The following is a 71,764-nucleotide window of genomic DNA, read 5'->3' on the forward strand; positions in this document are numbered from 1 at the left end:
CTCCTTGAGACTCTCCCAGCTTTCATGTCACCAGGTTCTCCCATGTCCTTCTGTGATGGAAAGGTCAGCCTCACCTGTGTTCTTCTTTCTCTGCTGCCTCTTTTTTTTTTTTTTTTTTTAAAGATTTTATTTATTTATTTGATAGATCACAAGCAGGCAGAGAGGCAGGCAGAGAGAGAGGAGGAAGCAGGCTCCCTGCTGAGCAGAGAGCCCGATGCGGGGCTCGATCCCAGGACTCCGAGATCATGACCTGAGCCGAAGGCAGCGGCTTAACCCACTGAGCCACCCAGGTGCCCCTCTCTGCTGCCTCTTGATTGGTGGTATTTGTTGAGATTCTTTCTTCCTTGCATTTCTTGAAGTCCATGCTCTCCCCAGATGTTGCCATCCACATCCGCTGCTTTTATTATTATCCATGCACCGATGACTCCAAAGCCCATCTCCAGTCCAGTCCTCTCTTCTGAGCTTCTGAGGTTGTCTGAATGTTTCAAAGTTACCTCAGACTCAGAATAGTCACAGCTTATTAGCTTCTTTCCTAAGCCGTCTCCTCTTCTTGTGGTCCCTCATTCACCCTCTCAAAGGAGACAGAGACTCGCAGGACCCTCCCTCCACTCACCAGCCTGGTCTTAATGTGTTTCAAGCACCAGCAAATTTAGCTCCTTTGTCATTTCATATCCAACTCCTTGTCTTTGTTACCCACCTCTTGTCTCGCAGGTTGTTATGAAAATTAAGTGACACACCACATAATGGATGTGCCTGGCACCAGATAAAAATCTTAATTGAATCCAAAACCAAGAAAGCAGCATTTCCAGGTGCTTCTATTGTTTGGTATATACAGACCACAGGGAACTAGCACTTCCTCTTTTAAGCCATTAAAATCCATGTGATTCACACGCTGCTTGGAAACACCAAGTCACTAAATAGTCTGTTGGCTTGAAAGATTTAGGCCACTGGGAGGTTCCAGAAATCAGGATTGTTCTGCCTTTGGAATCCTAAGGTGACTCCTGATGGGATTTAAGTTTCCAGGAAAAATAGTCAAAGTACCAGAAACGTATGAGTTTTGTTTGTTTCTAAAGAGCTACCACTGATTCAAAATGTCTTCTCCCTATGGCGTCTACCTTTCCTGTGACTTGTGTGCTGGACAGATGTACATTATCTTGCATGGTTTCCAGGTCTCTCTTGTGACCCTTTCCTTTCTGTGAGGAGGAGTGCGATTGTAAAGCCAAATTTATTTCAATGAGCATTCAACATGTGAAAAATGTAATAAGGTTTATTCGCTTTGGTATTCTCCAGTATGTTGCAAATTATCTAGACCTTTCACCTGTTTATCACACAGTGAACTTCGTGGCATTACTGTAACAGAAACACAAACACAACACTACTTGCTCAAAGAATGCAGTAAATTTAGTAGCTCATGTAACAGGCAGAATTTTCTTCTTTCAGTCTATTCAACCTTGCCCTCTGCCCTATGTCAGCAGCAATGATTGTGGTCTGGGGAACCCCACGTCCTGACTGCCTTAGCTCTGATTGGCTAAGCGTTAACTTTCAACTGGGAAAGACCACTGTGCCCAGGGGATGGCAGTGGAGCAGGGGATAATGGTGACTTTTCCTGAAGGATGGGTTGCCTAATAAAATGGTGGGCAGCCGAAAAGGAAAGACATCATTCTATTACTGGAGATATAGGCAGCCAACAAATATCCATTACATGAAGCAGAATGAAAGCAAAGGAAGTAGAAAGGGAATAAAGGATGAAGTAAAGGAGTTGCAAGAAGAATCTTTGGGGAAAAAAGGAAAAGAAGCAGAGATGGTGGCAACAGAGATCCTAGAAGGAAAAAAATGGAAGACAAAAGAAAAGAAAAACAAAGAAAGGTTTAATTGGGAAAGACAGAGTTTGAGGGGGGACAAGAAATTATCCTAGGGCATTTATTTCTTATCTGTTTTTAGTGAAGGATTTCCAACTTTTGATGTGTTTTGTTTAGCTCCTCCTTTCATAGTGAAACACTTGAAAAAGAAAGTTTTGCTAATGATTGCTGTGGCTTTGCCTTATTCTCAGTTGTAGGGTGACTATTGCTGGTTGAATGAGAACTGGATGTCTCCTCAGATTATAGACTGTGTATTATACTGCCACATCCCCTTTCCTTCTGTCTGCTTATTTGCCCTAGCCACTGCTGGTCAACCACTGTGAACGTCCAGCTTAAGTTCTGGAAGGTTCACCAGAATGAAGAACTACAGCAACTGGGCAGATTTTTTTCTTTCTTTTAATAGTCAACTGAGCAGCATAAGCAACACAGGACACAATCCCAGGACCCTGAGATCATGATCTGAGCCCAAGGCAGATGCCCAACCGACAGCCACCCAGTGCCCCACTTGGCTCTCTTTTTAAAGAAGCAAGTGTTTGACCTACCAAGTTTCTAGGGTTGGGTCAGTACCTGTCATGGACTTCGGTATTACCAAGGAAGGAGGAATTAGCCTCCATAGCTGACGGAGGCTGTGAAACATAACAACCACTCAGAGTCTAGCGTCCCACCTGACACGCCCTTAACAATGACTAATACTATCTCTTTGAACGTTTATTGTTTTCGTTAACATTTAGCACAACTTGATTAAAATGGTCTCTTGGGTTCTAAGAGTTTTAACGTCATTCTCTCACTTCACGCATCTGGTTTTCCATATTTCTACATTGGTCCTTCATAAACAGAGAGAAAAGGGAACTTTCCACTAATTCATAATGGTCTATTCCAACTGCTAAAGAGATCCAGGCTTCTAATAACTAACGGATGAACTGAAGAGATTTGAGGAGACAATAAACGAGTGTGCGGGCTGCTGAGGGAAGGAGTTCGGATTCCTGGCAGCGCTGAGCAGTGAACAGGCCACCACAGCAGGTCTCGCCAGTGAACAGGGCAGGCAGCCACCTGGTGATGTCGTTTGAAGAGCAATAAACTCTCTCTCTGCCCCAAATTTTATTCCCTTTTGGCTTTGCTGAGATGACAAAAATCTTGCATTGATCAAGATTTGGGGTTCAGAGTGAAGACTTATGAAATAAAAATATCATATAACTCTGTAGTTATGTTGCACAACTTCCACAAGGCTTTTATCAGAAAGGCTCCGCTTCATACGAAGCGGGTGAAAATACACTTGGAATCCAGAGGATGGTGTGCAGCCTTTCTTTAGTATGAAACCTTTACACAGAAATGTTTCTATTTTCAGGGGTCACCTCTCAGCGTTTCATTGATCTCTGATGGTCTTTCTTACCTTTTCCTTTCTGTCTCTTTCCTCCCTGTTAACCCAGATACTCCCCATTAATTCTTTGTGTCCAAGGTCAAGGAGACCCAATAGATCTTTGGCTGGGAATTACAGACCTGTGCTGTACATTAGAGTAGCTGCTAGCCACACAGGACTATTGAACACTTGAAGTGTGACTAGTGTGACCAAGGAAATGAATTTTTAATTTAATTTTAGTGCATTTAAATTTTAAAATTGAAACTATTAAACAATTCTAAGCACAGTTTTATTGTTTTGGTAGCACTACATTGTAATGGGGGCTTTGAAAATTTAGCATCAGATTGAGATGTGCTAAAAGTATAAAATACTACATAGTTTAAAGACATTTAGAAAGAGGATGTGATGTAAATGGTCTCAATAATTTTTATATTGGCCAAATGTTGAAATAGTAATATTTTGGATAGTCTATTTTTAAAAATTTTGGATAATTAGTCTAAATAAAGTATATTATTAAAATTAATGCTCCCTGCTCCTTTTTGCGTTTTAAAGTTTTTATTTATTTATTTGAGGTGTGGGGGGAGAAGCAGAGGGAGAGAAAGAGAATCTTTAGAAGGCTCCGCACTGAGCACAGAGCCTGATGCAGGGCTCGATCCCGCGACCCCATGTTCATGACCTGAGCTGAAATCAAGAGTTGGACACTCAACTGACTGAGCCACCAGGTGCCCCTCCTTTTGACTTTTTGAATGGGCCTATTAGAAAATTCATATATGTAGTTCTACTTCTAATAAACAACACTTTTTAGATTCTCCCCTTCTTCAGGATAGAGCACTTACTGAATACAGTAGTCTCTGTTTACCTGCAGTTTTGCTTTCCACAGTCAACCACAATCCGAAAGCTGATTATCCTCCCTCTGACTTCTGGTCAGAAGATCCACAGTAACCGAACTCTCCATCACGATGCCTACATCAGTGACCTCACTTCATCTCATCACATAGGCATTTTTTCATCTCCCATCATCACAGAAAGGTGAATATAGTACAGTAAGATATTTTGATAAAGAAATGCCCACATTTCTATAACTTTTATTATGTTATATTGTTGTAATAGTTTTGTTTTATTGTTATTGTTGTAAATCTCTTACTGTGCCTAATTTAAAAATGAAACTTTATCACATATAGGAAAAACATAGTACATATAGGGTTTAGTACTATCTGTGGCTTTAGGCATCCACTGGGGGTCTCAGAACATACCCCTTGTGGATAATGGGGGACTACCACTCAGTTTTCTCTCTTGGTTAAGTAGGTCACTTGCCCATACCACAAGTTCAATCCAAAGATTTGTCTCCCTCTCTAAGGTGAGGGGGGAAAAAAGGATGGAGAACGAGACTTATCCTGAAGCCATCACCGGTTCTAACATTCCACATCATTGAGAATATCAGATTTAGTCATCTTTAGGTGGGCAGGCAATGAAGACAGAGGGCCAAGGCAGTTGGATGGCTGGGTTGGAACAGAAAGGAGAGCAAGGTGTGGCCAGGTAACAGAATACTCCAGAGCATTTTCAAGAGGGCTAGATGGGTACTGATTTAAGAGGGAGGCCCTTAGACATGAGTATTTGGGGTTCCTGGAGGGGTGAATGTAGGGAAAGAGGAAACAGAACAGAAGATGAAAACATCCCAAAAAGAAGCTTTGGGATGGATGGTGGCAAACATTCTTCTGGAGGCATCAGTTTATAATACATGGCATTGTGATATCCCTTCTGATGTCAGGTAATATTCATCTTCTTGATTTGACTCCTGGTCTTCTGTGGAACTGGCTTGAAGTTCCTTCCATGGTTGTCACAGCTGCCTCAGTGACCCTAGTCAGTCCTTAGAACTGACCTTGATGTCCCTTGAACAGACAGCCGCATGGGTAGAAAACAAACCATTTCCTCAGAGTCTTCAAAATCCCAAAATGCAGAATTTCAGTCGTTTTTGGTGCCATTTAAACTCATTTATATAATTTAAGATACTTGTCATATTCAATTATGCCATTTTTTATACATGAGAGAGGCCATTAGTTAGGATCAGCTAAATCCACTAGAAATAGACCTGGGACTGTGTCTTCAGGGTCCTGAGTCCTAGCTGAGGTCTACCACGATCATATCACTTACACCAGTTCTAACTGAAGGGTCCACACTACTTGTAACTTGGAATTTCAGTTCTCTGCAGAGCACAGTAGATTCTGGACCGCATAGAGGTCACCTGTGTGTGCTGATGATTTGGTAAAGATTATTGTTTATTTAATCCAGTACATTTCGAAATTTAAGTATGTTCTGGTCACAGACAAAGCTTGCTTTGTAAGGTTTTTTTTTTTTTTGGAGAATAAAAATGACAGCAAAAATTCTAACTGAATAAGCTTTGGGGTAAGAAAGTATTTTCAAAAAACATTATTTACCTCTCATTTTGGAGGTTTCCTTAGCCTGACCATTGGCAATGTTTCATGAGAATAGGAAGACATTGGTTGATACTATCTAAAAATTACATGAATTAAAACTAAATGCTATTTATGGGGCTCCTGGGTGGCTCAGTGGGTTGAGCCTCTGCCTTCAGCTCAGGTCATGATCTCAGGGTCCTGGGATTGAGTCCCGCATTGGGCTCTCTGCTCAGCAGGAGCCTGTTTCCCCGCCTCTCTCTGCCTGCCTCTCTGCCTACTTGTGATGTCTGTCTGTCAAATAAATAAGATCTTTAATAAAACAAAAACAAAAAACTAAATATTATTTAAAAATATTTCAGAATTAGCATGCAAATAAACAGCCTTGCCTTGGTAAATTACAAATTATCAAGGGAGAGTAGTTTCAGGAGGCTGAAGTGATAAACCAAGCCAATATATGAGAGAAATCATATCCATAGTTATTAAAAAATATGGGAAAGTGTTATAAATGGCCCTGTTTCTATAGAGAATGCAATATTCAGTATCTAGAAATCATCTATAGTAATCTCTATATTGTATCATTTCATCTATTTTTTCCAATGAGAATAGATAAATACACCAACTGTGTAGTTGGTATGCTTTTTTTCCTAATACCATAAGTAAAAGAAATCAGGGGACTCTGTGAGGATGGACTATATGATGTGTGAATTCATGCATCTCTCTTATAAGGAGTTATTTGTATATGAAATTTTATGGACATAAGATTGAAAATGTATACCTTATCAGCAAATTAAAAAAAAAAACAGCTTTAAACCCTAGTGCCCTGCACTTCAAAGTTCTGGCTGATATATAAGCCTTTTACAACCCATGTTATTATTAAACGACTGGGAATTTCTATGGCTCTGTATGTTTAGATAATATTAACTCCTTAGCTGGCCATCCTGAGGCATTTTCCACACAATGCTTCATTTTTTCCGTCTGTATTTTTTCTCCTCTAGCTTTTTCAGAAATGTTACTCCTATTTCTGTCACATGGTCGCCTTTCAGTCTGTCTTGCAAGAATGTAACATCAGCAGCCAAATGAACCTAAGAAAGGGGAAAAAACCCAGGCCTGTGTCATTTAGGTTTAAGAAAAAAACTCTCTAAATTTTTCTCTATTTTCAGCTTTATTCAACCAGTGAGGGGCTGACTTTCCTTATGGAATGACAGAAAAGAGCTGGCTGTGTGGATGAAGGGCCCTTTCCTGCGTGTCCTCCAGGGATGATCGGGCCGTGTGTCATCTCTGTGGAGTGAGTCTGCAAAGAGAAGGGTGGGCCAGGCCAGGCCCAATCCAGACGATTCTGGGGCCAGCCCAGAGATACGGGCCCACTCCAGCACAGCTGAATTATGGGTCCATCTTCTCAAGAAGAACACAAATTCCTAACTCAAAGATAGGCTTGACCCAATGTGCCTTGTCAAGCAGAACTTCAAGGATAAATGGATTCTTAAACAATTTCTTTGCAACTGACTTGCATTCAGTCATTCTGTCATCAGCTAAATAACAGAATCACGTGTCCTAACAACACCAAGCAATCACTTAGGGCTTTGAGAGCTCTGAAAAAGCCTCAACTAAATAATTACAAACATAAAATTAAAGATTGAAATTACAGAGATGACTATTTGATGGCCAGCCCTTCTTTCCATTGTAAAGCATTTCCCACTTCCCATACATGGAAGTAATCCCACAGGGCTTACTTCTCTATTTATTAAAATGTATTCACATAAGAGCAGCATATGGCTGACCTACTACCCTCAGCAGAGTGTCCATTCAGCTATTTTAAGTCATTGGGATAAATAAGATAACCGAGCAAAAGTATCTGGTTGGTAAAAGAAGATAATAAGTGATAAAACCTGAGTCTAGTAGGCATTTGAAATATAGAAGCTATATTCATCCTCATTCCCCCCACCCCATGAGATCTTTTTTGTCTTTGTCAAAATTTAACAGAAGGCCCAGTAAGATATACCAGGAGGCTGCACTGAAGCTATTTCGATGTGTGTTTGAGGCCACATGAGGTCTCATACCTGTTTGTCATATGGCGCTAGAATCAAGTGCTATCCATGAAACCTGGAGAATTCTTTATCCTATTTTTTGCCTTTGTTTTATGGTTCATCCCTTTGCTTATAAACTCTCAGAATATTTCCCTTCCCCTTTCTTGATTACTGGATTATAGGGCAAACCTAAACATTTGGTAAGAGAGAAGCATGGAAGATCCATGTGAATAAAACATTATTTCAATTGTTTTACTCTTTTGGATTCCCTGTTATTATATCCTTCCTCTAATTATCACCAATAACTGAAAATTACATGAATGCCTCATTATTGGGTAGGTCAACACGTGTCTAGTCTTTGGCTACTCTCTGGTCCCACCACTTTCAATAGCTAAACTTGTAGAAAAACGAGATTGTGGACTATTACCTCTTTTTGAACTGCCCTTGGCTCGACAGTCTTGACAGATTGCCTTCTTCTTCCTTCACTTTCCCAAACCAGCTTTTACTGAGGTCCTTCCTGACTTTTCCATCCCTACGTGTTTTGACTATTTGTCAGGTCTTGTTTCACTTCGCGTCTCCGCTGTCCTTGCTCTTGTAAGCTCATGTAAGCATGGAGGTGGAGTTCTCTTAGCCTGGATCAAGTCTTCACCAAGACATCCCTGACCTTGGGCTGGACTACATGGAGATTAAGCTCTGAAAGGCTCCTAGAGCTACAGGCTCTTGCTTACACTCCCTCTTGAGATCCTCTCCTCCTTTGTTTCCAACTCCGTCCCGTCCTAGTGTTTTCCCACCTCTGATTCTTCCTTCTTGGTATCCTTTGCAGCCTTTGTATTCTCTCTCCAACTTACTTAGTCCATGTTATTGCTTCCTAGATCTCCACCTGTGACTCCTTTCCCTTCTTCCTCTACACACTGTGATGCATCTTTTGACAGTTCCAATGCCTCTTTGCTCCACATCTCTCTGTGGCTTTCAGACATGTGTAACAAATGCTTATTGGATATCGTCACTTGCCTGTGTGTGAGACACCTCAACTCCAGAACTCCCAAGCTGAACTCCTCATGTCATCTCTCCTAACCCCCACTGTACCTCTCCTTGGTTTGCTGAGAACCTGGAATAATTCCTGACTCTTTTCCCCAATCTTGTCTCTTTCAGTTAACTGACAACCTAGTCTTCAGTCTGATTACTAATCTCCTTCTTAATGTTGTTCAAATTTGTCTTTTCCCCTCCACTCCTATTGTCAGGACTTCAATCTTGTTTTTCTTGAGGTTACCATCCCACCTTCCCAACTGCCCTCTTCTTCCCTCCAGATTCGTACCCTCCTGTATGCTTTCAATTTGACAACAAAGGAATCAAATTCTTAAACCACAAATTTCAAAATATCACTCCCTGTTTATCAACCTATAATGGGTCTCTGCTGTATTCATCACAGAAGTCTAAATTTCCAAGCTTGGGTCATATGAATGCCCCCTACCACTTTTCAAAAATCAGGCCTCTGTAAAGAAGTGAAACTTCCTTTTTCATGACAATATTTCCCTCAATCTACCCATACTGACTGGAGATTCTCTGCTATGTCACCCATACTGAGTCATTCAAGTGCCTTCGTCCTTGAATGAAACTTTCTTCTTGCGCTTTTGGACACGCTCCTCCTTTTACTGGGAATATTATTTTCCCCTCACCCAAAGGCCTTGCTTTCCCTAACTTCTCTTTATCCTTCATGAGCCAACCCAGAGTTTCTCTAGGAAGTCGTCCCTGCCCCACCACCCAGCCCAACCCAGCTCCTCACATAGCCATTATCCACACTTCTTTACACATCTGACTTCTCTACTGGACAGAAACTCTTGAAGGGCAGTGACTACGTCTAACTCATCCTGTATGCCCAGTGCCTTTGAACAGATGCTGATCACTGCCTTTGTTAAGCCAATGAATAATCCAGGTGTGGAAGCCAGCCTCCCAAAAGACTCCAACAATCTCGCCTCCTGTAACTCACACCCACAGGTAGCACCTCCCACACTGCACCAGGGAAGACGGCACCTGTTGTGACTGGATCTATCTGAGGGCGTATGTGGCAAGGAATTTCATGAGGCCTCTAGCCAACAGCCAGCCGGGCACTGAGGCCATGTAAGCATGGAGGTGGGTTCTCTTAGCCTGGATCAAGTCTTCACCAAGGCATCCCTGACCAAGGGCTGGACTACATGGAGATTAAGCTCTGAAAGGCTCCTAGAGCTACAGGCTCTTAGCAAAACCCTTCCCAGATTTCAGCTTCTTAGAAACTGTGTGAGATAATAAGTGTTTGTTGTTTTCAGCAGTTGTATATTTTTTGGGGGGGGGTGTCATTTGTTACACAGCACTGGCTAACAAAGAAACTTGGCCCAATGAAATACGTGCTTTACCATTTCCACGGCACCTCTGATAATCCCACAGAGTAAATGGCAGTAGCACAGAAAGGATCGCCCGGCGGGGAGCTCCTCCACAGACTCCACCAGCGGATTCTTTTAGGATCAGGGAAAATTCAGTCCTGTTTAAGTTGTTACATGTCACACTTGGTGTAATCCCCAAGTACATCTTAAAGGCAACCTAATAAAGAGGAAAAAAAAATTCTACAAAACTTGGTCTAGAACAAGTATCTATTAGCCGAGCACCCAAATATTCTGTTCCAGGCAGGACAGCACGATGGTTAAGCATGTGGAGTTTGTAGTTGCGAAGTCTGGGCTCATACTCAGCTTTGAAATGTACTGACCCTGGGACCTGTACACGTCTTAAACCCTTTCATTTTTATGGAATATCCTAAGGGACCCATTTTCTGTTGAAACAATATGCTTTATGAAGCAGAGTTAAGCATTATTTCTCAAAAAATCATTTTCAAAAATAAATATTGTTCAGGAGGGTAAGAAATTAAGATATTAGTCATCGTTAGGGTTGAGGGTAGGGGTGGACGTGAGGTCAAGGGCAGAGATACTAATCGAGAGGTTGCTACGATCTCCTGGGAAGGAAACGATGAGGACCCTTCTCATTTTGTCTTTGATTCAAACTCAAATGTTCCCTAAACTTTTCCATCTAAATTTCAAATAGCCCAGATCCTAAAATTTGACTCAAATCTCTGACACTAGTCAGTTTAAGAGGATGCAAAATGAATCTTCCAGATCTTAAGGCAAAGCAGCAGATCTTAAGGACAAAGATCTTAAGGAAAAGCCATCATGAAACTCCCCGCCTAGAGACGCGCTTTGGCTCCCAGTGAACTGGCTGAAACCTCATTCTGCTCATGTTGATTCCTCTGGCTGGAAAATTCCTGGACTATTATTGCTGTGATTGAGAATCCAAGCTACGTGAAAATAATAGAAAATGGAAGCAGTGCCCTTTGAATCTACTCCGAGTCTCTGTGTTTTGGCCCAGGTTCCACGGCACTAAATCCACCAGTAGGAGGCATTATCTGGACACAGCTGGGAAACAGTCATTCCTGGGGAATGACATTGTTTCCTTATCTGGCTGAATTCAGTCTGAGAAGGAGGAATGTTTGTTTCTAATGAAGAAAGAGCTCCACCCCTGGCCACTGCCACAGCTGCTCCCCAGATAAATAAGCAAAGCCTTTCCCTTCGGTGTGCCTTCAGCATGGATGCTTTTCAAGGGATTTTAAAATTCTTCTTCAACCAGAAAACTGTTATTGGCTACAGCTTCATGGCTCTGCTGACCCTGGGGAGTGAGCGTCTCTTTTCGCTGGTGGCTTTTAAGTGTCCCTGCAGCACTGAGAACGTGGTCTATGGGCTGGTTTTCCTGTTTGCTCCTGCTTGGGTGTTGCTGATTCTGGGATTCTTTCTGAACAGCAAGTTTTGGAGGCTCTTCACAGGCTGCTGTGTGAATCCCAGGAAAATCTTCGCCAAAGGTCACAGTTGCCGCTTTGTCTATGTCCTCGGCCAGATCGCTCTGAGTTCATTGGTGGCTCCGACGATGTGGCTTTCTGTGGCTCTGCTCAACGGGACGTTTTATGAATGTGCCATGAGCGGGACCAAAAGTTCCAGACTCCTGGGACTGATTTGCAAAGACAAACCCCAAGAGTGCTGGGATGAACTTTACAAAGTCTCTTGTGGCAAAACCAGCATGACACCCGCGGACAACGAAGAAGTGAAGCTGTCCCTTCAAGCCCAGTCTCAGGTAAGGAAGGACAGACTCTCCTTTCTCTCCCAGCAGGAGCTTGAAGGACTCTCTCTTCTCCCGGGGACTCCTTTCAGGCAGAGCTGAGTCCGAATCCTGCTAGAACATTTTGAAACGAAAGGAAAATTGGAACACAGTGCAGCATGAAGACAATCTCAGGAAAAGCTTTTTAGGGGTTGGTGGTTTGGTAAAATTGCTGATGTGATGGTCTTTCCTATTTCCAAAAAGAAAATATCTTCTGGGTTATGCATATGTAAATCCTTAAGTGCTTTTAGAACAATCTCTCTGGGTTGACTTGGTAAATAATGCATGACACTAACTCATAATTGAGTGTTAATGACAGAGCTGTAATTAGAAATCACTGCCTCCTTTCAATTATTTATTTTCAAACTGGTTTCTCAGAAAAACACGTGCAGATAGCATTCATCTATTAAAATAGAGCTGAACCAAATGTTTTTCAAAGAGGCACGTAATATAATTAGTGTAGAGATCCCCTCAAATGATTTCTGGCGACTGTTATCTCTGTGTATAAATATTGTCAAGATTGAGAAAAATTTCCTGTGTTACATGGGCGTTGGCAGTCTTTAAATAGCCGTTAGTGAAAAGGGACCGTATTCTCCAGGGAGGTTCCGTCCTCTGCTCTTTTTACCCGCTACAGCTGAAAATGTTCTTACATTATTTGAGCAGCTCAAGTAATGCTTTATTTGGGACACTGTTTTATTGAACAGAGGGAAACCGTAGCTTTACCTAACTGACACCAGGAAGTAGCTTGTCATCCTTCCAGGTACCTGTGCACAAACCCAGATGGGACGCCTTCGCTGGCCTCAGGAAAAGGAGTTCCTCCTCGTGAGTCGTGAATCGTGGGGTTACATTCCCCAAACCACAACAGCTAATCAAAGTAGATAAACAGACCCACAATTTGTCAGGAATGCCATTTGTTTCAGGAAAAAAAAGTGCACTGAAAGGAGTATAATTTTTTACTTTTTCAACAAGGACTCGCCTTTTCAACAAGCCATCTGGGCAGTCTGGTTTTAAAATCGTACTTTCCAAAGCTGGTCAGCAGAAGAGTCACACGGTACTTTTTACACGAACAGATAAGCTTAAAAATGCCCCCAGACAAAAGCTTTTGTTTAATGCGTAAAGCACATCTGAGATAAAAACATGCCAGGATCCCAAACGTCTTCCTTCTTTTGTTGAAGGAAGGTATTAATTCTGAATGTTATGATACAATGAGTGATTTATGATTTATGTCCTCAGGCACAAGACTCTGTTCAGTTAGTGCCAGGTCCAAACACTTAGCACCGTGTGAGCTTTTGTTCTCTAAACACAGGCATAAGGAAATCAGGCACATCCTGTCATCGCTTAGTCCGGACACACCACCTGTTTACTTCTCAGCAGAACGAGAAGGACCTGGGGCTGATTTCTAGGGTAGGATGTGTGTGGGATGTGGACAAGGGGAGCGGTGCTAACAGCAGGTGCTGACCGCAGTGGTTCAGCCAGGAAGGAGTGACAAACAGTCCAGATCAATAGTTGGGTGTGTGGGTGGGGGTGGAAAAAGGGCCCCATCCGTGGTTGGGGCAAAGAAACAAGAAATCCAGCCGGGCAGCTCTCTATTTTAAGCAAGTTGAGAGGATGTAAGTACTTCATAGTACCTACTATGATGAATGGGTAGTGGCCAGAGGTTGGTCTTCGAGTTGGCCAGCTTGGGGTTTGAATCCTGAGTTCACCACTTACCACTCTGCGACCCCAAGCTCATGGTTTGACCCCTCTGAGCCCCTGTTTCCTCACAGTTGGGACGAATAACACCTACCTTGGGAGGTTGCTGGAAGGTGTGGAGATGACGGACATACATGGGCATAAAGCTGCTGGCACACAGTCCGAGTTCTAAATGAATGAGCAAACTGCCAGGGTTTGAGAGAGGGGAGTCATGCAGAATGGAACATGCAGAGGGCTGGGGCAGGAGCGTCCACCACGTCTGGCCAGAGTCTCCATACTTGAACTGGCGACGAACAAGAGGGCTCAGGGCTCAGCCCTCAGGTGAGAGCACGGTGACGCTGAGATCAGACCAAGATCTGTGGTCGATCAAATAGTATAACTCGAGCAGAACTGGCTCGGATACTGTGGTGAGATGGCCTGCTGGCCCATAGGAGGCCCGGCTGTGTGGAAAGTGGAAGGTAGAAGAGAAGAGACGGGGAAGATCACAAGTGATTCAAGGTAACTATGGGACTTTCACATGATAGGAGCGGTGCCTCATTCATAAATCATGCCACAGAGAACCATGAGTTCAGAAACGCTTTTAGGTAAATGTCAGTATGTTTGAAAAATAGCAGCACGTGATACCAGCTAATGCTTCCTGAATGCATATGTGTGTCTTCATTGTCTTATTTTAATCCCCCAAACTCCCCTCTGAGGTGGGGAACTGCCATTCTACAATTGAGGAAATGAGGCACCCATAGGAAATGAGAACACCTGTAGGGAGGGGAAGGTTGAGATTTAAACCTACCTAGTGCCCGTTCCAGAGTTGGCGTTCGTGGGAGTCTGGGCCTTCACAATGGTGCCACAGTGTGAGCCAGCGTGTGGGAACTCCGGATTTAAAGCATCAGGGCTTGTTGGTAGTTCTGTTATGGTCTGAATGGGTTCACTTGCAGATTATTGCTTCTATTTTCAAATAGGCCCATTTGCTGAGAAATACCAAGAGTCACTTAATGAAAATGTCAAGAGAGACTGTGAAAGGGCTCTGTTAGTTGTCCAAATAGGAGATTAATTCCAATTTTGACAAATATAATTAAGAACAACAAGAAAGTTTAGAAGGTCAGTTGAGCTATTTAGAGTTCTGCTCTTAAAATTCAGGAAAAAAAAAAAAAGGCAGGTTGAACTAGTTTGTACTCAGAAAGGAATTTTTTTTTTTCCCAATTACCAAAATTCAGAACCAACTATCCTGAAGGTTTAGAATGACTCTAATTTTTTTTTCCCCTTGGATTTTTTGAGGCCTTTCAATTCTTCTAGCTTCAGTTTCCCCATTGTATTATGTCTCTCTCACTTTATCATGGATGGTCACTCATGGGATTTCTCTCAGAGAGGATCTGTTTTTCTCTGCAAACAACATGGAAAAATCGGTCACTAGCCATGAACATGTACTTACCAATGCTGACAGCTCTGGGCTGAGGAAACGCTCATTTCCTCCAATGATCATATTCACTCATGCATGGAATTCTTTCCTTTAACAATTAATACTCTTTCAGGGGGTGGTGTAGCTGATTCTTGGATAATTTATATTTTTGCTCTTTTCCATTTGTCTGCCTCTGGTTATTTCTTTGCATACCAGCAGTGGTGGGTGGGATGAATGATAGGGATTAGGTAAACCTGCACTTCCCTTTGATCATTAAACAAGAATGATTAAAAAATGAATATGAAGGATTTCCACTGAGATAGCGGCAATGACTGTGGTATTAACTGGGTCGTACGCTGACCAGTAACACCATCTGTGCTCCCTGAGAAGTGGCTGTGCTTTTGCACGTCCTCAATATCTTTCTTTCTTAGATTCTAGGTTGGTTCATCATTTGTTCGGCATCTTTCTTCTCTCTGCTCACCACTTGTTGTGCTCGCTGCCGATCTAAAGTTAGCTACCTTCAGCTGAGTTTTTGGAAGACGTATACACAAAAGGAGAAGGAGCAGTTGGAAAATACATTCCTGGAGTATGCCAACAAGCTGAGTGAGAGAAACGTGAAATGCTTTTTTGAAAAAAAGAGGCCAGATGTCTTACCCATGCCAACCTTTGCAGCCTGGGAGGCGGCTTCCAAGCTCCATTCTTTCCACCAAAGCCAGCAGCATTACAGCACCCTGCATAGGGTGGTGGAGGACGGCCTGGACCTCGGCCCTGAGGACGATGAGACCACAATGGTGCTTGTGGGTACTGCCCACAGCGTGTAGCGCATCCACGGCCGTGGACTTGTGGCGTTCAGCGGTACACTCATTCTGACATTTTTGCTGCATCACTAGCGACCACTGTGTCTCTGTGTTTTCTCATGGTATTTCTTTGAGGACAAGAGCCCGAAAGGAAGAGATTTGCAGTTCCCAAGGGCAGGCAGTGTCTGGATGTGCTGAAACGGATGCAGAGTGTGTGGTCAAGGATGGTGAGGAAGGTGCTCTTCCACTGATGTGGCTTGGGGTTCAGTGGCTTCAGGTTCTTCTGTTGTTGTTGTTTTTTTTTTTTAAATAAATTTTGTTTATTCATTTGATAAAGATAGAGCATGCATGCAGTGGGGGGGAGGGGCAGAGGGGGAGAGGGAGAAGTAGACTCTTCATTGAGCGGGCCCAATGATGACTCGGGGCTTGATCCCAGGATGCCAGGATCATGACCTGAGCCAAAGGCAGATGCTTCATGGACTGAGCCACCCAGGCATCCCCAGTGGCTTCAAGTTCTAAGATTTTATGGTTTGACAGTGGGACTCATGCCAGAAGTTCGGCCACTTTATGTAAATATTGGTTGTGGCATCTGGGGGCAAAAGTGTTGTAACTTGGGACTAAGTACAAGACTCTTCACAGACGGCCATAGACAGTGGGATCTGCGGTGTAGTCAGAGGAAATCCTTGTCCTGCAAATCTATTCTACTGCCTTTCAAGGACATATGAAATTCTACCATTTGGAATTCATTTCCTTGGAATCTGAAGTCAGCAGTTCTCAAGAATAACACATTGAAAGTATATGATGCCTAAAATTCAGAGCTTTTCACATGATTCCACTGTGCACTGAAAGTATGTCCCTACAGGCAGGGCCGTATTATGGCTTTTGGGGGCCCTAGGCACTTGTGCCTTCATGGACCCCTTTCTACATTAAAACACGCACACACATTTATGAATGTGTTAATATAAAGACAAGTATATTAATAGTATATACTAAAACATTTTTCAACCCAAAAGTTCATTTATTTTCTTCTGATTTTAAAAGAAATTAAAAACACTTTCATGAGCCCCTAAAAGTATCTACTATGACGAATGGGTAAGTCGGCCCTAGGCATAGTACCTACTATGACGAATGGGTAAGTCGGCCCTGACCAGATGTTTGGGGAAACTGTCAAGGTAATGCTAGTGTAGAACTATTCTGCAGTTTTATGTTTATCAGAAATAATGCAAATTTTGTGTATTCTGTTATGTAATATACCCATGTTAGTTTAAATATAGATATATACACATATGTATGGACATATACATATATGTATGGGGGGTCCAAGGTTATATGTATATATACATATATGTATAGCTTAAATCTACACATATTTACTAACATATACATTAGTTTAAATCTATACATATATATGTATTTAATATATGTATATACTATACATATGTATATGTTTATATTTAAGTTCCCCCATATCTCTTAGCAGAACTAATGTGTAAGGAAGAGACACTATATCTTACGCTATGGCTCACACCTTATATCACAGAGAGTCCTGGCCCCCTAGCTGGTGAATCCAGGGAACGAACCTTTATGACCATGGACCTCATCCCCAGTTGAAGAAAGGACTGTAAACGTATTAAGACCCAGAATACATCCTTGGGAACTTAGAGCAGGCTCAGGTGTGTGTGTGTGTGTGTGTGTGTGTTTAGGTGGGACAGTGGAAGGTGGAGGATGGAAAGTGGCAATCTATTTGCAATCTATTTGGTATATTAATTGGATTTTAAACATGGTGTGTGATTAATATTTAACAACTGGCTCTTTAAAAAATCCCAGTTTGAACTGTTTGCCAATTTCTATGGCACAGATTCAAGTTACCCCGGTGAGATCACTGAAGGCAGAGTGAGGAAGAGATGCCAACCACAGGCTCCCTTGAGCCTTTCAAAGAAGCTCATAAAGCTAGCTTTTTTTTTTTTTTTCTCATTTACATTGATTCTAACCAACCAACTTCACTGCATCTTTGGTGCATCTGGGTTTCACTTTAATAAAACCTAACCATGGTAATGCAGCTCATCGGATCCAATGGAAAGATGGAGTCTTATCCTTTGCCCCTTGAATCTGGCCTTTCTCAACCAATAGCCTCTGGCAGAGTGAAGCCAGACTGTGCAAGTGTTGCAGCTTGTGCCTTGTCTCTGGCAATGCTCGGCCTGGCAGAAGCCAGCTGCCATCCAAGAAGTCCTATTACCCTGAAAGCTCCAAGTTCTGAAGAAGGCCAAGCTAACCAGGAAAGAGAGACAGAGAGAGAGAGGAGCCTGGTCAGCCCAGCTGTCCCAGTCATTCTAGCTTAGATGCCAGATGCATCAGTGAAGAAGTCATCCCAGCTGGTCTCAGTAGACATGACATAGAGAAGAACTAGAGAACAGAACCAATAGACAGAACAAAGATCACAGGTCTTTGGTCCTAGTGGAGCCCTTCCAACCATCCAGACTTTTGAGCTGCCCCTTCGGAGGCCGCAGACATTGCAGGGCACTGCCTTTGTGTCTTGCCTAAATCCCAGACCCAGGAAATCGTGAGCTCAAATAAATGTTGATTGTTTTAAACCACCAAATTTGGGGACACCAGGAATCAATAGATAGCCTAAACCTAATTCCGGAAAATCAGAATTTATTAAGGGAGAGAAAGTGGAGGCGAATCAAATTTAGACATAGATTTATACAAAGATTCTCTTCATGCATAAGCTTTTCCCTAATTTGTTCATCTAGATTCCATTTAACAGTATATTCTCAATGGCACAATTTAAAAGATGCCGGATAGGTGTCTCTCCAAAACCGTTCCACCAAAGCCTGAGATTAATTTTCAATTACTTCTGGCTGAATTTGTTGTGAGAGGAACACACTTCTGTGGGTTAAATTCTGTTTAAAATAAACATACCACTGAGAGAAGTAACATATGATTTGTCGTTAATACCTAGAACAAAACAGGAGCGGAGGGGACAGGATGAGTTGGCCTCGAGTGAACTAGAAACAGATTGTTCCTCTAGTCTCGCTCCTCCAAGTGTTGTCTCAGACCATCAGCACCATGAGGGAGGTGGCCAGCCAGGCAGAATCAGACCCCATCCCAGACCTGTTGAATCAGTCTTCACTCTGACAGGATCTTAGGTGATTCCTACACAACTTAAATTTTAGAAACGCTAGAGCCGTAGTTCTCAAACTTTTAGCTCGTAATCCTCCAGAGGACTTGTTAACATGGAGACTGCTGAGACCAGAGTGTCTGATTTGGTAGGTCTGGGGTGAGGCAAGAGAATTTGCATTTGTAACCAAGTTCTCAGCGATGCTCATGCTCTTGGCCCAGAGACCACACCTTGAGGCTGCTCGAAAGCACAAAGAGGCCATGCTTGGGAAGGCAGGCTAGACGAGATTCAGAACCTTGGGTTCCCCCCCCCCCAGAGCTCCTGAATTAGACACCTCGGTTATGATGTTATCAACCTGTCTGGGAACACGGGATGCCCTTCCATTTCTTTTCCATTTATTCAAAGCTACCCTTTGTCCTTCAGAAATAGTTTAAAGTTTTCCTCACACAAGTTTTGTAACTTTTCTGTATTTCTAGGCATTCTTCTTTTCTGCTCTTCTCCATGGTTTCTTTTTCCCATGGTATCTTCTAAGTCGTGCTTAGTCGAGTACATGAAAAAGCTATTTCTTTATGCATATCATGATTTGATTCTTTGTAGTGCTCTTCAGAATTAGAAAATAACCATTGTGCTACCCCTACGGACATAATGGACCTACGCAAGAAATAACGAATTCTCAGCTCCTAGGGGAAAGCACAGTGGGATACGGACCACACCACTTGAAGCCACTCATGTTTCTTAGCGTCACTAAAAATGGGACGGCCAGAGGTTCCGTGCCTCCCTATGCTGCACAGTGCAAGAGCAAGTCCCCAGGATCACCTGTCAAATGTGTCCTGAAAAATTCGGTCTGAATCAAATCGAGTATTGAGACCCAATTACTGCTTTGTAGGAGATACAGGCCAAAGGGAACAAGTTAATGAGGAAGCGACCAAGTAAATCGATGATACAGGACATTCTGTGTGACACATGACACAGTCTTCTATAGACCGATGGCATGAAAAAGGGGGAAAAAAAGAGACGGGAGAGACATAACAATAGAAGCAACACATGAGCCGTGTGTTTGAACTGTTTCACATAGCCAGCTCTAACAGGATAGCTTTGTGATATTTAGGGGAAGATGAATGAGTATTAAATAGGTGTTAGATGATTTCAGGGTATTATTTATAATAATATTATAAATTAAACACATGTATAGAAAATATATACCATATTATGTATAATAGTGGCATGGCAGTTTATATTTTTTAAAAAGTCCCTTCCAGTTACAGATGCATATTGTTTCTGTGTAAATTAACGTATTGTTTAGAATCTTCTTTAAGGATGCCTGGGTGGCTCAGTCCGTTAAACATCTGCCTTCAGCTCAGGTCATGATCTCAGGGTCCTGGGATCAGAGTCCCACATCAGGATCCTCGATAAAGTGGGAGTCTGCTTCTCCCTCTGCCCCTCCCCCTACTTGTGTGCAGTCTCTCTCTCTCTCTTTCAAATAAATAGATAAAATCTTAAAGAAAAAGAATTTTCTTTATAATATTTCAGCACAGAGGTGCCTGGGTGGCTCAGGCCATTAAGCATCTGCCTTTACCTCAGGTCCTGGGATCAAGCCCCAGGTTGGGCTCCCTGCTCAGTGAGGAGTCTGCTTCTCCCTTGGCCCCTCCCCCTCACTTGTGCGCGCACTCTCTCTCTCTTTCTCTCTGATATAAAGAAATAAAATCTTAAAAAAAAATATTTCAGCACAAAAAAGGGGGGTAGCTGAAAGATGACACGAAAAATGGCAAAAGATGGATACTTATTGAACCTGGGTAGGTAGTACGTGGGATTTATAAAACGTGCTCTTTACATTTGTGTATGCTTGAAAATTTTCATGAGAGTTATGCGATGAAATAAATGATATGCTCACCTCAGTTCTTCTGCTGAAGTGTTGTCAGTCAGCTCCTGCTTGCCTGGTTGGATCCTCTAGTATCATTCTCAGCAAAGGTTCTCAGGAATACTATTCCCTGAATTCTTAGTCACATGTTGGCATGTTCTCTACTTGAAGGACAGCTTAGCTGGTTTACACTTTCTCTACTTGAGTGTATTTTACGTGTTAGTCCGTTTTCTGTTGTTACTGGATGTTGCTGAGGAAAAATCCAATGCCATCCTGATTTATTTCAAACATAATGTTTTTGCTTGTATTTTCACTTTCTTTTTTTTTTTTTTTAATATTATTTATTTGAGAGAGAGAGAAAGTGCAAGAGAGCATGAGCGGGAGTGGGGGAGTTGGGGGGAGGGGCAAAGGGAGAAGGAGAAGCAGACTGACCCCTAGTGCTAGGCTCTATCCCAGGACCTTGAGATCAAGTGTGTCAAGGCAGGCACACTTAACCAACTGAGCCACCCAGGCAACCTGTAGTTTCACATTTTTAAAGTATTTAAAGTCCAATACTGTTACTAGATTGGCCTTCAGGTAGGTCTCTTGGATCACCTTTCCCTGCTCCAAGTTACATTCTTTCATTGTAGAGAAACATTTTCTCTTGTTTTAAGAAACTGGGATTTGTAAATTTCCTCTTCTTCTCCTTGTTGCATCATATGATTTTCAAGAAACTTCACGGTTTTGGATTCAGAGCTAAGCCACTGCTGTGCTCTTACTGGAATTTCATTAATTTAAAATTTTTTTAAAAACTAAATTAATCTTGTGGTCTTGATTCTTATTTCATCTATTCCTACCTTCTCCCTTCCCTCTGCCTGCCTCTAGAACCAGAAGAGTCACTACTTTTTGACATTTGTAGCCCCTGACCTATGAGGTAAATAGCAAAGAGCAGGGAACCCACATATGGACCTTGTCTATGGTAGCTGCAAGGGTGAAGACTTCCCTTTGTGTGTGGTTGTGGTCTTGATTGTTATCGTATATTTAACCCAATCCTATCATTGCCTGAAGTTCCCAAGGGAGCCTAGACTGCCTTGAGGTGCTGACGAAAGAAATGATCTGGCTCTGGTTCTAATCATTATAGCCGTGGTTTCTGACTAAACCTTAATGAAGCCCAAAATGTGTCCTGGGACACAGCGAGATTTTCAGAGAGACAAAGAACAAGCTGAGCTACAGAAGCTGGAGCCTGAGCATGGAGGGAAGCCCCAGAAAGAAGCCTTCAAGCAAGAGGAGTAGTGGGGCTTTGCACTGACACCTATTTGAGCAGGATTTTGATCAAGAGCATTGACTTAGTTTAATCCCTTTCAGAATTGGAACATGTTTATTACAAATATAAAATGTCCTATTTGAGTCTGGAAGGAAATCTATTTTTAGGCAGCTTCAATAATATTTTCTTTTTCTTTTCTTTTTTTTTTTTAAAAGATTTTATTTATTATTTATTTGACAGAGAGAGAGAGAGCACAGAGGCAGAAGCCACCCCCCACACCCCCAATGTGGGACTTGATTCCAGGACCCTGAGGTCATGACCTGAGCAGAAGGCAGACACTTAACAGAATGAGGCCCCCCTCAAATAATATTTTCACTGTTCAGTTGGTTAAGGTTGAGTTATGCAGAAAGAACACTTAGCAGCTGTAAGAGAGATCATATTCTAAATTTTGCTCTTCCACTAAAGAGGGAAGGCAGAATTAATGTTTATTGATGACCTATTATGTGACAGATACTTTACATCTGGTTTATATTTAAAATTTCTCAAACATACTCGGGAGGAGGGATTATTGTTTCTATTTTTATGAAGAACACTGAAGTTCAAACAGGTTGAGGTTAAGCTGCAGGTAAGAGAATAGAGTCTAAATTTGGACCTGGGTTCGTCTGATCTCTTAACTTCCACCCCAGAAATGTTGTCTCATGTTGGTGTCTTCTCAAGTAATTATTCAACTTTTAACATGTTTCCTCGTTGTTAAAATCGGAGCGTTGGATGAGGACATCTCCAAGTTTCAACTCTGTTGTCCTAAATCTTATATCAGTAGCACATGAGTTCCATCATGAGCTTCTTGGGGCACTCCTGGGAATTAATGGCCAGCTTGAGGGTTCCTGGCCTCTTTCCCATTCGGCACAGCTTTTCCACCTTGGGTTTCTAAATTATTTGCAATAGTTGTGCTCAAACTATGCTTCCAGTTCCCTGTATCAATAAGGTCAACTTCCCAATATTTTCTTTAATAAAAATTATACTTGATAAAGAAGGGATTTCAGCACTGGGAAGTTCACAAAAGATCTGGAGTAGTCTCTAGACTTTAATTTTTATACTGTTCGAGCCCATCTTTCTGTCTGTGCATATGACAAACCACCTTTTTACAGTTTCAGATTTCCGGACCCTACAGCCACACCCATGCTAGAGAAAAATCTTTAACAGTTTTACATTGTAATGAAAACTGAGATGAAAATGGGAGGAAATGAATTAATTATTTTGCGTAATCACATTCTCTAGATCATCTACAGGAAAAGGATTAAGTAAGGAAACTATGAACTCTGGTGATATGAGTAATTCTGCTTAAGAATGATACTTCAAAATAAATACATCTCTGGGCAGAGTACATAGCCCACGAAATAGTTACTAGTTGCACTATAACAACACTTTATTCCTATATATATTTTTAAAGATTTTATTTATTTGAGAGAGAGAGAGAGAAAGAGAGAGCACGAGACAGGGAGAGGGTCAGAGGGAGACGCAGACTCCATGCTGAGCAGGGAGCCCAATGTGGAACTGGATTCTGGGACTCCAGGATCATGACCTGAGCCAAAGGCAGTCGCTTAACCAACTGAGCCCTATTCCTAGATTTTAACACGAATGGATGTGTGTCAGCATTAATAATGATCGCTGTTGGTATCAACAGAACAAGCTTCTTTCTCCCAGGGTTTTTGTTTTGTTTTGTTTTGTTTTATGGCATTTGAATTGTGGGAGGAAACATGAGGGAAAGTAATTAGTTTTTAAAAAAACTTGTTTCAAAAAAAAAAAAAAACTTGTTTCCCTAAACACCTGGCTAACTATGAATGGGTCTCACTGACCCTGTGTAGGAAATAAGCAGTTAAAATATAGATATATATTTTAACTCCATATATATATATATATATATATAGTCACAAACCTGTGTTTGATCATTTTCCACCTACTTTGGAGTGATGTCCTAGAACACCCAGCTTCTTTTCCTACCTCCATCCCAAGAGGTAAGCTAGTCATCCCAACCACTGGTGGGGTGGGCTTTGTTTCAGTCAAGACTGTCCATTTTTTTTTCCCAGTGACATTTTATTTTATTTGAAACACTTAAAGAGACAAAAGGAGAGGCAGCTCTGGAAGGATTGGGGCTGAGAGTCTGGAGAGGAGCAGCCTTCACGTAGTCCCCCTGCCTTTCCAGCAATCACCCTGAAACACCAACCCAGGTACGCAGTTTGCAAACTCTTGTTTTAAAGCAGAGGGGCCCACGAAGATCGCTTGGGAGCATTTTATTTATTTTATTTTATTTTTTAAAGATTTCATTTATTTATTTGACAGACAGAGATCACAAGTAGGCAGAGAGCAGGCAGAGAGAGAGCAGGGGGAAGCAGGCTCCCTGCTGAGCAGAGAGCCAGATGTGGGGCTTGATCCCAGGACCCTGGGATCATGACTTGAGCCGAAGGCAGAGGCTTTAACCCACTGAGCCACCCAGGCGCCCATGCTTGAGAGCATTTTAAAAGTTGTGATGCCTGGGTCTTATTTCCAGAGACCATCACTCAGCAGGGCAAACGTAGGGCCTGGGCATCTGGATTTTTTTTTTTTTTTTTTAAAGCTCTAAGTGATTCTATGGAATAGTAAGAATTGAGAACCATTACCCTGGAGCATCACAGAGAGGTCAGGGCAAGTTTGAACAAAATCTGCCGACATGCATTAAGAATACTGAGCAGGGAGGCCCCAGAGCGTCTGTCTTCCTGATGTGTCTCTGAAACCTTAGGCCCAGATGTACCTCTTCAGCCTTTGGGCTTTGATTCTCCCAGAGTATTCCCTCGGCCGTATTCATCTCCTGGGAAGGAATTCCCTTGTAAATAGTTACAACAACGAGATGCTCCCAACCTTATTACTGTTTTCAATGCACACACTTCAGTTTGTTTTTAACTCAGGCTCTCATGAATTTCAACCAAATGAGTTAAGAGATAGAAAGACAGCTGAGACTCTCCAACGGAAAGTTAGCACAGCCCAGATTGTCATGGGCTGGCATATCTGCAGCATTGAGGCATCCTTGGTAACGGCGCCAAGGAGATAAGACGCCTAGAAAAAGCCAGATGTGCCAGGACACCTGATGATACACAGAAAACTGGAAGAGGGACCTGCGTAGGAAAGGGGTGGGACGAGTTGCAGAATGTACTGACAACTGAACCTTGAGAGACACTTTTCTGAGACTAAAGGGAAAATAATATGACACAAGTGTCGTCCTAATAAAAGCTTACGGGGTAATTTTCCCCCAGGTGCCTCGCTTCGATTTGGGAGCTCTGCCGTGAGTAACTGGTGTGCGCTGCTGGGTTAGGCCTAAGCAGTCAGCAGAGTCCCCAGACCTTGTGGCTGGCTGTGTGCACACGCTTTCCCACAGAAGAAATCTTCCTACGCTCTCTTCTCTCACCCCTCCCAGAGGTACAAAGGGGAATAGATCAAGTGGGTGTGGGTGTTTATAGCGCTTGCCCACTCAGTTGGGGGGGGTATTAAGCCTAAAAGGTTATATTCCTTTAAACAAGTTTCTTACTTTTAATAATCCATCTGCTATATTTCTGGCCCCAAGGGGAAGATTTCTGAATATACTCGATGAGTTCCTTTTGCTGTTAATATTCATCATTTTTTAAATATGGAGAATTTTAGAACTATAAAGGTTTTTCTTTCCATTTAATTTTTTCCACTCCCTTCTTCCCTGCTCAGAAATGTTACTAAATAGGAAAATGGCCTGACATTCAGTGAGCTGTATGGCTGGGCTTCTCTGGAATGCTGTGTGGTGCTGGGCCGTGACTTGCATGGAATTCAATCCCTGTTTATCAAGGGCTCGCATTTATTTTAATATCATCTGTTGGAAAAGTGGAAAAAGTAAAGCAATTCAATAGGCCCTCGAAGCTGCTGCATTGTGTGTTAGCCTTTGAAAAACAGTAATTAGGGGCTCCTGAATGACTCAGTCGTTAAGTGTCTGCCTTTGGCTCGGATCATGGTCCCAGGGTCCTGGGATCCAGCCCTGCCTCAGGCTCCCTGCTCAGCGGGAAGTCTGCTTCTCCTTCTCCCACTCCCCCTGCTTGTGTTCCCTCTCTGGCTGTCTCTCTGTCAAATAAATAAATTAAAAAAGAAAAGAAAAGAAAAGAAAAATAGTAACTAATAGCAAAAGAAGATATTCTGCCTGGGCTTAATGTGATTAGCTTCCATGGTTGGGGAAGGGAAGAAAGGAAGCGTAATTCTAGGATGGCTGAGGGTGAGGCCCGGACAGTGCCCTCCCCTGGGATCCAGCCCTACCTGCTCCATGGGGCAGGGTGGAGGAGGAGGGGTAGGAGCTCTCTGGGACCTGGTCTCTCCAGTTGTACCCTGTCCCCTGTGAACATTCACGTGCCACTTCCGTCTGGACCCTTTGGATTGATGGCTCAGGCTTTCACTGGTTTTCTCCCCACCCACCCATTCAGCTCCCCATGCAGGTCACGTGATGGGGAATGTCCGGGGCCCAAACCCATCCCCGGCTCTGAGGACCCTGCTGTTCTAATACCTCCGTTTCCCACTCCAGTCTTCTGGATGCGGGTGGGAGGCACATACAATGAAGGCCACATTCTCAAACATCTATTTACAGTCTATTCTGGCAAAAGACAGTGGCAGGACACCTAAACATTTGGGGATGGCGGTGTGTAGGGTGGGTCTTTGAACCGACAGTCCCAACTGCTGGCCGATGTGGTTGAGGTGAGTGGTTAGCCATCCTGTACCCATCCCTGCTTCTCACCCGAATTACCTGCATTGCCTGAGTGGAAGTTTCCCTCCATTAGCATCTGCGTGGGGAGCACCCAGCCTCCTCTCCGCGTCCTGGAAGGCAGAAGGCTGAGCCAGGGCGTATCATCTGATGATGCTGATGGCGGGGCAGGGGCAGTGAGGGGCTCCCCGCCCTGAAGGGATCCTCACCATCGGACAGGATCATCAGCCAAGACCAGACCTCCGCCATCAGTGGGAGATTTTAACAAAGGGCAGCTGTTGCCTGGTAATAAAAAGCTTCCAGGTTTCCCTCTATTCTGTGCCACTCAGGTCACATTTCTCAGTTCATCCCTTCAAATAAATTGTGTGCAAGGAGGAGGAGGGTGTGTGCATGGATGGGTGGGGCGGGGGAGGATGGGGGTGGTGGGTTGGAATGGAGGCAACTTTAGAATGGAGATTTAAATTTTCGTCCTGGTTAAAGCAAGAATATTCAAAGGACAGAAAAGAGTCTCTCAATTTTGTGCAAAGAATTAGGATGTGGACACAATTCAAGGGTTGTGAGTTGTGCTGGGTGCATTACACTTAAGTTTACACCCAGAATTGTGAGATATGGTGTCTCTTAGGAAAAGCCTTCCTTTTAAACATGTACAACATTTAGGAAATGAGGGAAGACAAATATAATCAGAAAAAAAGAAAGGAGGGGCACTTGAGTGGCTCAGTGGGTTAAGCGTCTGACTTGATTTTCGCCTCAGGTCATGATCTCAGGGTTGGGAGATGGGGTTCTGTGCTCAGTGAGGAGTCTGCTTGGAATTCTCTCTTTCCCTCTGCAGCCCCCTCCCTCCATGCACACACACTCTCTCTCTTTCTAAAATAAATCTTTCAAAAATTTTAAAAAAAGAAAGGAAGGAAAGTAAAATAGAGAAACATAAGGAACAAAACCTGTTTTGTTTTTTTTTTAAGGGAAAGAAAGAAACCTAAGATAGGCTGATGTCTCTGTGTTGAATGGTTTGGTTCAAGTTCATGTCACCTGGGCAGTTCTATTCACATAAAAAATCAGGTCATCTCTGGTAACACTCTTTGAAAAATAAACCAGAAACAGAGAATGCCAAGAAAAGGGACTGAAAAAGATTTAGAAAAAGAAACAAATGCAAAAGCCCCATGGGATTAGAGGACCAGAATAAACTGTTATGATTGGTTCCTCTATAAGAAATTCAAAAGAAAACCTAATACTATGTGTTGTAGCACAGCATCGTTTTTCTCAGGACAATCTGGCTACCTCCCTTCCATCGAAGCACCCCTCTGAATTTACTGTTCTGAGAAATGTCTGCCCCACCCTTAGCTAGTGGTCTAAAACACTTATTTCCAACAAATAATGTGGTTTGGCTTGGATTGCCTCCTGTGGGGGGGAGGGCTTTTTTTTTTTTAAAGTTTTCTTAGTTGATTATTACCTGCAAAACACATGGCAAGGATATTTCTCCTGATTTCCATATCCTACAGTTAACATGCTACCTGGAGCCTGCTACACTCTTCTACACAGGAATGCTACCCTCTGGAACAAAGGAAAACCCGCACCAGCCTCGGTAAGACAAAGAACATGAGCAGAGGTTTCATAAGGTAAGGAAGATCATAAATAGTTTCCTAGACAGGAAGGACGAGGTCTTTTCCAATTGCTTTGCCTCATTCTGGGGGGTCTCAGAATGCTTGTCATGCCCGAGTCCCCTTCTTGGGGGGCTCCCTGTGATGACCAGGCTCTGCGTCTCACTCCACTGCCATTCTGGCCACAGGTCATGGGCGAGGATGGGCATGTGAGAGCCTGGGCAGCCAGTCCACAGCTTGGCCACAGGCCGGAAGACGTGTGGCATGGGAGCGTTACCCACAGAGGGCAAGTGATTGACTGGACAGGTTAGAGGCTCTTTTTGGGACGTTGACTATGAGACGCAGAGAGTCACAGAAGACAAGACACCAGAGAGAGGAGAGTAAAGGAGAGTAAGCAGAAGTCCTGAGGCAGCAGAGTCACAGGGGCCGAGAGAAGATACAGAATAGGAGACGTCAGCAGGTGGTTGCAAGAGCAAAATAAACAGAGAATAGTTGAGTCACCAAAACGACCAGGACTGAAGCAAGGAACCACAGATGGCCACTCCTGACACGACCAGGATGACTGAGGGACTCCCTGATTCTGCTCTGCCATGAGGCCTAGCTCTTGTGTCCCAGAACATCCTTAGATCAACTAGACGACCTCACGTCACCCAGCAGCAAGTGGTGTAAAGGAGTCTAACCCAACCCAATTTGGCTCTATGCTGAATTTTAGAAAACATTTCAAATATTTTCTATAATACATGGAAATGATTTACTTAAATGATCAATTTTATCTTTAATTAGCTTCTCTTCATCATGAAATCTTACCGTACGTGGTTTTGGAAGGTGCAAAATATGTTTTTGTGCAACTAAGGAGATGATTTTTAGCTCTTGGACTAGACAAAGGTATAATCGTATTTTCTATCTGCCCTTATATAAACTGGAAGTGATCAATGCCTGTTGAGAAGTGAAATGTCGTAGCTAATGATTCGATTATCTATTTAATGCTTGCATTTTGTAGTCGCGATTGACTTCAGGGTAGCAAGGCCGAATCTTCCTCCTCTCCTAGAACTCGCTACACTCATATAAATAGTGGTGAAAAAAACCCGAGTGTTTCAATAAAATTACCAAGATGAGTTCAGTGTCCATTATTTAATAAGAATCAGCTCTTTTCCTGTCCGGGATCCCATTTCGGTTCAATCGTGTTATTGGAGATGGGCTGTTGCGAGCCAACAGACACGTTTGTAGCGCTGGATTTTCAATGTAATAAGCACCGCTTGAAATAAGAGAGTTTCTGCAGGTGGTGGGAGCCAGGACGGGAGGGGTAGGCAGGCTTTAATTTGAAGATGACTGTAGACCACTGCCCTCTGCTGGACAGAAGAGGAGGAGCAACAGCCCGTCCTTGAGGGAAAAGACCTACAAATATTTTCCAAAATTTTTGTTCTGGCTTGCCATGGCCCTGTGGGCCAAACCCCAAGAATGTTTGACATTATCCCTCCTTTTGAAAAGCTTACAGATGGGACAGGGCAATGAAATTTCTCAGAAATGAAAGATAACTTCACTCCGGGGTCAAATTAAAGAAACTCAAGAAAATTCTGTAGTATTTCCCTTCTTTGTATCATACTTTGGTTGTAGTTAGTTAGATGGAGGGTAGAAATATATTCAAAAAAAAAGAAAGAAAGAAAGAAAGAAAGCAAAGAAAAAAGCTGGTCAACTGCAAATTCTTGAAAGATCAGCAGGCCCCAAACCCAGTAAAATTCTATTCACAGACTAACACATTAAGCTAAAATGCAGACTCGCATTACTCTTTTTTTCACAATAAAAATGTTCTCAGTAAGGGTAATAATCATGGGTTCCCTCATGTTTCTGAAGTTGTTCGGTCACGTTTGCTTACTCACGGACACGTCAACTCCTGCCTCCTACAAAGAACACTAAGTTTCACCCTTCGGCACATTTCAGAAAACAGACCTGGTCCATTTCAAGCGTAGGAGCCCCTACCCCAGATGGTGAGTCTAGGCCCCGCTCTACCTTTCACGGGGCGGCCGCTGAGGAGCTAATGTACCTCGGTGCCTTCCTCTAGCTCCTTTGGACTCCAGGGAAGAGAGCACAGGTGGTGAGCCAGTCCTGTTCTGAGGTTCGCGGCCCATGACATCACTTAATGGCACTTTGGACAGTAATAAAAGAGAGGAGAGATTTAATAGTCATGGGAGACAGAAGAGATTTGGTTAGAGAGAAATCTGGGAAGAGGCAGTGGTTGGATTTAACAAATAGCGTGTAACAGGCACTTTTTACGTCAGAAGTTTGCAGATTGTTGGTAAGGACTCGACAGCACCCTGCTAAGAGAAGAATGCAGCCTTCTTCCTCTCACCTCGCATCCTCCAGGCAGTGTGAGCAGACCACGCTGAGAGGTGAGAGTAGTTCCTGGACCCAGCAGTATGGACAGGGTCAAACACGAGACCACTGAAGTCAAAAAAATGGCCACGGAAATGTTCGTGACAATCACACTGACACAGGCCTTCTAAGCTGGGTGTCCGATGTTCGCCCCTCGGCTCCAAACCTACTCTTCCTTGCCTTGCTAGTGAGGCCGGTCGTAGATCTTGCACACATTTCTCCTTGGGCAGTAGAGGGTTCTGTGGGGATACGGCAGGAGGACAGACTCCTCTTCCTGGCCCTGGAGTGCCTTTTCCTGGCTGACTTCCTGCTGGAAATGGTGACTGGCTGGGCCTGGGACACTCAGTGGCACTCCTCCCTTTCGAGTTCGGGCTCCCTTCCCATGGTTCCCTCATGGCCAGCCTCAGCCCACTTACACCCCTGTGGGGGGTTGCTGTTTACCATTTTGATCCATAATTCCCTATCCCCCATCTCAGCCTGACAACCCAGAGTCCCTCTCCAGCACCAATGAGCTGCAATCCCATGTCTCTGAACCCCAACCGTGGGAAGAGGGTCCCTCTTCAAACTATGGTATTTCTTTGGGTACTTTCTCTCAGCACGAGGAAATTCTTTAGCATTCCCCCCCCTTTCTTAGTAGCTAGTCCCATATAAATAATTAATCATGCTTTCTATTAAACTTCTCAATTGAAATGATTGTGTGGTTTCTTTCTCTTGATGGGACCCTCCCTGGTCTACCTTCCAAGCCATGGCACACTCCTCTGAAAACGTCTAATAAAGTCAGACTTGAATGTTCTTGCAGAAGCATAAAATCAGAGCTCTGGGTACAAATCTGTATTGGAGCTTGTAATTCTGTGGCTCTGCAGCTGCCACAATTCTGAAATGACTCGGGAGTTTTATGTTTCGAAATATTCAAATTATCCACATCAATCCAGCCATGGTAGTTTAGTGTGTTCAGATTGGAAGAAGACAAAGGAAGAAATAAGGCCAGCAGGATTTGCTGGAATCCTGCTGTGTAGCCGCAACTCTAATTTTAAATGGACCAATTTATTGAAATAAAAATGGTCATCCCATTAAAAAATAACCCTTCTGCCATTCAAGTTCCTCTTTGGATAATACTCCTAAATCTTTTACCCTCGAGTTTATGCTTCTGACATTCACCATTTAGATGTCCTCCCTGCTTTAGGCATCCTTGCTTATATGGCCTCCTACGAATACTTCCTTTCAGTTATTTCATTGATTTTATATCACTCACCAAAAAAAAAAAAAAAATCATTGCTCCTATTATATAACTAAGGCAAAATTTCAGTTTATGCTGGAAAAGATTGCATTTTTGCTTTTCAGAATTTCCAGGGACAATATATCGGGGTCCAATTTTTTTTAACCTAAAGATTGGAATTTCAAGTTTTACTAGTCCTTTTCTGTTTTTCACGTGTCATATATTTTTCCTCTAAAAATTTCATCTTACTGGGACAACACCCCGATGTGATGTTTATACTGAAAAATCATACATTCCTTCTAACCCTTATAGTGACATCATGATGACATTGACCTAATAGTAAAAAGCTTTCCCAGCTTTGATGAGCAGAATTTGCGCTAAGCCCAGCAGTTGTAAGTGGCACCAGTACCTGGACGGTATGGATGCTCTGCGGGAGGCTTGGGAAACTTCACACATCACACTCAGCTCTGTGTGATTATAGTTCCACGTCCGCATTCTGCCTAGGAAAGCAAAGCCTTAAACTCACAAGACTACCGCTGAAGGAGGTGCCACCTGACAGACAGGGAAACTGAGGTTCAGACAGGCTTAAGGACTTGCTCAGGGGCACATGATGGGAATGAGGCTGAGTAGGAAGTGGACTCTTCTCTTCATCTCGACTGCACTGGACTTGGCTAGATGGTCACTTATTTGATGAGGGTCAGAGCTTCTTGCGTTTTAATTACTTTTAAAAGACAGAGGTATAATATCTCTTGTCAAGCCTACCCTTTGTGGTCATCTTGATTTTAAAGGATGATGTTGATCTCTAATTAGCTTCTCTTCATAATAAAACATTTATCATGGATGTGTTTGGAAACCGTGAAATATATTTTTGTGTAAATAAGGAGGTGTGCATGTAGACCTCAGACCAGAGTGAGGCACAATTGTATTTTCAACTCGTTTTTATAATAAACTGAAAGATTTATGTTTTAGATTACATTTAAACTCTCCAGTGTTTCATTACTACAGTGACTGTACTGCAAATTCCACATTTTCAATTTTCTCAGAACAGTGATCATAACAGGAGAAAATCTTTAAAAGTACATATTTTAACATCCTTTTTAAAAAAGACTTTACTTATTTGACAGAGAGAGAGAGCACACACAAGTAGGGGGAGTGCAGGCAGAGGGAGAGGGAGAAGCAGGCTCCCCACTCAGCAGAGAGCCTGAGACATGGGGCTCAATCCCAGGACCCCGGGATCATGACCTGAGTAGAAGGCAGACGCTTAACCGACTGAATCACGCAAAGTGTAAAGTCACGCAAGTGTAAGGTGTAAAGTGTAAAGTGTAAGTAGCCCACAGGTACCTTTTTAAAAAAACAATTAATTTGGGAAAAGCACGGGAGTAAGATCAGAAAAATTAAATTCTCAGCGGGCTTTTTGGACTATATGGTGACATATCCTAAGACTCAATTATGTCATCAGTAAAATGAGGCTAATGATGGCTATCGTTTTTACTTCACAAGAATCTTGAAAGGGAAAAAAAATAATAGGTGGCAATTACTTTGAGCTCTTCTAAGGACAGTTGCTGTATTACTAACAGTTTTTTAACATCATTATAATGCTGTTGACAACCTTTATAAATTATACATCTTAAAGTTTGAAATACAAAAATAGACTTGTACGTGATTAAACCGTATTTTTTAAATGGATACATTTTAACGTTGCCAGAATATGGCTTTAGAATCAACCTGTCGTCTCTTTTTTATACGAAATGTAAGGCCTGATGACGAACTTTTTTGGAACAGGTTTGGCCTCTGTCATGGGATTTCTCTTCCCACCACTAGATGGCGCCATCTGAAGTCTAAAGCTCGTCAAAATGCTGATACGCAAGCATGAGGGCGGTGCTCTGCTTGAGGGCATGGTCTGAGGGGTCAGCCACACAAAAGTCACAAGGTTTAGGTACTATTCCTGACCTTGCTATGCTCCACCGGCAGCACGTGACTATGGCAAATTTCCTCCGACCTTGCTCCACTCCCCTCTAAAACTGACTCTAACATTTGACACCTGCCTCCGCTCAGGAGCGTTCACAAGGATGAATGAGATGCTGCTGCTGACGGCCAGACCTTCTAATGAAACCTGCCAGTTATGAAAACCAATTACCAGTAGGCGAGTATATAACTAAGGTCTGCCCCTTCCTCTGTGTTAAAGTGCTTCTGACTTGGGTAACATCATTCCCACATGTAAAAGAACATCCTGCTGGAGAAATGAAAATGACAAAGAGGGAGGAAATGGGACCTCTGAAGGAGAGTGCAAAGGCCGGAGACAACCCCTCTGCACAAGAGAAGGGTAAGGGTGACAAAATAGTCTCTTCGTTGCAAGAAGGAATCTTGTGAAGGAGTAGAACTTTCCCGGTTTGTTGAGGACAGGAGGAATAGCTAAGAATTTCCATGACATGAGAAAAATAAAAAAGAGGTAAAAAGTTTAGAGGAGAGATATTTGGAAAGTGAATGTTCTTACTTTTATATCAAACAGACCTGTTTCTTTTAAGTTTTTTAAAAATTGGGATCAGAACACTTACCATGAGATCCACCCTCTATTTAATTAATTAATTAATTAATTAATTAATTAATTAATTTGACAGACAGAGATCCAGGTAGGCAGAGAGGCAAGCAGAGAGAGGAGGAAGCAGGCTCCCTGCTAAGCAGACAGCCCAATTCGGGGCTTGATCCCAGGACCCTGGGATCATGACCTGAGCCGAAGGTAGAGGCTTTAACCCACTGAGCCACCCAGGCGCCCCAAGATCCACCCTCTTAACACATTTATAAGTGTACAATATGTTATTGTTGATGACTGGTACAATGTTGTGCCACAGACCTCTAAAGCTCATTCATCTTGCTTGACTGAAACTTTATGCCCATTGGTTAATAACTCGCCATTTCCTCCTCCCTGAAGCCATCATTCTCCACTGTGGTTTTATAAATTTGAAAACTTTAGATACCTCATCTAGGAAGAATCCTGCAGTAATTGTCTTTCTGTGTCTGGGTTCAATCATGCTGTTTCACATTGCAGAATGTCCTTTTATTAAAAATATGCCATTGTAGGTATATACCACATTTTCCTAAATCTATTAATTGGTCAATGGCCTTTTATGTTGTTTCCACATCTTGGCTATTGTGCAAAGTGCTGCAATGAATATAGGGTGTTAACATCTCTTCAAGATCCTGATTTCAATTTTTTTGGATAAATACCCAGAAGTGGGAGTGGTAGGTCTTATGGTAATTCTATTTTTAATTTTTTAATGAACTTTCAAACCGTTTTCCATAGTGGCTGTACCATTTTGAATTCCTGCTAATAATATGCAAGGGTTCCAATATCTCCACATCTTCACCAAAACTTGTGTGTGTGTGTGTGTGTGTGTGTGCGTGCGCACATGTCCCTAAGATTATGACCTGAGCTGGAACCAGGAGTCAGATGCTTAACTAACTGAGCCACCCACACACCTGTTCTGGGAGTTTTACAGTTTGGTGACTTGTGTTTACATTTTAATCCATTTGAGTTCATTTTTGTATATGGGGTGAGAGTCTAATTCTATTCCTTTGTATGTGGACAGCCAGTTTCCCCAGAACCATTTACTGAAAAGATAGTCCTTTCCTCATTGCCATACTCAATGGTAACAAAATGGAAAACTTTTTCTCTAAGATCAAGAATAAGAAGGATGCTTCCTCTCACCGTTTCTACTCAACATAGTACTAGAAGTCCTAGCTAGAGTAGTTAGTCAAGAAAAAGGATTAAAAGGCATATACACTGGGAAGAAAAAAATAAAATTATCTCTTTTTACAGATGGAACAATCTTTTATGTGGAAAACCCCTAAATACTCTAAATACTCCACAAAAATCTCATTAGAACTAAGAATAGATTTCAGTAAAGTTGCAGGATACAAAATCCATTGTGTTTCTATACACTAACAACAAATGATCCAGAAAAGAAATTAAGAAAACAATCCTATTCACAATAACAGTGAAAAAGGTTAAAATGCAAGGAATAAACTGAAGCAAGAAGGTTAAAAACTTGTATACTAAAAATTGCAAAACACTGATGAAAGAAATTAAACAAAACACAAACGAATGGAATGACACCCTATGTTCATAGATTGACAGATTTAATATTGTTAAAATGTCCATACTACCCAAAGTGATCTATTAACTCAATGGAATTAGTACCCATCAAACCCCAATGGCATTTTTACAGAAACAGAATACAACCATCTACATTTATATATTTCAAATATTTCCCATTAAAACACCTAGTATTTTTCTAGCATTGCCCATAAACTTGGCTTAGTGAAAAACTATTTTACTTTTCAAATTACTGCTTCATTATTTCAGTTATATTCAGCAAATAGGGGAAGAGAATTTTTTTAATCAGTTTAGTTTTGTGGTAAACTCACTACACTGAGACTAGATGACCTGGATTTCAATTTCAACCACATTATTCAGGAAATAATGAGAAATGAAATGAAATAACGAGAGTAATCATAACAAGGATTGGGAAAATCTTTCATTTGGATTGTGTTTTTGAGTGCATACTTTTTTTGATATGTTAGTATTCAATTTTTATCATATTTTTTCTGGGACTCAGTTTTCTTATCTGGAAAATGGGAACAACTCCTACTCTGCTTACTTCACAGGGATACTGGAAGGGTAAAAGACAGAAGAATATGTAAAACTGCATTTGGAGTCACAAAACACTATGTAGAATGGTTATTGCTGCTCATGTGAAGAGTCAGTATGGAAATAATAATATTAAGGGTCAGTAGAGAAAAGAAGAATGAGACCAACTTAATAGGTCTGTTGTGAGAATCTGGAGACAATATACTTGAGCCTTATACATATCTGATACCCATGTATATTTTCCAAGTCTCCCCCAAATGAACAACACAAGGTTAATAATCATAGACCCGCAGATTAAAGGGATTCTGGCTAAGGATGCATTTCCTGCCTCATCTTCTACCTAGAATGTTTGAGCTGGTCTCAGATGATTCCAAGTTGTCTCTCGTATATCAGGACTGTGAAAGTTCTTAGAGCATGTACTTTTACAGGAAGCTTTATTTTTTCCTTGGGGAGACGTTGCTCTGGGAATAAAAAGGCCACAACAATATTCTCTGAGACAGCCAAAGACCACCTCCTCCATGTGCTAAAGTGATTATACAAAGAAACCGGTTTGAGCATCAGGTTATGACGTTGCCCTTATTACCCTCCCTTTCAGTTTACTGTCTCAAAACATTTTTCACAGTGTGGGATATACACTCCACACATACACTGTGTGGTCAGAAAAATCTATAGATGCTTAAGTACCTAAAAGCACTTATCTCTGTTCACAACAGCTTTATTCCTGGGCTGAAATAAAATGCTTTTCAATCAGAATCTCTTAGCACCTGCTAACGGATACAGATAGAACCTACCCAATCAGAGCAGAAAGCCATAGAACTGAGGACAAATCAAAGATTTTCAAAACATTTTGAAAGAGCTAAAAATGCATTTACCTGGGCAATTGTGTCTGTAATTTCTGATTAACTATGGCATCTTCTTACACAAGATCAAGCCAAAAAGTCTTCCACCAGCCGTGTCCCAATGAGGTATCCCCGGTGATGAAGGAAAGAGTATGGTCTAAAAATAATATTTGAGTAGGGAACTCTGTCAGTGTTTAAGAATGGAGTCCTCTGTTTAGCACTGGCGTGGATTACAAACTAAAGCAAATTTGACAAGTTCAATCAATGGCTATTTGGCAGTGAGCTCTTTATTTGTCTTACAGACACAGAAGCAGAGAGCAATTATCCAGGAAATAGTAACTAGTTTCCTATGAGCAGAGAAGCCTGAGGAGGTAAGGCTGGCCCAAATCTGGCAGTGTGTGTTAAAGCTAAGGGAGGTTGGTATTTGTAGCCTAATGTATCTTATTGGCAACTAACTTTGTCATCAGCAGCTGTTGATGGAAACTGAATGGGGCTCTAGCTACCTTGTCTGCTGTAGGTGTGGCCCTTGGGTGCTCATTCTTCCCTTAGCATAGTTATCATGTTAAGAGGAGAGACATGTCCAGGATGGGCTCCAGCAGGAAAGGAAGAAGGGAAAAGAAAACCTGTTTTTGTTGCCAGTGTAGGTTTCTGCAGTTAGAACTCTGAAGTTTAGTGAAAAGAAAAAAAAAAAGCGACATTCAGAAAATTCATTTTTCATTCTAGGGGAACTGAATCTAGGGGACTTGGGAGAAAGTACTTGCATTATCTGTTGGCCCCACCCTCCCGCAAATGGGCTGAGTGGTACCTGAAGCACAAAGCTGAAGGCATTGGAGATGTCACAACACAGCAGAGTATGAGGCTGAGAGGGCTGTGCAGACACTTCCAACAACACAGAGCTAAGAACTTTCCATCTAGTGGAGCAAATACGACCTCCGTGGCGGGAATAAAAAGGAAGAAGACTGCTTTTGCTGAACAACTGGCACGACTTTGGTCTTTTGATTTCACAAGCACATGTACATAGACAAACGAAATGCTGTGAATGGAGCAACAGAAGGCCCACCGAGATAAAGACACCACCATGCGTAAAGGGAACGTCTGTCCCGTGGGGCCTAAAAGGGGGGGAGATACTTGGTGGCTGGGTGGTTGGGGGAGACGGGTTTGATGTCAGAATGCTCATTACTTCACTACATCTATGAGTTATTCTATTGCTATTTCGGAGTAGGTAGAGATATTCGGTTTGGCTTACTTGCCTTCTGAGGAAACTATTTTGTGAGTCCAGCTAGAAAGTTCACACTGGAAAAAAAACTTTTGAACAACAGAATGTATGCCTTGTGGAAATAGTTGTACCAGGATTTTAAAAATGTTGCCAGTGTTTCCTACTTTTAATGTATTTCTACAGTCGTGGACAGTGGGCAGTGATAGAAAGCCAGAATGCTGGGGGACCTGGGTGGCTCATTTGGTTAAGTGGTTTGCCATAGGCTCAGATCATGATCCTGGGGTCCTGGGATCTAGCCCCATATCAAGCTTCCTGTTCAATTGGGGAGCCTGTTTCTCCCTCTCTCTGCCCCTCCTCCCTCACTCATGTGTGCTCTCTCTCCTGCTCTGCTGTCTCTTAAATAAATGAACAAAAACTTAAAAAAAAGAAAGAGAGAGAGAAAGCCAGAATGTTATGGTCAGTGCAGCGTGTGTGTGTGCACACACACATATACACAGCACACACATATACGCTGCACACACACGTACACACATATTTTGCTTTGGTCAAAGGGTCTGTTTGTGTAAAGTAGATAGTTTATACATCAGATTAAAAATGCAAGATGTTGGGGCTCCTGGGTGGCTCAGTGCGTTAAAGCTTATGCCTTCGGCTCAGGTCATGGTCCCAGGGTCCTGGGATTGAGCCCCACATTGGGCTCTCTGCTCAGCAGGGAGCCTGCTTCCTCCCCTCTCTCTTTGCCCGTTTCTCTGACTGCTTGTGATCTCTGTCTGTCGAATAAATAAATAAAATCTTTATAAATAAAAATAAATAAATAAATAAATAAAATGCAAGATGTTTTTAGTAGAAGGTATTAAAGAAATCCAAATGTAAATTATTGCTTTTCTCAAGGCAAGGTCTTTCAGTAGCCTCTCAAAATTTATTCTTTAATATTTCATTCTTATTTGTTAAAACGTGCACCCAAGTAGCTAACCAAGGTATTTTTCTTCAGTCAAATAAATAAGTTTCTTCATTTTCTACAGCTGTTCCACAAAACAATGCAAATTTAACATAAGCTACATAAAATGATGTGTATTCTGGAAATGCTGTATCACATGTTTAAGGATGATCTAAGGGTGAAACAGGTTAAGCAGCTCCCACTATTAAAAACACTTTACCTTAACAAGTACTCAATGAAAAAAAAAGTTACATGGACCAAAATAAACATAGAACAATGAAAAAGAACTTCCTAGTGGAAAAAGAAGAAGCTTAGAAAGAGAGGAAACCAGGATTCAAAAAAAAAAAATAAAACCTTTCAATAAATGGTGCTGGGGAAATTTGACGGCTATATGTAGAAGAATGAAACTCGACCATTCTCTTACACCATATACAAAGATAAACTCAAAATGGATAAAAGACCTCAACTCAAGGCAGGAATCCATCAGAATCCTAGAGGAGAACATAGGCAGCAAACTCTTCGACATTGGCCACAGCAACTTCTTTCAAGATATGTCTCCAAAGGCAAAGGAAACAAAAGCGAAAATGAACTTTTGGGACTTCATCAAGATCAAAAGCTTCTGCACAGCAAAGTAAATAGTCAACAAAACAAAGAGGCAACCCAAGGAATGGGACAAGATATTTGCAAATGACAGTACAGACAAAGAGCTGATATCCAAGATCTATGAAGAACTCCTCAAACTCAACACACACAAAACCAATAATCATGTCAAAAAATGGGCAGAAGACATGAACAGACACTTCTCCAATGAAGACATACAAATGGCTAAAAGACACATGAAAAAATGTTCATCATCATTAGCCATCAGGGAGATTCAAATCAAAACCACATTGAGATACCACCTTACACCAGTTAGAATGGCCAAAACTAACAAGACAGAAAACAACAAGTGTTGGAGAGGATGTGGAGAAAGGGGAATCCTCTTACACTGCTGGTGGGAACGCAAGTTGATGCAGTCACTTTGGAAAACAGTGTGGAGATTCCTTAAGAAAGTAAAAATAGAGTTTCCCTATGACCCTGCAATTGCACTACTGGGTATTTACCCCAAAGATACAGATGTAGTGAAAAGAAGGGCCTTCTTTCATAGCAGCAATGGCCACGGTCGCCAAACTGTGGAAAGAACGAGGATGCCCTTCAACAGATGAATGGATAAAGAAGATGTGGTCCATATATACAATGGAGTATTATGCCTCCATCAGAAAGGATTAATACCCAACTTTTGTATCAACATGGATGGGACTGGAGGAGATTATGCTGAGTGAAGTAAGTCAAGCAGAGAGAGTCAATTATCATATGGTTTCACTTACTTGTGGAGCATAAGGAATAACACAGAGGACATGGGGAAATGGAAAGGAGAAGGGAGCTGGAGGAAATTGGATGGGGAGATGAACCATGAGATACTGGGGACTTGGAGGAACTAACTGAGGGTTTTGGAGGGGTGGGGGGTGAGGGGTTGGGTGAGCCTGTTGGAGGGTATTAAACATAAACAATAAACCCTGGAACACTGAAAAGAAATTTAAAAAATAAAAAATTAAAAAAACCCAACCTTTCAAGCTTTCCTTTATGTTGTCTTTTTTCTGTTTTCCAACTAAAAACACAATGAACCATTTTTAAAAGCTCTAAAATGCTCCTGTAGGCTAAATTTCCCCTTCAACCTTTCTAACTAAATTTCCTAATTAGTACAGGCTTTCTAGTCATTGCCCTGCTAGATTCCTTTTCAGGATCCATAATTAAGAGGCTCCAAAAAATGTTGACAGATATTTTATTATTGTGCAATAATCTGATGTTGTATAATTATTCTGAGAAAATTTAAGGTTGAATTTGTGCAGGAGGAATCTCCATTAATAAAGACAAGGAGAATGAACTTTATTTTAAAAGGAAGGGGTGGGTTTCTTCCATATATATATATATATATATATTTTTTTTTTAAATTTCTTTTTAGCATAACAGAATTCATTGTTTTTGCACCACACCCAGTACTCCATGCAATACGTGCCCTCCTTAATACCCACCACCTGGATCCCCCAACCTCCCACCCCCCACCCCCTTTTAAATAAAGCATAGCAATGGTAAAAGCATTCAAACAATAAAAACACTACATAAGAAAAAGTAAATCTGTCTTCTACATGTCATCCCCTGTATCCAAGTTCTCTCAGGCAGCTGTCATTAGTAATTCTTTGTATATCCTTCCCAGATGGTCTGTACTTAGGTAAGCATATGTTTATTTTAGAAGGAATTATATTAGAACAAAAGACTTCTGAAAATAATCAAATTTGATGATCCATCACATTTGTTAAAGGAAAAATCTCTTTTTGCCATCCTTTTGCTTATAAGTGACCGGCAAAGAGATGAGTTCTACCTAAAAAAAAATATGCTCCATGCTTGATTTTCATAGAAAAAACTTTCCTTCCTCTTACTTTATACTTATGACAACCCAAATGACAGTTGTCAGAAATGATGTTCGTTTGAAAATGTGATTTATCGAAGTAATAGAAAAGCTCGTGAAGTGAAACGAAGTCATTAGAGGTGGACAAAATTCAGGGATGTTAACGAACAATATACATTCCATGAGAATAAAAAATTCTACTTACATTTTATCTAAGTATTTGTTCACATCTTCATCTTTTTCATAATCTTTACACAGTTGGGCAGCCAGAACTCCATAGGTGGGGACAAAGAGATCTTTGTTCTAGAGAAAAGAAGGTTAAAAGGTTGGTTTTACTTTATAGGCAAAGCTATGGACAATGTGCTACACTATTTTTTTAAACAAAAATTTCCAATTGTAATTCCAATTCCAATTGCCTTTGAGATCATCTGCTCATTTTTTTCCCACCCTTTTACTAATTATTGCAACAATTTTGACTTTTAAGAACATGTTGTAGCCATATTTGGATCCATCGCTGATGAGCAAAGAGCTGTGCAATGAAATTAGGAGTTAGGGTGTGGGTGTGAGGTGGGCTCCCTGGGTGGCTGAGTAGAGGGCGGGTGTGGCCGGCATTGGGAGGCGACCAACGGGGCTGCACGTGCAACCCGCCCTTTAGAGCGCTTTCCTGTAGGCTTCGGGGGACAGCACGCGGGACCCCAGGCCAGGCCTAGGCAGCTCCCTCAAGGCCCCCTCCGCCCGAAGCGAGTTCATCCCGGCTTTCTGGCCAATTCTCCTGAGCTTTCTGCCTAAATTGACATGATTTGGGCAGAAAGCTCAGGAGAATTGGCCAGCCTTGTGCAGCGATTCAGGCCACACTCGCGCCTGCTGTTGAGAGCACTTTCTGGCCAGATGTGTTGCAAACATCTGGGAACTCTGGCTGGGGACACCCAGTTTCATGGGTAGTGAAGTCAGAAGGAGAATGTTTGGGAATTCTGGATAGAGGCATGCTGGTGGCTTCTAGGGGCTTGGTGTCAGGAACCCTGGGGTGAATTTCGTGCCTGACTGTGTGACTCAGGTTGTCCCACAGGTTTCCCATTTCCTCCTTAGGAAATTGCTGGCAAGGAATGTTCTGCTTAAAGCAGAACCTACCTGCATTGTCGGTGGGCATGCGGGCTGTTGTAGTCACTCTGGGAGAGTATGGTGCTTCCTCCAAAAGCTAAAAACTGAACAATCCTAGCATCCAGCAATTGCACTCCTAGGTATTTGCTGAAAGGACACAAAAATGCACATTCAGTGGGGGGTACAAGCACCGTGATGTTTATAGAAGCATTATCAACAATAGCGAAATGATGGAGGGAGTCCCAATGTCCATTCACTGAAGAATGGAGAAAGAAGATGTGGGAGATTTATATCTATATCTATATTGATATCTACACCTGTGTCTACACACAATGGAATAGGTCCCAACATCAAAAAGAATGAAATCTTACCATCTGTCAGGATGTGGATAGATCTAGAGTGGATTCAGCCAAGCAAAATCAGTAGGATAAGACCAATAGCCTATGACTTGACTCCTATGGAATTTCAGAAAGAAAACAGATGAACATGGTGAGGGCAGAAAGGCCAATGAGGAAACAGACTCCACCTCAGAGCAGAAACCAAGGGTTGTTAGAGGGCAGGGGTGTGGGGGGAGGGTTCAATGGGTGATGGCTGTTAGGGAGTGCACCTGTTGTGATGAGCTCTGGGTGTTCCATGCAGGTGAGGAATTGAGAAATCCTACCCCTGAAGCAAAGGACTTACCACTGCATGGAAACAATTTGGAATTGAAGTCAATGAAGGAAAGAAGAAGACCATGTTGTGCTTCGTGAAGAGTGAGGTAAAGATGGAGTGATTTTCGCTCTCCTCTTCTGTAGATGATCATTTCAAACACACTGCGGTAGCGTACACTAGTTTCTGCTGCACAAGGAGCCCTCAGAAAGCTGCCATGAAAGAGTCAGATCTCAGAGCATGTACATGTCCCATTGATATGTTCCTTCCAGTTGGCCTACCTTCGGTGCCCCACCGGGCCACCAACATGGAGCCTGAACCTCGGCCTGACCCCCTCCCTCAACTCTGGCCCTGGAAAGCTCCCCTCAGCTGTGGCCCTCTGGGGAGTCGAGTGGGTCCGTCCTGAGTTCCCAGATGGTCGCAACACGCACGTATGGAGAAAGCGCTCTAAACAGCAGGCACGAGCGCGGCCCGAATCACTGCACAATTGCGGCCAATTCTCACGAGGTTTCTACCCAAGTCGATATGATTTGGACAGAATGTTACGAGATTTGGCTGGAAACCCTCGGCCAACTCGCTTCTGGCTGCGTGGACCTTCAGGGAGGCTGCCTGGGCCTGGCTGGAGGTCCCAAGTGGTTGTGGCCCGAACCCTGTGAGAAAATGCTCTAAAAGCCCGAGCACCGGTGGCCAAACCCTCCCTGTACTCAGCCCCCGCGGGTTTCCTTCTCAGCGCTGGCAGATGGGGCCTCCCATGACCCTAGGCCCTATCCTGAACCCTAGGTTTAGTTTTCAGGCTTCCGCCCCCAGGGGTCTGTCCCCCAGCCCTCCAGAATCAGGACCCCAGAGCCACACCCCAGGAGTCCTTTTGCCACCCACATTGAAACTGTGCCTTTTGGAGCTGCGCAGAACCCTTCAGAGCCTGAGAAACCTGCATGGCCCCTGAGGACACCCCCCACCTTCTGCAGCTCCCTGGCTACAAACCCGCAGCCTGACACGCCTCCTGACCCCGCCCACAACTCAGCACCCCAGGGAACCCACCTCAGCCCTGGCAGGTCGGGCCTGCCATGCCCTTAGCTCAGCTCACCTCAGGGACCCCGTCAGCTCTAGGCAGACCTGGAACTCCCATCTGCCGTGAAGCTCTGGGGGGGGCATGCTGGTTTCTCCCACTCTGAGGGCTTTGCGCATCTCAAAATGGCACGGTATCCTCCTGGTGGCAGGCAGAGTCCTAGGTTGTGGTTCAGAGGTCCCCACTCTGGAGAGCTTAGGGGACAGGCCCCTGGGGACAGAAGGCTGAATACCCAACCTAGGGCTCTGGTTAGGGCCTAGGGGCATGTGAGGCCGGATCTGCCAGCGCTGAGGGGGGTGCGCAGGGGGCTGCGTAGGAGGAGTGTTTGGCCACGTGTGGGCGTGGCTTTTAGAGCACCTCGTCGCAGGGTTCGTGCTGGGCGCCAGGCAGTGGAGGCTCCCCTGAAGTCCCAGACAGCCGGAAGTGAGTTCGCTGGGGGTTTCTGGACGATTCTCACAAGCTTTCTACCCAAATCCATGTCAATTTGGGCAGAAAACACTTTTGAATTGGAGGGGGTTGGGCGGCGATTCGGGCCACGTGCCTGCCCCGTACTGGGAGCTCTTTCTCGCTAGGTGCATGTTGGGGCCTTGCGGAACTGCGAGCCAGTCCCCTGCTGCTCCCTGAGGGCCCCCGTGGAGCCGAGCTCTCTGGGGGCAGAGTTGAGGGAGAGGGTGAGACAGCATCAGCCTCTGGGTTTCTGGCCCGTGAGGCCCTGAAGTTTGGGGTGGCCTGTGGGGGCATGCAGGCCTCTCCAGCTCTGAGGGTTTTAGGCAGCTCCCAAAGGCACTGGTTTCCTGCTGGGGGGCAGGCCAAGTTCTGGGGTGTGGCTCAGGGGTACCCAATCTGGAAGGCTCGGGATGGCCAGGCCCCTGGGGATGGAAGACTGAGAACACAACCCAGGGTTAGGGTTAGGACCTAGGGGCATGGCAGGCCCCATCAAAAGGCCCTGAGGCGGGCTCCCCTGGGGACAGATGAGGGCGGTTTGGCCGGTGTTCAGAGGCAATCCAGGCCACCTGTGCTCCCGGCCTGTAGAGGGCTTTATCGTAATCTTCAGGGTGAGACCGCCTGGGACCTCTGGCTGGGCCCAGGTGGCTCCGCGGTAGGCCTTTGCCGAGAGAAGCAGGTTTGCCGGGATTTCCTGGAGATTTCTCACCAGCTTTCTGCCGAAATTGACATCGTTTTGGGCAGAAAGCTGGTGAGAATTGGCCGGCATTATGCGGCGATTCGGCCACGCCCCCTCCCGGTATTGGGAGGCTTTTATTGCTAGGTGCCTGTAGGGGCCATGCGGGACCGTGGGATGTTCCCACGGTTCCCCTTAGGGCAACTGCAGAGGCGTGTTCCCCAGGGTTAGAGTTGACAGAGTGGCTGAGACTGTCAGGCTCTGGGTTTCTGGCCCGGGGAGCCCCCAAGTTTGGGGTGGCCTGAGGGGGTATGCAGGTTTCTCTACCTCTGAGGGTTTTGTGCATCTCCCAATGGCACGGATTCCTCCTGGCTGACAGGCAGAGTCCTGGTGTTGGATCAGGGTTCCCTAATCCAGAGGATTAGGGGAGCCAGACTGCTGGAGATGGAAGTCTGACAACCCAAAATAGAGTTAGGGTTCATGGCTATGGGCATGGCAGGCCCAATCTGCCGGTGCTGAGGCAGGATCGCCAGGGACTGAGTGGAGGGAGTGTTCAGATGGGGTGTCAGGCTTTGGGTTTGTCACCAGGGAGACCCTCAAAGCTGGGGGTGGCCCCAGGGGTACATGCAGGTTTCTCCTTCTCTAAGGGTTCTGAGCATCTGCATGGGCCACGGTTTCCTCCTGGGGTCAGGCAGACTGCTGGGGTGTGGCTCAGGGGTTCCCAATCTGGAGGGCTTGGGGGCCAGGCCTCTTGGGTGAAAGCCTATGAAACCAACCCAGGGTTAGGGTTAAGGCCTAGGGTCATGGCAGACCCCAACTTCCAGCTATTAGGCAGGCTCCCCAGAGGGCAGAGTAGAGGACGCGCTTGGCCTGCACTCAGAGGCCATCTGCACCGCAATTGCACCCGGCGTTTAGAGGGTTTCTCACAAGATTTGGCCCGCGACCACACGGGACCCAGGGATGGGCCTACGTGGCCCCCCTGAAGGCCCCTGCCACCATAACCTAGTTTGCGTGGGTACCCAACCAATTCTCACAAGCTTTCTGTACAAAGCGGCATTCATTTGGGTAGAAAACTGGGGAGAATTGGCTGTCATTGTGAGGCGATACTGGCCACGTGCCTACCCAGTATTGGGAGCGCTTTCTCGCTAGGTGCGTCTTGGGGACATGTAGGACCCAGGTCCTGGTCCAGGTGGCTTCCCTGTCGGCCACCAGGGAGGCAGGCTCCCCAGAGGCAGAGCTGGGGGAGGGGGAGGGAAGGCTGAGTGTTGGGCTTTTGGTTTGCAGTACAGGGTTGCGCAGAAGGTGGGGGTGGCCTGAGGGAGGCATGCTGGTTTCTCCCAGTCTAAGGGTTTTGTGCAGGTCCCAATGGCACAATCTCCTCCTGGATGGCAGGCAGAGTCCTGGAATGTGGCTCAGGGGTCCCCAATGTGGAGGGATTGGGGAGCCAAGCCTCTGGGGATGGAAGACTGACAACGCAGAGTCAGGGTTCGGGTCTCAGTGCATGGCAGGCCGTATCTGCTGGGGCTGAGGTGGGATCGCTGAGGGGCTGAATGGAGAGCGTGGTTCAAATGGGGTGTCAGATCTGGGATTGTGGCCTAGGGGGCTGCCGAGTATGGGGTTGGCCTCTGGGGTACATGCAGGATTTTCCCACTCTGAGGGTTCTCTGCTGTTCCAAAGGGCATGGTTAGCTCCTATATGGCAGGCAAACTCCTGGGGTATAGCTTAGGAGTCTCCTAGCATGAGGGCTTGGGGGCCAGGTCTCTGGGGACAGAAGCCTGAGAACCAAACCTAGGCTTGGGGTTAGGGCCTGGGGGCATGGTAGGCCCATTGCCAGTGCTGAGGTGGGATCCACGGAGGACTGACTAGAAGAAAGCCTTGATCAGAATTTGGACCCTCCTGAGGGTCCCCTGTCATGGCACTTGTCACACAAGGCTGTCATTTGCTGTCTCTCGGTCTGTCCTTTCTGCTTGGAGTAGATCTCTCTCTTGGATGCCTGGCTGGATGAATGGCTTCAGGATCTTTGGTACTGGAACAGAAGGCGTCCCTCAGAACCCTGAAGGCAGGGGAAGTCTCTGTCCCTCTGTGTGTCCCCAGCCTCGGTGGAACCTAGTGTCCAGGACAAGGGACTTGGGAGTCCTCCCAGATGAAGTTTGTTCTGTGAAGGTGGCTTCCTTCTGAGGTCACTATGCAATCACAGTGTGTGGCCGTTCCTGTGGGACAGAAAGCATGCTACTCTACTGTAGTCTCCTTGCACACTGTGGCAAAGGGGAAACACACGCTCACCCTCACAACTTCACACTTACGCCTCCGTTTCTGAGCATCACTACCACGGAAATGACAGGGAATCCCCGTTGGGCTGCGGACCTGTGGACGTGCCGTTCAAGGTGCCAGTAGAGGAGGATGGAGATGGAGTTCTGGCTAAAAGGATGGAAGTCCTTGCCTCTGGGGTTGAAGAAATTAGATCGGACCCAGAAGGCGCTATGTTCTACTCAAAGAAGGGACATGATCCTAGGATCTTTGAGACCAGGGATCGGCACAGACTCTTCTGGGAAGTCTTCTGTAAAGGTTTTCTGTTAGGTGTTGCCATCCATGTGGCGTCTCCAGCAATGACTCCACTCTTGCACTGTGGCTTGAAAGCAGCCACAGACTGTCCATAACTCATGTTTCCGACATACTGGATTGAGAGAATATGGGGCATGTCCATTTGGCCCAAGGTGGGTAGTTTCCCCGCACCGCAGATCTGCAACATGATGGATGATGGGGGAGAGGGCTCTTCTTTTCCAGTGGCAGAGTGGGAAGACACTGGAATCTATCCTGCCTGACCCTGGCCCCTGCACGCGTGAGAAAAAAAAGATGATAGTGCGACTGGCCAACAACGAAGGCCTCAGGAATTCCCTCTCCCTGCCCCCACTCCTGCACATTTCTCTGTGGGACTCCAGCTTCCCACAACACGTTTGCCTGTGGCTGAATCCCATGTGGGTATTTTTGGCTGAGTCAGTCCCCATTGCCTGGCGGGTGTATCTTGTGAGTTCTATACCACACAGATGCTTGTCTTCTTCAGGCCAAGACCATGAACACATTTGGGGTTCTCTTGAGTTAGTGGAGGATCTAGCATGTGTGGGCTTCAGGACGAGGCTAATTCAGCCCTCAGCAATGTTATGGAGTACCTGGCTTCCTGGGCCCTCTGTGGCACTGGCCTGGCCTAGGTCATTTGTGCCATCATGATGGAGAAGCCTAGCTTTATCCATCTTCCTCTACTCTCTGTCAGCATGTGGGTTTCCTACCAACCATATCTTTGCAGACAAACTCTGAGATGGCCTATGGCTTGGGAAAACATTGAAATCCCAGAGTTTCTTTATAACCAGGGTCAGGCTTCTGGGGCCCTGACATGAACTTACTTCCCAGAATATGCCCCATGAAGAGTCCTATGAGAGTCTGGAAGTCCAGGAAAGATCAATGGGGTGATTGTGGCTCTAGCTAAAGCCAGCCTGGGGGATCATGCTGGAGGACATCTCCCATCTCAGTCTGGCTCTTTTGCTCATGACCAATATGACCTAGGAGAGTCCCTTCATCATAGCATGAGGCTCATGCTTTCTAAAAGGAGGAAATGGTTTTAGATGAACTGGTTCATGCAAGACAATGGAATGAACTCCTAGGAAGTTCTGGGCAGTCTCTGTGATGGATTCTATCTCGGGAGTTCGGACTCCTATAGTCCCCGCTCCCATGGAGTTCCCCCATTGGACACAATGGCTGTTCCACGGAGATTCCCCACGGCAACACTGGACTAGCCAGTGTCTTCAGGGTGTGCCCCCAGGCCATCTGATGTGGCTGAGGGGCCATGAGCCATCCTGAACCCAAACCAAGGTTTTGGCTGTGCTGCCTGACTTGCACACAAATAGCGGTGGCTGGTCCCTTCTACATGCATGGGAGAAAACCCAAGAGGAAGGAGAAACAGAGACCAGAGAGGAACTCTGGTTAAAAAAAAAAAATAATAGCAGTGGCTGGGTCAGGCCATCACTGCAACCACTGAGCCAGCTTAGTGAGGACCTTGCCCAGGATGCTAGCCCCATGACACTGTGAGGGCACAGCGAAGTCAGACAATGCGACAAGAGATTCTCCATCAGGGTACATGATGCAAGGTCTCGTTTCACAGAAATCATGACAAAAAAACATGTAAATGACAGAAGAATAAGTATTTCATCACATTCTGTATGATAGAAGTGGTGGGAAAAGTGAAGGATGGGGTCAGAAAGGGGAGTGGGAGTTCCAAGAAGCAGGTTGGAGTCATCAGGGGGTGGGGGTGTCTCATGGAGGAAGGGACCAGGAGGCTCGTCATGGATTCCAACAGGGGGCGGTGTCAGGGTGTGTGCTCTGCCTGACCCATGACCCCCGGAGGCACTGGGGACATTCTAGCTCCAGAGGATCTACAGAAATGCCAATTGGCCTGAGCACAGCCTTCCTGGTACCTCTTCTTTCTTCCTGGGTGTGGCTCTTTCTGTGCTTCTGGAGCTGTTGATTCTGTTTTCCTCCAAGCTGCACCATTTTACACTGTTTCATTGGTGTGGATTCAGGGCTGTTAGTTGACACAAGTTCTTCCTGAAGAGAAGTGAAATAGAAGCCATCCTTGTTTCCTAAGTAGACCCGGATAGGTTCCATAGTCTTAGTCCTTTCCCAGGCCCCTGGGCCTTCACGTGCTCTCCAAGGCCAAGATTTTAGAAAACATCTTCAATTCTTAACAGGGTGAAAGAATTAGTTCGGTTTTTAAACAATTCAACAACATCGCTCTTTTCATCATCTAAGCAATGACCTGCAAGCATTGAATGAACAAGTCTTGGCAGGATGAAGGAGGAATGGGCTTTGCCGTGGGGTTTGGGGCACTGTTGACTCCCTGTTGCCCCCGTGTGGCCACTCTCCAGATAGCATGTGGCCGAATGAGTTCCCGTTTGCAGTATTCAAGGGAGAAGAAGACCAAAGGAGGTGGGTCCCTGAATTCCTTAGTTCCTAAAAACCATCCCCTAATTTACAAGCAATATTCTAAATAGAGTATATCTTAACTAGATATTAGGCTCAGGGTCAGAGTCAAGTTACATACATTAACTATGGATAGCTTTGTGTATGTCGATCTTCCTTGTCTAAGGTGTTTTTAAAAAATACAGTGGGAGGGCACCTGGGTTAAGCCTCTGCCTTCGGCTCAGGTCATGATCTCAGCGTTCTGGGATCAAGCCCCGCATCGGGCTCTCTGCTCGGGGGGAGCCTCCTTCCTCCTCTCTCTCTCTCTGCCTGCCCCTCTGCCTACTTGTGATCTCTCTCTCTGTCAAATAAATAAATGAAATCTTTAAAAAAAAATACAGTGGGAGAGGATATATAGTCACCAAAGCACTGAGCACATGACCTGTCCCTGGAAATAGGTCACTACACATAATGATTGTTTCATCTTAGCTGAGGACCAGGAGCTGGTCTTCTAGGGACTTGGCAGGTAGCCTCCGTGGCCAGCCAGCTATCTCCCCACAACAGCCACACCCAGCTCAGCCCATCCTCTGCTCTGCTCAAGAGCAGCAACCACACGCACCAGGTGCGGGTGGGACTCCCTCCTGTCAGGCATGGCTCGCTTCCTACAGGCAGAGAAGTGGGCCTGCTCACATGCACTTGATGTGTTCTCTTGGTTCTTTGTTGTCGGCCACCCCTTTCTTTCCTGCTGGTCCTGAGCCATTAGCTCCTGTGAGAACTTGAGTTTGTAGATTTCTGTGGACATTTTGAAGTGTAGATGTGTGATGTCTTTGTTTCCTGTCCTGGGGTCAGAGATGAAGGTGGGAAAAGTCATCCTGCTCTGAAAGCAGCCAAAAGAAATACCGAATGTGCTCTGTCCCAGCATCTCAGGTTTGAAAGGCATGGCCCATTACAGACTTCATGTTTTACACAATCAGCTTTAGGGACTCATGGACGCATGTGACATGAAATCGTACTGAAAGAAATCTCATTACTGAATTTTGCCTTGAAGAAGACAGTTTAAGGACACCGCCCCTCGCCCGCGCTGTCATTTCCAGTCTGGCCAATGCCCAGTCACACGGACACATGTAGCCACCCAAGGGCACAGCTGTGACTTCCTCCTGGAGCACTGCTGGTCCCCCTAGCCCCCTGGTCTGTCCAACCCTGCACACCTCCAGTCCTCCTGAGTATCCACCATCGAACATAGCTGTGATTGCCCTCCTGGAGTGTTCCCTGTCCTCCTACCCCCACATCTGGTCAACCCTACACACCCTCAGTCCTCCTGAGTGTCCTCTGTTGTGGCACTTGTCACACAAGGCTGCATTTGCTGTCTCTCAGTCTGTCCTTTCTGCTTGGAGTAGATCTCTCTCACAGATGCCTGGCTGGATGATAGGCAGATGAATGGTTTTGGGATCTTTGGTACTGGAACAGCAGACGTCCCTCAAAACCCTGAAGGGCAGGGGGAGTCTCTGTCCCTCTGTGTGCCCCCAGCTTCAGTGGAACCAGGTGTCCAGGATAAGGGATTTGGGGAGTCCTCCCAGATGAAGTCTGTTCTGTGAAGGTAGCTTCCTTCTGAGATGACTGTGTAACCAGTGTGTGGCCGTTCCTGTGGGACAGAAAGCATGCTACTCTACTGTATTCTCCCTGCACACTGTGGCTACCAAAGGGGAAACACACACTCACCCTCACAACTTCACACTTACGCCTCCGTTTCTGAGCATCACTACCACGGAAATGACAGGGAATCCCCGTTGGGCTGCGGACCTGTGGATGAGCCACTCAAGGCGTCAATAGAGGATGATGGAAATGGGGTTCTGGCTAAAAGGATGGAAGTCCTTGCCTCTGGGGTTGAAGAAATTAGATCGGACCCAGAAGGCGCTATGTTCTATTCAAAGAAGGGACATGATCCTAGGATCTTTGAGACCAGGGATCGGCACAGACTCTTCTGGGAAGTCTTCTGTAAAGGTTTTCTGTTAGGTGTTGCTGTCCACATGGTGTCTCTGGTAATGACTCCACTCTTGCATTGTGGCCTGAAAGCGGCCACAAACCATCCATAACTCATGTTCTGGAACACACTGGATTGCAAGAATCCAATTTGGCCCATGGGTGGTAGTTTCAAATGGGGAGGTCCATTTGGCCCATGGGTGGTAGTTTCCCACACCCCAGATCTGCAACATGATGGATGATGGGGAAGAGGGCTCTTCTTTACCAGTGGCAGAGTGGGAAGACACTGGGATCTATCTTGCCTGAACCTGGCCCCTGCATGTGAGAGGAAAAAAAGATGATAGTGCAATTGGCCAACAATGAAGGCCTCAGGAATTCCCTCTCCCCACTCCCCCTGCCCATTTCTCTATGGGCCTCGAGCTTCCCACAACACGTTTGCCTGTGGCTGAATCCCATGACTGGCTGAGTCAGTCCCCTTTGCCTGGCGGGTGTATCTTGTGTGTTCTACACCACACAGATGCTTGTCTTGTTCAGGCCAAGACCACGAGCACATTTGGGGTTCTCCTGAGTTAGTGGAGGATCTAGTGTGTGTGGGCTTCAGAATGAGTCTGATTCAGCCCTCAGCAATGTTATGGAGCACCTGGCTTCCTGGGCCCTCTGTGGCACTGGCATGGGCCTGGCCTAGGCAACTGGTGCAGTCGAGACGGATAAGCCCTTGTCCTGGGTGGTCCACCTCATGATTAGCTCTATAGGCTGAGACTTAAAGTTCCTCCCTCCTTATTGGCTGGGACCAGGTCACATGCCCATTTATGAGCCAATCCCCGGAGCCAGGAGTGGAGACGTGTAATTTGGCAGTTTGTTAGGACCTCTGTTGTAATGACTTTTCTATTGGCCATGGTGGCAAGATCTTCTGTGATGCTTCTGTTAATAAAACAAATATCAATTTCCGATAGTAAGTGGTTGAAGGTGCGGTCTTAGCACCTAGCACCTCAGTCCCAGGACCTCAGTACTACTGTACTACTCTGCAGAGACAATGGCTGAGAATGAACAAGGTGGATGGAAACTCATCTGGAGGGTACAAGGGAAGGGTGTGTGTGTGTGTGTGTGTGTGTGTGTGTGTGTGTGTGTGTAGGGGGCTGGGATAATAGCGCTGGCCAAGCTGTAGCTCCAGCTTATCTAGGTTCAAGAGTCATGGTGTTTCAGCATCCATCATTTTGTAAATGGAGAATATACCTTTTGCGTGGAGTATGAGAAGGCTTGTTCCAAGCATTCTGTAGGTGGTACGGAAGTCATGGAGAGCAGCAACCTCCATCTACTAGAATAGGCGTGAGAGGTTGAGTGCTCTCAAGAAGGTGTCTGGCTTTCACAGGGTTCCCTATGTGCCTGCACACAAGACTGATGAGGACAGTCATACTTTTGTTCTGAGGATGGAGTCTTGGAAGAATGCAGTGTCCCTTGTGATCCTGGAGTCCACTGTAGAGCTACTTCATGGGAGTGGTTTCAGCATCTGCTTCATGAGATGTCTGTCCTCTGTTGAGTTCTGGGTGTAGTTTCTGTGGCTGTGTCCTCATGGCTGGGATTTCCAAGGGGTGGGATTTTTTGGCTTCATTGTAAGAGTTGGTCCACTGGGAGTGGGCAAGTCCTGTTCTGCTGCTGAGAAGTGTGTCTCTAGCGGTTGGAGTGTGTATTACAAGCCTAGAGGCCAATGGTGAGGTGGTTACAGTGGTCAGCAGGCTATTGTTATTGATGATTTTTATGGGTGAATTCCATAGGATGAGATGTTAGATCTTGTGTTTAGGGATCCTCACTAAGTGCCCATCAAGGGTGTTTTTTCTGAGCTTTATATTCAATATCTTTTTATTGCTTCTAATAGCCTACCTTGTACTTGGTATTCCAATGAGCAGTGCATTATAACACTGCCTGCATTTTACTCTTGTGTTGATGAGGATTCGAGAAAGGAAAATGTTGTCAGTGCTTCTGCAGATTGTACATTGGAACAGCCAAATAATAAAATTTTATTTTTGACACAAAGTAGGATGTATCCTGCCATGATTCTTAGTTTAAAGTAGGGGAGGGGGCTCTCTTTAAATATTGGTAATGAGTACCATAGGCCTTTCTAAGAATATTATCGGATTCTGTTGGAGACTTGGTCTTTGTAGAAGAATCAGGAGTTGACCAATTATTTGTTACCTGCTTCATTTTCCATGAACAGTTCCACAATATTTGGGTTCACACCTCTATCATCGTGAAATCATCCCAACTTTGGCAACCGCTTGCCCTTGTCTGCCAAGGGTATGCTTGAGCCAAGACAAAAGCAAATTCTCAGTGACTGGGAGGCCCTAGAATCAGGATGCTCTTGGTGAGGAGTTACTGAGATCTTAAATTCTAAATGAGCTCCTGCACCCAGTTGAAATGCATTTCAGATTTAGAAAGTTCAGATAGAAATTTTGTGTGCACGATGACAATTGAAGAAAATGTGTCATTTCTAAACCTAACCTTAACCTCTAAAAGTGAAACCAAACCTGACCTTAAAGCCCAAACTGGAACCCCGAATCCCAAACCTGAAATTGAACCCGAAGCCTAAACTCTGAGCTTGAGCCCTGGATCCAAGCCCTGAACCATGAACCCAAACCCTAAACCAGAACTCTGAGCCATGAACCCTGAACCCAAATCCCAGGATGAACCCAAACCCCAAATTTGACCTTGAACTTTATCCCAGAAGCCCTGAGTCTTAAACCCTAAATCATAAACCTAAAGCCCTAAACTCTAACTGTTCCCTTGCCCCTCACTCTAAATCTTCACCCTGACGCTATCCCCAAAGCCTGATCTAGAACTCTGGCTCAAACCTGAACCTCAACCCAATTGAAATCCTTCACCACACTTTGTTTATTCATTTACCACTGATGGATATTTGCAGTTTCTACCTTTTGATTCTTGTGGACACTGTCTGGGTAGGGGGCTAGGGTGAGGGTCTTAAATTGGGGTCAGGGCTAGGATTGAGAGCAAGTTAAGGTCAGAGTGTGGGTCTGCGTCAGGGCCAGGGTCATGTTCGGTGCCACCGTTTGGGTCAGGGACTGTTGTCATTCCATATTTTTTTCCAATTCATTTTTCCTTAGCTATTTTTGGAGAATTTGGGGGATATTGGGCTCCATGCAGCTTGAATTTCCAGAATGAAATGGCTCCACCTGGACCCTGGGAGGGACAGGTGCTTCTGTTGAAGGGTGAGCTCCCCTAGTACTGCACTGCTCCCCACTGCCTGCAGAGGGCACAGGACCCCAGCTCCCGCCCTAAGCCGGGCCTGTGCAGCTGCAGTTGGGACAGGAGTCGGGCCTCCTCAGGACCCGCTGTGGAGACTTCTGGAGGACGTGGGCTGCTCCCTTGCTGACAGGACAAGCTGGCGAGGATATGCGCCCACATCCACACTGACAGACAGGACCCACTGTGGAGGCTGGGGCCATGTCCACACTGACAGCAGTCTCGCCCCCTCAGGACTGGCCGCTGGAGAAGGTGAGGAGAACCCGCCTGAGTGGGGACTGGTGAGGGGGTGCGTGGTCTCAGGACCCCAAAGAGGAAGGGTGCGCTGTGTAGACACTGGGGCTTCTGTGGTTTTGTGTGTGGTGACGTGGCCTCCCTCTGTGCTGTTTGTGGGGCTATGGGGTCCCGCCTTTCTGGGCTTGGATGTGCGCCCCAGTCCCGCGTCTGTGTTTATGTGCGGATTCAGTTCCTGAGGCTCCTGAGACAGTCTGTAGTCAGAGAGCCGCCGCCCGCCTCGGTGCTTGTGTTCCCCCTGCCTCGTCCCCACAAGGTCCTTCCCGTGTCCACACCCACATCAGGGTTGGTCCAGAGTCTGGAAGTTCCAGAGTGACAGCGCAGGCTGTGTAGGTGGCTGTGGGGAGAGGAGGTATTTTCCCAGTGTCGGTTCTTCCCTGAGCACAGGGTGTCTTCCCGTCTCCGTGTGTCTCCCTCCCTGTGTGTCATCAGTGTCCCATGGCTGTCGGAGGACAGGTCTGTCACCCCCTTGGTTCAGGGGACTCCTAGGTATCTTGTTCTTTTGGATGCAGTAGTAAATGAGGTTTTTCTCCATAGTCTCTTTCCGATGGTTCCTTTGGAGCATGTAGAAATGCAATTGATTTGTGTATATTGGTTTTGTTCCTTGCAAGTTTCTCGAATTTGTTAGTTCTGTTTGCCTTAAACTCAAACTTCCAGTTATTTGGCCAGTAGAATGGGTTTATTTGGGAATAGCAGAGGATGGCAACCTGGGATGAGCAATCTACAGGCACATCACAGGCAAGTGCAAGAAACAAAGGAGAGGAAAGTTATTTCATGGAGAAGGAGGAAGAAGTTGGGAGGGCTGCTTGGAAGGAAAGTCCCCTGGAGCAAGGGGGGGGTTCGGGGGGATGGAGGATTCTCACTGGCTGAGCTGTGGGGATGGTGGATTTCTTGTAGGAGATGAACCCCCCAGCTTCCCCTGTGGGGCCTGGAATGGATGAGTCTCTCCCATGGGGGATTGTAATGTGGGGGTCTGTAATGGGCACTGAGCGCCAGGCACCCCCTTCCAGCCTCCCCTTCTGGGTGTCCCCAGTCCACTTTCCGGAGGCTTCCCTTCATGCTTTCTTACAGTTCTAACCACGTTGTGGTGGAGCATCGTGGAGAATTGGAATTCCAAATCCCACTGCTTCTACTGCACCCAAGACATGGGAGCACCCAATTAATCCTCCCATGAGTCTCTTGCTAACATGTGGCCTCCTCCAAGGGAAAGTGGCCTCTCCACGGTGGGTAAACTGGATCCGTGAGGGCTTGGCCTCCATCCTGAAGTCGGCTTCTGTCCTCTCTGCTTCTGTGACGTGGTGCTAATGTGGATGTTTGAAAGAGTCATTTACTCTGCGGTGATTTCAAATCTGCAGTAACTTGTCACAGCAGCACAAATATGCTTTATTTCCACACTCAGACTCCCCAGCTGTTGTTTCTTTACCACGTTTGCCACTTGACACAGGCTACTTTGGTGCATTTTATCCCAAACAGGGACAGTGTCCCGTGGAACCACCACGTAACCCCCAGTGAGGAAATCATGATGGTTCCCACATTTGAACCCAGACCATGGGCCCACTTCAGCTGTCACCACCTGCCTGATGGTCTGAAATGTCTTCTCCATTTGGATCCAGTTTTCTTCTTCTGAAACTTTTTCCAGGACTTTCCTTATTAGGGTAACCTTGATGGACTTAATTAAGGAGCACAGATGGCTCCCATCTGAGTGGTATTTCTATATGACTTAAGTCACTGGGGCTGTTTTCAGTGTCCATCCACATTGTGACATGCATTGGTCCTTCATTCATTTTTTTCATGGTGACTGAACATAAGAACATTGACCCCTTAAAACATTTCAGGTGCACAATTCTCTGGCCTTCACTGAGTTCCCACGGTCGTATATCATTCCCCAGAATTTTCTCATTCTCCATGAGGGAGCCTGTATGCATGAAACACCAACTCCCCGTTGTCCTTTCCCCTCGGTCCCCTGCAGCCACATCCAGCTTTGGGTCCCAGACATCTCATCCAAGTGGTATCATACAGTATCTGTCCTTCTGTGACTGGCTGATTTCACTCAGTGTAATGACTTCCACGTTCAACCTGTGTTGTAGCCTATGTCAGAACTCCCTTCGTTTTTAAGGCTGAATCATGTTCCATGGTGTATAAACCACATTTTGTTTATCTATTTATCTGTCAGTGGACACTTGGGCAGCTTTCACCTTTTGGCCGTTGTGAGAAATGCTGCTCTCAATATGGGTAGTTCTACTTTCAATATTGGGGGGCATATAGGCTGCAGTGGAATTCTGTGTTTAATATTTTAATGATTTTATTTGTTTATTTGACAGACAGAGATCACAAATAGGCAGAGAGAGAGGAGGAAGGAGGATCCCCGCTGAGCAGAGAGCCGGATGCGGGGCTCGATCCCAGGACCCTGGGATCATGACCTGAGCTGCAGACAGAGGCTTTAACCCACTGAGCCACCCAGGCACCCCTGTGTTTAATATTTTAAGGAACCACCATATTTTCCCCCCACAAATGAACCATTTTACTTCATTCCTTCATAGGCAGAACAAGATAACCATTTCCGGGTCTACCTCATTTTGTTTATCCTTTTCCTCATGGATGGACATTTGCATATGTCATTTGCAAAAGGACATCATTTTCCCCATGGATGGACATTGCTGGTTTTTGCCTGTTGTGAACACGGCTGCTATGAATATTCCTGTACATTTTTGTTTGTTTGTTTGAACCAGTGTTGTCAATTGGGGGGGTATATATCTAGGAGTACAATTGTTAAACCTTATGGTAATTCTGCTTGGATCTATTTGAGTAAATGTCAAACTATTTTATATGTAGACTTCACCATTTTTCACAAGCAATGTTTAAGGGTTTCAGTTTCTCAACATCCTTTTGTTATTTCTTGTTTTCTTGATCATAGTGATTTTACTTGTGCAAAAGGACATCTAACTGGTTTAAATCTTCATTTCCATAAAGACTAATGATGTTTAACATCTATTCATGTGTTTTTCACCATTTGTATGATTTCTCTGGAGAAGGGTCTATCCAAGTCCTTTGTCCATTTTAAAAATGGAGTTGTCTTTTTGTTGAGTTGTAAAAGCTCTTTACATATTCTGGGCAACAGACTCTTATTAGATGAATAATGTACAAATATTTCCTTCCATTCTGGGGGCTGTCTTTTCACTTTCTGAATAGAATCTTCTGATGTACAAATATTTTAAAATTTTTTACATTTCTTTTTTAAGACTGAGTGGGAGAGAGTAAGCAAGTGGATAGGGGCAGAGGGAGAAGGAAAGAGAATCTTAAGCATGCCCCACACTGAGTGGGGCTCAATCTCATGACCTTGAGATCATGATCTGAGCCAAAATTAAGAGTCAGATGGTTAACCAACTGAGCCACCCAGGCACCCGGGACAGATTTTTAATTTTGAGGATATTTATCTGTTTGTTTTTTTTTTCCTCTCCCTTCTTATGCTTTGGTGTCAGATCTAAAAGCATTGCTAAATCCAAGGTTATAAAGGTTTATCCCCATTTATTTCTTCTAGGGTTTATAATTTTACCTCTTACATTTAAGGCTTTAACTTATTTTGAGTTAATGTGTATATGTGGTGTGAGGAAAGGGTCCAGTTCCATTCCTCCGTACATGGATAGCTGATTGTCTAGCACCCTTTGCTGAAAAGACCATTCTGTTTCCCCAGTGTAATGTCCACCCTTGTCAAAATTCAGTGGACCACAAATGAAGGCTTTTATTTCTGGGCTCTCAGTTAAATCCCACTGATCTGTATGCATACTTTTAAAAAGAAATTTATTTTATTTATTTAAAACTTTTTTGTAAATTTAAAAATCAATTAACATATAATATATTATTTCTTTCAGGTTGTACGCATGCCTTTACGACAGTATCATAATGTTTTATTTACTGTTGCTCTGTATTAAGATTTGAACTTTGGAAGTATGACCTTTCACCTTTGATTTTCTTTTTCAAGATGGTTTTGGCTATCTTGTGGTCTCTTAAAATTCCATATGACTGTTAAGATTAGCTTGTGCATTTCTTCCCAAAGGCCTTTGTGAAATTTCTTGGGAACATATTGAATTTCCACATTGCTTTGTTACTGTTGCCATCTTATCAATAGTATGTCTTTTTATCACCATGGGGTATCCTCAGATTTATTTAGGTTTCCCTTACTTTCTGTCAGCAATGTTTTGTAATTTTTGGTGTATAAGACATATACCTTGATTACATCTATTTCTAAGTATTTTGTCCATGTTGATATTCCCTAAAGTGGAATTGATTTTTAAATTCCTTTTTGGATGATTCATTGCTAGTGTATACAGATAAAGAGAGATTTTTGTGTATTGATATTTTATCCTGTAACTTTGCAGAATTAGGGGACTGGTTGTGGTCATTTTTTGTTAATCCTTCAGGAAGCTCTCTATGTAAGATGATGTCATCTCTGGTCTCTGAATAGACCTAGTTCTACCGTTTCCTTTCACATGTGGGTTCCTTATTTCTTGCCTTATTGTTCTGGGTAGAACTTTCAATAATACTGAGCAAGGGGTGAAAGCCAGCATGAAGGACTTGTTTGTGATCTCAGAGTAGAGCTGTCAGTCCTCAAAATTGAACACAGTGTTTGATTGGGGTTAGGGTTAGGGCTTATTTAACCTGCGGGGTTAGGGTCTCCCTGCCCTCCACTGTACAGAGCCCATTCTTCTCCGGTAATCAGCAGAGTGATCTTTTCAGCACATAACCTTTGAATCTCTCTGGGATCCGCTCCCCAGCTGCCTGTCCTCTCCAGCCTTTTCTCTCCCACCGTATCCTCCCAACCCCCCTTGGGGCTTCCAGGTGTGTGGTTGTCCCACACGTGCCTCAGGCCTCACTCCAGGCCTTTACGTTCTCTCTGCCCTCTGCCAGGAGCACTCTTCTCTCCCTGCACTTCATGTCTGGCTTGTTCCCCTGTTGGCTAGACCTGGACTTACCCCCCAGTGAGCTCACTCAAGTCTGTCAGTTGGGTGTGGCCTTGTCCCCTATTTAAATGTAGTGCCCACTTTCCCTGTGTGAGCGATTTACTAAGCTGCCAGGTATGGGGCAGGCACTGGGAAGTAGCCTTGGTGCCTGTGTGAAAAAATCGGTCTCAGGGCGCCTGGGTAGCTCAGTCATTAAGCATCTGCCTTCAGCTCTGGTCGTGATCCCGGGGTCCTGGGATCGAATGCCGCCATGTTGGGCTTCCTGCTCAGCGGGGAGCGTGATTCTCCCTCTCCCACTGCCCCTGCTTGTGTTCCCTCTCTACCTGTCTCTTTCTCTGTCAAACAAATAAATAGAACCTTAACAAAAATCCATCTCAGAGGGCTCACCACCCTTGCTGATAATGGGGGAGCTGCTGTCCCCACAGGTAGTCCCCTCAGAGAGACAAGACTTCCAACTTCTTGGGGCCCGGGAGATGTAGACCTGAAGCTGGAAGCTTCCACTCTTGGATTCTTGGCTGAGGCCTAAGCAAGCCCCCTCTTCTTCCAGCAGTCCTCTTTCCCCTTCCCTGCCCACAGGCTGGACCTGATTCCTGATCTGCGGGAGTTTGAAGCTGATCGCTCCTAGGAATAGCAGCAGTTGACTGATGGACCTTGTCAGCTAGAAGCCCAGTAACCTTCAAGGGAGGACCCTATGGGGGTGGAGACAGCTCTGTGGGGGGCTGCAACAGCCCCCTCAAAGCAAAGTGGGGCAGGAGGCCAGCCCTGCTGATTCTAGCCAGTCTGTAGGCCATAGAAAGGAGGGGTGTGCCCAAAGGTGCTCCACTCCTGGCAGGTAAGGACAGAACCTGCAGGGTTTGCCTGGGAACTCGGCACAGGGGGAGCATTCCTGGCTCCAGCGTGCTGACTGCAGGGCTGGCTTCCCGCCTCTGAAGACTCAGGCTCCCTTTGTATGATGGGATGCTGATGGCCTCCATCTCTGGGAGCAGAAGGTAGGGAGGCCCCACAAGCAGACTTGCTTAGGATAGGCTGGGAGAGTGGCTGTAGCTTAAAGCAGCCCAGGGCCTGCCCCCTTGAAGAAGGTGCTCACGTCTATGGCCCCCAGCTCTGGGTTCCTGCCGCCAGCCTCTGACACTGACCCCCCTCCCGCTTGTCCCTCATCCCTGTAGATAGATGGTCCTCCTGGAGCTCTCCCTGCCGAGGGCAGAGAAGCCCATCATGGTGGGACACAGGTTCACCTACTAGGTCGTCACCAACCAGTGGGCTACCAGGCCTGGGTGCCTTGCTGGGAAGGCTGGAGGGTGGTGGTCCTCGAGGTCCCTGGCACCCTGCACTGGCAGGATGTGTCCATGCAGCACATGGCCAAGGTCAGCTGCTTCTGTGAGCAGCGCTTCCTCCGTGAGGTGGACGACCTGGCGTGTGCAGATGTGGACAGAAAGTTCTGTGACCATGTGGGCATGGAGATCCTGTCCTCCCTCTTTGGCACCTTGCAACCCAGTTTCTACTGGGTGTCCCATGAAGACTGCAGCTACCAGCGCTGGCCAGTCGTTGTTTACAATGTGGCTATTTAGTTCTCAAAGCCCAGAACTAATATGAGTGTTTCCAGTGACTGAAGGGGTGGGATACTTTATTATCTATCATACTTACAATAAGTCTAGCATTATGTGGCTGATTTTATGCAATTTATCGGATAGGGAGATGATCGTGAGTGAAAGTGATGTACTCTCGCTCCAACACTCACTTTGTCCCAGAGCTAAAGTGTGGTCACTGAAAAAAAAAAAAATCACTCATTTTTTTCCCTCCTCTGCAAATCTGAAGGTAGCACTGCTTGGAAATAGGATTCTCTGTAGAATTTACGGGTTGCTAAGAGGTTCCATAACTGGAGGAAGAGCATTCCTCTGCTTCTACTTCCAGAGCCTGAGAACGTGCGTTAAAAGTGGGTATTAAGGAGGGCACGTATTGCATGGAGCACTGGGAGTGGTGCAAAAAACAATGAATTCTGTTATGCTGAAAAGAGAAAATAAAAAGTTGGCCACAGGCCCATATGCTTCTCCTACCCTTGCAAAGATACAGGACTTGAAGCTACGTGCCTGCAAAAAGAAGGGAGAATTGCCTATAAATTATCTCACCAAACTTGATTCTGATGGCGGTAAAATTCACCAAGTGCCCCAAAAGAATCCAGTTAACTTGTCACACCCATAGGCGCATGTGTCTCTGTCTAGTGGTTTTCAAGGCAGAAAATCTTCCTTGCTGGGAGGGCAGGTCCGAGCCCCGCCCATCCGCGCCCCGCCCACTCGGAGACGCGAACCGGGGCCTCTGCAGGGGCCCCGGCGCGATTCCGTCTGGCGCCGCCTCCCCTGGCCGCGCAGCTCAGCACCTCCGCTCCGCCCCTCTGCTCTGCGGGCGGCTCCCCTTGGGGCTCGATCCTCGGCCGCTTCCTCTGCCTCTCCCGGCTCGGTCCGCGCTGCTCTCTCGCCTCTGCGCACGGGTAAGAAGGGAAGTGGGCGGCGCCGAGCGGCTTCTCCGGGACAGAGGTCCAGTCCCTCTCGGCGGGCGACAGGCTCCCGCGCAGCCCGGCCGGCCGCCCCGAGCGCGCTCTGCTTCCCGGCGGGCGGTTCCTTCGGAAGCCGCTCGGCGCCTCGCCTGGACCTGCCCCGGCTCGGGGTCGCGATGGAGCCCACGGCCGCCACCACGCTCACGGGGCGCTCGCGGCTCCTGCGCCCGCTGTTTCTCCTGCGGCTGCTGCGCGGGATCACGGCGGCGCCGGCCGGGTGGGTCGCGGGCGCGACGCGCGGCGGAGCGGAGACCGGTGAGTCCCGGGAACTGGGGAACCTTGTCGCCGGCTTGGGCGGCCACCCCCCACCCACCCCCGCCGAGTCGCCGCCGCCCGCGGGCTCCTTGCCCGCTCCGCGGACTCCGCCGGGACTTTGCCGCCCTGTGGAGAAGAGGAACCTGGGCGACCACGGACGGCCAGGTCTGGGCGCTGGAGCCGGGGGGAGGGGAGAGGCCGCGGCGGGGAGTCCGCTGTCGCCCCCGCCCCCGCCTGCCCCCTCGGGGAGCGGGAGGCCAGCCCTGGAGCCCCGGGCTGCGTACAGGACCGGGCGGTCGCGCAGGGCCAGGGCCCCGCACACCCCCGCGACTCTGGCACTGAAGCAACTTCTCCAGGAGTCACCACCCCCGCCCCTCCAGAGCTCCCCCTGGATATATTTTGTGGACCTTTTAGGGTTTTTCTGTTTGGGGAGTTTTTCGTTTGATTTGCTTCTATTTTATATCATTCTGACTTATGCATTTCTCTGAGCCTTGTGATCCCTTCCTCTGGTCTCTGCTCAGGAAATTCTTGATAATCTCAGTGCAACAGGGGACAGGCCTTTCTTCACTTTACCTGGACTCATCCTTGGAGCCCATTAGGGCCATCTTCTGGGCCCTATGGAATCCTGTGACCATGGTCTTGAACTCTCCCTTCTCTGACTTTGGATTCTATCCTCACTGCCCCTACCCTGCCCCAGCTCCTCAGGAGCAGCCCCCGCCCTGCCTCTCATCTTCCTACAGGACACTGGCCTGCGTCCTGACAGTCCTGTGACACGCAGGCCTCCTCTGCTATGGCCTGGCTGGCCTGTGTGTGCATTGGGTAGAGTGACTGATGCAGCCTTTGGCCTGGTAGGTGCGGGTTCCCATCTGGGGATATGTGGCTTCCTGCCAGGCAGAGGTATCCTGATCCTATCCCAAAAGGGGAAGGACGCCAGCCTCTACACTAGGGGTAGCCGCTGTGCAGGGACAGTCCTTGCTCTCTCTTGCACACATTCTATTGCTGTCACCTGGATGGCAGCGGGTGCCTGCTGCTCTTTTTCTTTCAGCACCAACCTCCACCTGTGTTTTTCCTTCCCAGACGCTCTCTTGCTTTCCTACAATTTCTCCATCACATCTCAGGCCAGGCCCGGACAACCGTGGTGTGAGATTCAAGGCCAGGTCAATGGAAACGAGTTTCTTTATTATGCCTGTGGGAGCAGGTGGGTCATACCCATTGGTCCTTGGGGGATGAAGCTGAAGGACAGCATTTTGGGACACACAGATGGATCCTCTGGAAGACCTGGGGGAAGAGCTCAGAAAGAAACTGCTGGACATCAAAGCGGAGTTTGTCACTGAGAGCGGTGAGTCCGAAGGCCCAGGGCAGAAGGAGAACACATTGGCAGGGCTGGGGAGCTGTGGTGTTCATGTAAAACTTCGAGGTGGGTCCCAGCAGCCAGGGCAGACAAGGAGGCCAGAGCAGGACCAGGAGGGCAGTAGGGGAGCTGAGGCATGCACAGCGGGTGGGGCAGAGGATTGGTCAAGACCAGAGGCTGACCTGCTTCCCCTGGTGGGGCCGGGGGCGGATTCTCTCACCCTGCAGGGCTGGCTCATGTGTGAGCGTGGGGCCGACGGACACAGCAGAGGATCCTGGCGGTTTGTCTTCAATGAGCAGTTAACCTGCCTTTTTGACCCGGAGAACAGAAAGTGGATAGAGATTCCTCTTGGAGACCGACAGGTTAAGGACATGTTGGACGGTGACAGAGAGCTGACCGAGCACCTCATGAAGATCGCGAATGGAGACTGTAAGAGATGGCTCCAGAAACTGCGGGAGCACAGCCATGAGACGCAGGAGACCACAGGGAACTAGAAGACCGGATGGAGTGCTGGTTCTCTTGAAGAGATTGGCCGACCCCACCATAGTGTGTGTGTGTGTGTGTGTGTTTGTAATGATGCATACATGATGAGTTGTTCTTGGCAGTACAAGGGCCACTAGTGTGTTCTAGTATCCTTCTTTTCCCTTCTCACCTACTGGCATCTCTCCCTACTGCACATACCTTTAGTTCTCTCTCTCTGGATTTCTTCCTGGCCCCAACCTGAAGGCATCATTCTGTTTCCAGAGATTTACTTCTTACTGTTCCCTTTTCTGAGCCTCATTGTTGTTTTTTGTCTCCCCTGGTCTCTTTCTCAAAATCCTTCAGTGCCAGGTGCAATGTCAGTTCCTGACAAGATGTCTCTGTCAACAATCCATACGTGTCCCCTTCTCTTCTGTCACAGCAGGAGTGACTGTCTATATGGAAAGCCTTGCTTCCCCCATTAGCTATATGATCTGCATGAACCGCCCCCTCTTCCATCCCTAGGACCAGTCACAGCGGCTGCCACAAACATGGTAGAAGGAGGACATCTGGGCTGTAGGATTACGTGGGGCAGCAGCTAAAGACTCATGCCCCCAGTTTGGGGCCCCTAATCAGGGCTCTCACTACTGTGTTTCCATTTCAGGAGCACTGGCCACAACACTGCGTGTAGTCCGGGTCAAATGCACAGCCATCAGGCCGATCACTTCCGTCCTCCTTGTGGTCCTCACGCACTCAGTCTTCCTTGTTGTCCAATGCATAGTCCTTTGAGTAACAGGTACTGTGAGTAGAACTGAGTCAGAAGTGAGAGGCAGATGGCCCGAGGTGAGCACAGAGAAAGGCAAATAGCCAGCCCTTGTCCTATAGCCTGAACCTGCTCACCTGAACTTGAGACCAGATATGTTGGGCTATATTAGCTTCTCCCAAGAAAGAGACTCATTGGGAGCTGTTGATGTAGAGGTTGAAGTAGATAATTATTATAAGGGATTGGCTCATGACTAGGGGGTCTGTGAGCTGGAGAACCAGGGAAGCCGGTGGTGGGGTTTCCAGCGCAACTCCGAAGGCCCGAGAATCAGGACATCTGTGGTGTAAGTCTAGGTCCTGGTCCAAAGAACCAAACACCAGGAGTGCTAATGACTAACACTGAGGGCAGGAGGAGGATGGCCCAGCCAAACTGAGAGCAAAGTCACCTTTCCTCCGCCATTTGTTCCATTCAGGCCCTCGTGGATTTGATGAGGACAGTCTCCTTTACTCAGTCTACTGATTCAAATGCTCATGTCTTCCAGAAACACTCTCTAGACAGACCCAGAAAGAATGTTTTCCCAGCTATTAGGGGGTGTCCCTTGGCCCGTCAAGTTGACCTACAAAAGGAGCCGGGACCAAGTTCTCACATGCTTGATAGCTGTTACCTGGGCAAGCTTGGCCTTGAGCTCTGATCGCGCCTTGCTAAGCCTGGTGGGAAAGCACAGGGCTCCCCGACCCCAAACTTTACATCCTGTTTTTGCTAGAGGGATTGAGCAAAATCAGGCCTGGTTCAGACCAGCTTTTCACCTCGGGTGGCGCCCAAGTAAGGGGTGGTGTGCAGACAATAGGAGCAACGGGCATGGACAACACTCTGGTTTGGGGGAGAGCAGCAGGTGGCTGCACATGATGTGTCTTAGGGATGGGGGACCTCTCCATGCTGCGTCCAGGAGAGGGGCCCGTGTCTGAACCAACGAAGAGGGGTGGGAAGGCCGTTGCCCACCCAACCAAAGGCTGGCTTGCAGGGCTCTGCTCCCATGCTCCTCGGCTTGGGTGGTGGCAGCTAACCAGAGGGCCCATGGGAGAGACTCTCCAGGATGAGATTCGAAGGCCAGAGCTCCAGGGTCCCCTGGATACTTGGCTCAGCCCTTGTGCTCACAGAACTTGGCAGCTAGGTTCCTGCAGAGCCCAGATATCCAGCCCGCTGAACTGCCCCTGCCTTGAGCAGAGGTGCCTCAGAGTGGCTCAGGAGGGGGCACTGAGCTGCTGTTAGAATGGGATGCTGTCACCTGACCGCACCAGGAAAGGGTGTGGCAGGGCAAGGACAGTCACACTCAGACCTTGTGTTCAGCTACCAAGGGGAGGAGAGGCTGATGACAAGGGAAGATGGATCTTTGCCTGTAACCTTCCCCGAGGCTACAGGAACCAGGATCTAGTTCCCTTTCTGGGGAGGGCTCCCAGCCACTCTCTTAGGCCTTCTCACCTGGCCAGAGGGGGGCCAGGATCTATGTCATGGGAACAGATGAATCATTGGTGGCTTTAGTCTTGAGCCTAGGTGTTCAGTAGTAGGGCGTGGATCTGACTGTTTTGTGGTAACGAGGGAAGAGTTTGGTCAGGCTGCTGGACCCAGGGGTTGGGTGTCCCAGGGTTGGGGGAGGGGCGGCTAGTGTAGGGTGATACTTGACTCTCCATGTGAGCTGGGCTTTGAGCCAGGCAGTAACTCGGGAGGGAGAAGCCCAAGAAGACTGACCCAAGATTTTCTCAGCCACTGGAACAAGCTCCTGTTTCTCTTTTAGAGGCTGAAGTTGCTACAGGAAGGCCTGAGGATCTGCTCTCCTGCATCCGCTCTCCCTTCTGATGAGTGGCTTCTACCTGCTGTCCATGTGCACCAACGGGACCTTCGATCCCTGTGGTGAAGGCGGAATCCTCCAGTCCTCCAGGAGATCGTGATTATGGTGGAGATGAAGTATTTCCCTGCCTTCATTCTCGGTCATGATGACCCACCTCTGCACGTTTTCATAACACGGATGTTCTGGTGATTGTAAGGACCTATTTAGCCAGAGAGACTCCATCTTGGGTAAACAACCATTTTGTTGTTTCTGCAATAAAACTTAAATTGACCCTGTCCCCCCCAAGAGAAACTTACTTAGAAACAAGTCTGGGAAACCAGTGAAATGTAGTCGGCTAGTTCCTGATAACAGAGCCCAGAATACAAGGACAAGTCAGGCCAGATGGAGACATCTAATCAGTACGAAGTACTGTTTGTAACAGTGAGAAGGTCTTGCCCAAACCTAAATGACTCCATCTTGGGAAGGACGACGATCTTATTATTCACACTGAGTATGTTAACTGACTAAGCCTTCCCAGAAAGTACTGTTTGTAACAGTCCTAGTATGGAGTAATCTTGAATAACACGTCACCAGACCGGATGAAACTAGCCAATCAGCAAGAGACACACAAACCCAGTAGGTTGAGATACCAAAATATGGATTACTGTTTTACCCAATAAAAGGTAGCTTGTAAGATTGGAGGGGTCACTTTCTTCGGAGACAGCCCTGGCCAGTCAGTCTGACTTCTAATGCTTATCATAAATAAGCTTTAAGTAGCTTTCACTTTGTCTCAGTCTTGTTTCATTTGATAACAGACCTAACAGTGATAAATGTTGAGATTCCTGTACTTGACCTTCTAACTGCCTGAACAAGAATTCTGAACAAAGAGAATATTTCCCAAGTTCTCCTTCGGTGTTGGAAATCAGACACATGGACAGGACTGGAGGAGATTATGCTGAGTGAAATAAGTCAAGCGGAGAAAGTCAATTATCATATGGTTTCCCTTACTTATGGAACGTAAGGAGTAATATGGAGAATATTAGGAGAAGGAGGGGAAAATGAAGAGGGTGGAAATCAGAGGGGGAGATGAACCATAGAGACTGTGGACTCAAGAAACTGAGAGTTTTAGAGGGGGAGGGTGGGAAGGATGGGTGAGCCTGGTGGTGGGTATTAAGGAGGGCACGTATCACGTGGAGCACTGGGTGATAAATGCATACAGTGAATCATGGAACACTACATCAAAAACTAATGATGTGCTGTATGGTGCCTAATATAACATAATACAAAATAGTAATAATAAAAAAATTGTTTTATCATGGACAAAGGATCAGTATCCAGAATATATAAAGAGCTCCTACAACCATTGGAACAAGTCTGGTTCTCCAAAGCTGCAGTACATGGCAAATAAGCCTATGAAAGGATTGAAAATCTCACAAATAATCAAGAAAACTCTACTTGGAAGGACAGTGGGAATGGAAAAAGGTGGTAAAAGATACAAACTTGCAGGTATGAGACTCATAAATTCTGGGGATTAATGTGCAGCATAGTGACAATAGTTAATATTACAGAACTGTGTATTCTTTATCTTTTTTTGAAACACAAATATCTATTACTTTAATATATTAAAAATTCAAATTCTATACAGCCAACTTAAAATATTATATTATATAACCAGAGCACATGAAAGGGGGAAAAAAGCCACTGATTGGAAACTGAATCTTACCCAGAAAATTCAAAAGGAAACTTTTTATACATTCATGTAATTCCAAGATTAACTAAGTCCTGCCAGAACTATTTCCTAAAATAAACCATCTTTTATTACGACAAATCTTTAATGTCACATTGCTTAAAATTTTCATTAAACTTTTACTTATCAAATTTAGCCTAAAATTGGAAACCAATTCCTCTCACATTTACATAATTCAGGTCAATTAGTGGCTTAATAAATAGGTTATCTTGTTTACTGACTGGTATGAGAAAATCTGATTTTTTTATTGGAAGCCATTATTGGGGCACCTGGGTGGCTCAGTCCAGTAAGTATCTGCCTGCTGCTCAGGTGAGGATCCTGGGATGCTGAGATGCAAGGCTCGCCTCGGCCTCTGCCAGCCTTGCTCTCAGTGCTCAGGGTCAAGCCTGCTCCCTGCTCTTCCTCTGTCACACTCCCCATCACCCCTACCCTATCATTCTCTCTCTCCTGCTCTCTCTCAAATAAAAAAAATGGAACAGTCATTGAGTTTCTCTGAGTTGCTAGGTCCAGTAACACTGGTATAAAAGCCATGTGCTGCTGGGTCGGGACAAAGCCTAGGATCACCCATAGGCAGCAACATGCTCAGCTCTCCCTCGAGGAGGCAGAGCACACAACTCTCCTTGGGTGGTGGCAGCTAACCAGAGGGCCCATGGGAGAGACTCTCCAGGATGAGATTTGGAGGCCAGAGCTCCAGGGTCCCCTGGGATACCTGGCTCAGCCCTGGTGCTCTCACCTGGCAGCTAGGCTCCTGCAGAGCCCAGAGCCCCAGCCCGCTGAACTGCCCCTGCCTTGAGCAGAGGTGCCTCAGAGTGCCTCAGGAGGGGACATTGAGCTGCTGTTAGAATGGGATGCTGTCACCTGACCGGAAAGGGAAAGGGTGTGGCAGGGCAAGGACAGTCACACTCAGACCTTGTGTTCAGCTACCAAGGTGAGGAGAGGCTGAAGACAAGGGAAGATGGATTTGTGTCTAAAAGCCTCCCCAAGGCTACAGGAACCAGGATCCAGGTCCCTCTCTTTGGGTAGGCCTCCCAGATACTCCTTTATGGCTTTGATCCAAAGGGTGGATCAAGATCTAATTAAAGGGAACAGATGATTCATTCCTAGTTTTAGTCTTTTTTTTAAGATTTTACTTATTTATTTGACATAGGCACAGCAAAAGAGGGAACACAAGCAGGGGGAGTGGGAGAGGGAGAAGCAGGCTTCCCACTGAGCAGAGAGCCCAATGAGATGCAGGGCTCGATACCAGGACCCTGGGATCATGACCTGAGGAGAAAGTAGACACTTAAGGACTGAGCCACCCAGACGCCCCCCGCCCCCGCCCCGGTTTTAGTCTTGAGCCCCACTTTTTGGTAGGGGGTCTGGAGCTGACTCTGTGTTGTGCTAATGAGGGAAGAATGTGTTCAGGCTCTGGATCCAAGGTTGGGGAGTTGTGGGGGAGGGGGATGCTGGGCCATCAGTGAGGACAGGTCTTTGAGAAAGGGAGTGACTGGGTGGTGGGGGGGCAGTAG

General features: G+C 45.7%; 2 protein-coding genes and 1 pseudogene across 2 annotated transcripts; 2 read left to right on the plus strand and 1 right to left on the minus strand.

Moving 5' to 3' along the window:
- Window positions 1–6,592: 6,592 nt before the first annotated feature.
- On the minus strand, window positions 6,593–43,070 carry LOC116862844 (annotated as a pseudogene).
- On the plus strand, window positions 11,162–15,811 carry LOC116862843 (calcium homeostasis modulator protein 5-like). Its single transcript, XM_032850271.1, has 2 exons — window positions 11,162–11,800; window positions 15,341–15,811. Exons 1-2 carry the CDS (start codon window positions 11,162–11,164, stop codon window positions 15,728–15,730), a joined length of 1,029 nt encoding a protein of 342 aa, XP_032706162.1. The 3' UTR covers window positions 15,731–15,811.
- A 13,184-nt stretch (window positions 43,071–56,254) lies between the features above and the next one.
- LOC116862840 lies at window positions 56,255–65,971 on the plus strand. The gene is given in 7 exon segments (XM_032850270.1): window positions 56,255–56,305; window positions 62,472–62,846; window positions 63,863–63,950; window positions 63,953–64,111; window positions 65,189–65,351; window positions 65,353–65,449; window positions 65,666–65,971. Coding segments are annotated over 7 exon segments (1,224 nt in total). The 3' UTR covers window positions 65,957–65,971.
- The last annotated feature ends 5,793 nt before the right edge of the window (window positions 65,972–71,764 follow it).

The sequence above is a fragment of the Lontra canadensis genome, unplaced genomic scaffold (genome assembly GCF_010015895.1).
Source record: "Lontra canadensis isolate GAN:19392208 unplaced genomic scaffold, GSC_riverotter_1.0 scaffold354, whole genome shotgun sequence".
Lineage (NCBI taxonomy): Eukaryota > Metazoa > Chordata > Mammalia > Carnivora > Mustelidae > Lontra > Lontra canadensis.

Coding starts and splice junctions, on each gene's coding strand:
- LOC116862843 (XM_032850271.1), top strand. CDS start 11,162: ATGTTTGTTTCTAATGAAGAAAGAGCTCCACCCCTGGCCACTGCCACA. Junction 11,801..15,340: donor CCCTTCAAGCCCAGTCTCAG/GTAAGGAAGGAC, acceptor TTTCTTTCTTAG/ATTCTAGGTTGGTTCATCAT.